The following is a 72089-nucleotide window of genomic DNA, read 5'->3' as shown; positions in this document are numbered from 1 at the left end:
CTCCTGGAGCCTCCATTTTGGGGAGATGCTCAGGCTGGCCAACCTTCGATTGTCTTCCTAGCTCTCCTTCTGATTTTCTGGAATTCAACACCACAGCTGAGTTGAGGTCTCACTCTGGAAACTTCCTCAGTGTCTAGGGCCTCCTCTCCCTAGAAGACTTGTGCATCCCTTTGACCTTCTCATCCTGGAACATCCTTCCACAATGCCAACCTCCTTCTCTACAGTGGGTTCCTCCCTTTGCCTGCCATCTTTGTTTGGGAAGGGACCTATATTCACTCCCCTTCCAGCTATTCTTCTGACTTTCTGGACTTCAACATCATGCTTCCAGTGGGTAACACCCCCTCAGCCCCTCCCTTTTAAAGTTTCTTTTTTGGTATTATCTTTACCAATTAGAATAAGCTCCTAAGGGCAGGGTCTATGTTTTGTTTTGTTTTGTTTTTCCTTGTATTTGTATCCCCAGTGCCTAGAACATAGGAAGAGCTTAATAATTTTTTTCTTGCTTTGCCTTTTTCACCATACTACTCTCCTTCTTTCCAGAGATATCAGCATTTCTGCCTCTAGCTCAATCAGGGACATCACTCACCTGCTATCTGGCCTCTGACTTTCTTTTAGCTACAATCAATATTCATGGGCCTTGAGCCATGACACCCAGACATACCAAACAGGTACTGTTAAGAAGGCCAGAGAGCCCAGAGTCCGGAGGCTAGGATCAGAATTCAGCCTAGCTCAGTAGCAGTGGTGCTGCTGACTTGTCTCTGGACCCAGCCATCTGGCCTGTAGATCCTTGCATGATTCTCTCTCTCTGTCTTAGCTGATCTCCCTGCACTTGATCCGTTGCCTGCCTTGGTGATAGGCCCTTCATTTTGTGGTACTTTGGCACTTAGTGGGACTATCTTGGCCAGCTCATACCTTGGCAACTGAAACCTTATTTTAGTAATAGGGTTGGAAAGGTCAGACATTGGCCAAGGCCTTGGTTCCTTAGAAGGCTTTGCAAAGTCAAGCAGCTTCTCTTTCTGCTGGGAGTAGGGGTAGGTAGAAAGCCACCCCCAGGCATTCAGGAACTAATCTAATTATTAATCATTTACTCAATCAATCAGAATTTATAAAGCTTACTTTGTGCCAGGCACTGTGCTGAGGCACAGTCAAAAGTGAAGTCATAACTGCACTCAAAGAGCTTATGTTCTAAATAACAGATGCCAGCAACTGGGTAGGAAGGAAGGGGGAATCATGAAAGTCTTCATGGAGGAAGAGACATTAGAGCTGAGCCTTGAAGGAAAACAAGGGAAGGGCTGTTTTTATTTTTGTTCTGACCTTGTCAAACCCCAAACAGAATAGGCATTTATATACATATAGTACAACCAGACAAGAGGATTGTACTTTCCTAGAATTTGTTCAGCCATTCCCCAATAGATGGGGAGCTGATCTAAAAAAAAGTATTGGGTGTGTGCCACAGGACTAAAGGACAAGGGAAGGGGAGGGGCCCTTACCTTCAGCAATAGAAGTATTTGTTAAAAGTTTGGTGAAAATTCAATCTAGGGAGAACAGATCATATTTTTCAAAGTATTTTGGGAGTGGGAGATGGGGCATGGGTTCACAGCAGATACCCTGCCAGGAATCATTGTGCAAATTGAAGAAGCTCCGGTTTTTCCACAGTGCCTGGTACAAAGCAGGTGCTCAAAAAGGTTGGTTCTTTTTCTTTTTTTTTAAGGAATGAATGAATATATGATTGAATGAATAAATCAATGAAGGAATGCATTTTCATATCTGGTTTCCTTAAAACAGAGCCCAGTTCTATTGATGATTGTGGGCTGGAGGGTGGGGAAGGTGAGGGCTTTGGAGGTGGCGGCGACAATTTTCTCGCTGAGCTAAGAGGGATGTCTGACGGCTGAGGACCTGGGCCAAAAATTCAGGCGCGTGTGAGGTCGTGTCGCCCTTCCCCCCTCTCTCCCCTAACTACACCACCCTCCCAAGCCAAGTCCCCCTGGGGACCGCCCATGGTGGGCCAAGACCCCCATTCCCCACCCCCCTTACTCGGCCACCACCACCCTGGGGGAAGAGAAGAAGGTGGAGAAGGATGACGGGCGGTGCCAGCAGGCTCGAGATAAACTACCGCCCCCTCGGCTCGATTTACAATGGAGCTGAATTCATTTGCATGACAAAATTGGCTCGGGTATCCATGTGTTGCGGGAAGACAAGTGTAACATTACAGAGAACAAGGAGCCGTGGGGAAGGTTAATGCCGACAATGAGTATACACAGCGATGCGCCATCGGGCGATGCCTCTGCCAACCTCTTATCGGGAATCAGTCAGGGGGGCGGGTAGGATAGGGGCCTCCCAGGGGGTGGCCTGAGATGGGAACGGGGAGAGGGGGGCTGTCCCTGCTGACTCGATGCCTCTTCTCCCTGAGCCATGGCTACCTGGCCCCCAAAGATTGCCTGGTACCTCCTGGGGTAGGGAGAAGGGAGTGAGATTGGTTATCCTTTTGTGCCAAGTACCACGGGTCTCTGCCATCCTAGCATCCCATAGCTTTCCAGTGCGCTAGTCTCCAGTTCCTAAAAGCCAAATCCTGTCCCCAGAAGAGAGGGTATTTAAAAATCCCTTTCCAAGCACAACAACAACAAAACGTCAGGAAACCAACAGTGATTATAAGGACCAAGCCCCCAGAGAAGGGCTGAGAAAATGCACATCCTTCCATTCTTTGCAGAGGTGGGGGACTGTAAGTGTGGAACAGGGTATATGCTCTCAGACATGGTATATTTGTTGTTTGGCTTTGCTGAACTGCTCCCCCCCCCTTCTTTGTTCCAGGGTTTGGTATCCTAGACATAGAGACATAGTCTCTCTCTCTCTCTCTCTCTCTCTCTCTCTGTCTCTCTCTCTCCTTATACATATGTACATTATTATATACATATATACTTCCTCTTGAGTAAATATGTATTTATATAATGACTTTGGGATACATATCTATATACAAGTGGTCAAAAGATGTGAACACTTCTCAAAAGAATTACAAATTATTAATAAACACACATAAGAAGACTCCAAATCACTAATAATAATATAAATGAAAATCAAAATAATCCTGAGGTTTCACCTCACAGCCAGCACATTGGCAAAGGTGGAATAGTCAATGTTGGACAGGTTGTGGGAAGGCAGGCACTCTAGTCAATACTGTTGGTGGAGCTGTGAATTAGTTCAACCATTTTGGAAAGCAATTGAGAATATCCTTTGACTCAGAGATCCCACTACTGGAGGTCATTGCTAAGAAGAAACTCCCCATATCATCAAAATATTTACAGGAGAGCTTTTTGTGCTTGCAAAGAGTTGGAAATAAAGTAGATCTCCATCAATGGGAGGATGGCTAAGGAAGTTGTTGTACATGGATGTAATAGAATATTATTGTGTTGTAAGAAACAGGAATATGGTGAATGAAAAGAAACATGGAAAGATTTACAAGAACTGATGCAGAGTGAAGTAAGCAGAGCCAAGAATACAGTATGTACAATAACTGCAACAGTATGAATAAAAAGAACAGCTACAAAACAATAAAAGATGAATGTTGCATAATTACAATGCTCACCCATGGTCCTAAAGAATGATTAAGAGAAAATACCTGCCCCCACTCTTTTCCAGAACATTGCATATATTTTCGGAATTTTTATGTATTGAATTTTTTGCTAATTTTTTTCTCTTCCTCCTTTAAAAAATTCTTTGTTATATGTGATGACTCTCTGGAAATGAGGAGGGAAAGGGATGCTGAGGAAGATGCAGATGCTGTAGTAACAAAATATATTAAGAAAAATTTACTTTAAAAAAAAAACAAATTTGGTGGTCAGATCATAAGAAGCAATCTTCTAACTTTAGTCTGCTTTCCACATCTAGAATACTATGTTAGTGGCTCAGGGGCTCTAACCAACTGAGACAAGAAGAGGAGGACCAAGATGGCCTTTCGGTGTAGAGAAAAGGGCACTGGATTAGAATCAAAGAATCTTAGCTCAGGTCCCAACTCTGGTACTTATTACCTGCTAGACCTTGGAGCAAGTCACTTTAGTTCTCGGAACCTCAGTTTCCTCATCTGTAAGATGCGAGCAGGGGGTTGATCTACATCCGGGTTTCTCAACCTAGGGTCCAGCAGTTCATGGATAAATTTCAAGGAGTCTGTTTACTTGAATAGGAAAAAAGTACGTCTTTATTTTCACTCCTCTCTAATTAAAATCTAGCATTTCCTTCCATTATGAATGTAGGCAGCAAGCATTATTCTAAGAAGGGGTCCATAAGCTTCACCAGACTGCCAACGGGGTCCATGACATGCAGAATAAAGGTTAAAGGCCACTGCTCTAGATGATCTCTTAGGTCCTTTGCAATTCTAATCTATGATCCTAAGGTGAAGGGGTCTAGAAATGATGTCATATGAAGAATGAATGAAGAATCTAGAGGAGAGGAGATTTACAGGGACTATAACCCTCACCTTCAAATACTTGAAGGATTAGGATGAGAGGACCATAAATTCAGAGCCAAAAAGGCAAACTAATCCAACTCCTTTGTTTTATAGCTGAAGAAACTGAGACCCAGGGAGGGTAGGTAACTAGTCTACATTCACTATGACTCCACAGAAAAGAACTGGGAACAAGGGGCGGAAGTTTCAGGGTGACAGACATTGTCTCAATAGGAGGAAGAAGAGTCTAGCAATTGGAGCTGTCCAACAAATACAACTGACTGCCTAGTTAAGTAGTGAGTTCTCTGTCACTGAAGGTATTTGAGGAATGGCTAAATGGTCTCATCTCAGGGATGCTGTTGGGGGGATTCCTTCCCTGATTAGAAGGCTAAACAATGAAAATTCCGGCATCTATTCCAAGTCTATGTTTCTGTGATTCTAAGATGATCACTTCTTCCCACCATCCCCCCTCAGTGTTTAACAAAGCTCCCTGCAAGTGAAAGTTTATTGATGATACATGTTTTTTAATTTAAATCTTATATTTTTCAGTTAATAGAAATATTTTTCTCTCCCTTCCCCCACACTGAAAAAAAGAGAAAAGGAAAACTTTTATAACAAATATGCATAATGAAGCAAAACAAATTCCCACATTGGCCATTTCTAAAAACGTGTTCCATTCTATACCTTGATGATACACATTGAGTGAAGGTGAGGTTTGAAGTGGTAAGACTGAATAAGTGAGGCTCCCCTACCCCTAGCCCACCTCCATTAACATTCACTCAGGCTACCTTCCTAAGTATCTGAAGTCCAATGTCCATCTCCAGTTTCTTTATCTGTAGAGTGAGAATAGATTGGGACATTTCTAAAGTCACCAGGCCCACGTTCAGTAGGCCAGATCATTAGGCAGCTCAGGCCACTGGATAAATCCCTCTGAGGCCTTCCTCACTTTAATTGCCCTAGATCGGGGATGGTGATGCTGGTAGTGCCTTCCGCTCTGAAATTACTTTCCATCTCCTCTATATATATCTTACATATAAGAAGTAGCTATGTGGTGTAGTCAGTAGAATGCTAGACTTGGAAGTCAGGAAGATCTGAATTCAAATCCTGCCTTAGACCCTTATTAGCTTTGTGACCCTGAGCAAAGTCACGCTTTCTGCCTCAGTTTCCTCATTTGTGAAATGAGGATAATAAGAGCACCTACCTTCCAGGATTGTTGTGATACATTTAAAGAAAGCTCTTTGCAAACCTTAAAGTGCTATGTAAATGCTAGCTCTAAGCTATTTTTGTATGTACCTAGTTATTTATACACTGATTCTTTCAGATGAGAGTTCCTTGAGGGCAGAGACTGTTTTTGTCTTTCTTTGTAACCCTATCATTTAACACAGTGCCTGGCACATGGTAAGTCCTTGAAAAATGCTTTTTGACTGACTGGTTGAAGCTGACCATTTAAAAAGGGACAGAGTAAAGAACCATACAAGTTTCGCCTTTTGCCCTGAGAGACTGAGTCCCCTGGGGGAAGGGGAGTAAGTGACACAGATAGGAGCTGCCCACATTCCAGAGACAATATCGTGCAATGGAGAGGGCACTGCACTTGGCATCAGGAAGACCTGGGCTCGTATTCTGCCTCAGATATTTGAATCGTTCCTCAGTTGTGTGACCCTGGGCAGGTCACTTAACCTTTATGTGCCTCAATTTCTTCATCTGTAAAACAAGAGAGTTGGACTAGATGACCTCTAATGTTCCTTCTAGCTCTAAATCTATCATTCTAGGGTCCTACTCCCAGCCCCCACCGGCATGGAAGGGAGAGTTAGATACTCACCACATTGATATCCATACTAGACATTGAATCTGGACAGTGAGGGAAGCAGATTTCGTCTCTTACAGGTGTGGGGGGAAAGGAATTGGAGCATCAAGGATGAGTGGGGCAGCCTTGAGGTTTGGGGAGCAGCTGGTGTGAGGGGTACATATCATGTTCTACCAGATCTTATTCTAGCTCACCTCAAGTGACCTCTCCCCAAGTTCCCTGATCATCTGATCATGTTGTCTGGTAGGAAGCCAGTCATATTAACAAGTCCCCACTTTCTCTATACTCCAGAAGAGGTTCTACAACCACCAAAGTGCTCCCCTAAATAGTCATGGAAGTGTATACAATGTTTTAAGGTGTGTGGATCACTTTAACCAAATTATCTCATTTGATCCCAATAAATGCTTGCTGATTGAATTACCTTTAGAATAATCCTGTGTGATAAGTACTATAGGTAACATTATCCCCATTTTTCACATGAGGAGACTAAAATGTTTACAGCTTATAAGTGTCTGAGGTGTGATTCAAACCCAGGTCCCTGAGGCATCTCAGTTCATCACTTTTTCCATTGCCTTTCTGCCAAACTCTGGGTATTAACCCTTCTGTTCTTCTATAATCTCAAACCAACTATAATTTAATTCAGAGTCATTTTATGTATTTTCAAGTGGCAGGGCTTAAATTTATTAATTTGCCCCAAAGCAGAAATAGCATTAATTTACACACAATCTGCTCTATAACTAGCAATTCTAATTTGGCTAGAGGGAAATTTCCTAACCTAGAAGCTGGGAGGGATGGTAGAGGTCACCTAAGTTTAAGAATCATAGGGTTGTAGATTTACAGACTAAAGGGATCTTGGAGGTCATCCAGACCATTCCCTCATTTTATGTGAGGGAACCTGAAGGACGGGGACATGAATGTCAAGGCCACAAAAATAATGTGTGGCAAGACTGGGATCTGAACTCTGATTTGCTGACTCTGAGCCCCAGCACTCTGTCCACTATGCCACACTGTGGCTTGGTTTTTACGGGTAAGCCTCAGTTTGCTTGGGGAGTCACTAGGCAGCAGTAACTGAGAAAGCTAGGGTTAGAACCAAGGTCTCCTGGCTCCCAACTGAGTGATCTCTCCGGGGCTTGCTTCTCACTCATCCTAAATCCTGTCCAGGACCAGGTAAGGCTAAGGCTAAGCCACCATCTTTGTTCTGGAGTATGGTTGCATAGATCATTAAAAGTCTTATTTAAAGCTTGAAGATTTTCACAGTACTTTTCCAGTAGGTAAGTAGTACTAGTATTATTATTGTCATTTTACAGGTGAAGAAGCTGAGGCTCCAAGAGATTAAATGACTTGTTCAGGGTCCCATAAGTAGCTGATATGTAAACTGAAGTCTTTCCTGGCTCCAAGTTTAATATTTTCTGCTGTGCTTTGTAGCCTCCCTACACATATATACCTTCTCCTTTCTGAACCTGTTATTGGATTATTTCTTTCTTTCAGGGATATCCTATGCAGGTCTTGGTTCCACCTACCCGGCACTTAGCACACTTAGTGGCTGGTGCCTAGTAGGTGCTTACATTGTCAACCATCCAAAAATGTGTGTCTCCTTCTGCATATTTAATCCATAACTTCTCTCTCTGGAGGTGGGTGGTATTCTTCATCATGAGTCCTCTGGAATAATGGTTGGTCATTGCAATGATCAGAATTCTCAATTCTTTCAAAATTGCTTGTCTTCACAATATTATTGTTATTGCATAAATTGTTTTCCTGATTCTGCTTACTTCAGTCTGTATCGGTTTATCCAAGTCTTCCCAGGATTCTCTGAAACTATGCCCTTCATCTTTCTTACAGCACAATAGCATTCCATTCTATTCATGTATCAATTGCTGTTCAGTCATTCCTCAATTGATGGGCATTCCCTTAGTTTCCAGCTAATCTTAAAGGGACACCTCTATCTACCTCCACCCTGGCCACACACACACACAAACATACAACCCCACGTATGTGATCATGATCACACCACTGGGGACATCCTAGAAAAGACCTACCACACACTTGATATCCATCTTGATATCACCTTAAAATTCACAAAGCAAATGGATTTCTTTGCAGGGGGTGGGGAAGGGCATAGTAAAAGTGGTATCCCTGGCCAACTTGGAGCGGCTCCTGGGGCTGAAGGCAGATGATCAAGACAGTCTGTATCTTTGTTCCAAAGTCCTTGCTTATCTTTGTTTGCTCCTTTTGGGACTCCCTTCCCTACCCCTATTCCTCCTTTCATACAAAGAAGGGGCCTCTGACCATTTCCAGCTTCTTATTAGTTGTTACTGATGGTTTTTAAGGAGACCACATGGTATAGCAGGAAGGACATGGGTTCAGCATACAGGTTTCAGTCCCACCTCTGACACTTACCACTTGTGTGACCTTGGACAAGTCATTTAGCTTCTGCAGGTCTTTTTTTTTTTATCTACAAAATGAGGAGGCTGAACCAGGTGGCTTGCTTAAGTCCCTTTCAGCTCTGGGTCGATGTCCAATGATGCCTTTTGTTTTTATATCACAGTCATTTTTCGAAATACTCTGTCCCCCTCCCCTGAAACTAGACCTTCTCCCATAACAAAGAAAGAGAGCCAAGCAAAGCATGGCATAGTGGATAGGTCTTCAGACCCAGACACAAAATATATGTTTGAATCTTGTCTCAGGCACTTACAGGAACCATTTGCATTTTCTGGTCCCCAGTTTCCTCGTCTCTCGGCCTCTAAGATGCCTTCTTTGGCTTTTGTCCTTTGGTCATGTCCAAACTTTTCATGATCCCATTTGGGGTTTCCTTGGCAAAGGTATTGGAGTGGTTTGCCATTTCCTTTTCCAGATCATTTTGCAGATGAGAAACTGAGGCAAACAGGGATAAGTGACTTGCCTAGGGTCACAGAGTTAGTAAATGTCTGAGGCCAGATTTGAACTCACAGGGATGATTCTTCCTGACTCCAGGCCCAGCATTCTATCCACTGTACCACTTAGCTGCCTAAGATGCCTGCTTGCCATATACTTGATACAGTGAAGACGTGTGACCATGTATATGACATTCTGTTCTAGTAGTCCCCCACCTCTCTGCAGAGAAGAGAGAGGTTCATTATTGGTTCTCCAGAACCATTACTGGCTTCTCAGTCACTCAGGGTTCTGGCTTCCTATCCCTTTCATCATCAAAGGACTCTCTTTAATTTTTTTAGTAAAAAGAGCAATAGATTTGGAGTTAGGAAAACTGGCTTCAAATCTGACCTCTGACACTTTCTAGCTGGGTAAATCACTTTTTAACCATTCTGAGCCTCAGTTTCCTCATCCATAAGATGGGGATAATAATACCTATACTACCTCCTTCAGAAACAAGTACTTTCCAAACGTCAAAGGGTGTTAGCTGTTCTTAATATACTCCAGTTGTCTCAGTTGGGGAGTTAGCCAGAGGTTGGGATGGGGAGCTGAAAGTGTCTTCACTGAAGTTAAGGAGGGTAGGACAGAGAAGGAGAATGTATATAATGTTCACGTATAGCATCCTCTACTCTTAATGTGCCTCGATGGATAAGGTGCTAAGACTTGTAATGAGGAAAACCTGGGTTCATCTCCATCCTTATATATTTACTAACTGTGTGACCTTAGAGAAGTCACTTAAGTTCTCTGATGATCTGTTTTCAGGGAGAGAAGTGAGGGTATGGAACTGGTTGACTCCTAAAGTCCTTTCCTGCTCTAAAGCCATGATTCTGTGAATCATTAAGGTCTTTTCTACTCTTGATTAACACTCCTATAAGTGATATTTGATCATTTCATTTTAATTTTTTGTTATAAATTTAATTGGCTAAATAGGTTTTTTTTTAAAAATGAATTTTTGTATCAGGGAGCTGCTTGGGATTATTGAAAATACAGTGTCAATCCTCTAATACAATCCAGGCCATTCCCTTCCTCCAGTTCAATTCTGGGTCCAAGTCAAATCAACTCAAGTTGAGTCAACAAACATTTGTTATTAAGCACTCTCTATATGCCAGGCACTGTGCCAAGCACTGAGGATACAGAGAAAGGCAAAAAACAAAAGCAAACCATGGTTTCTGTCCTCAAGGAGCCTACATTCTAATGGGAGAGACAACATAAAAAGGGTTATGGATAAATAAGGTAAATTGGAAATAATCTCCAAAGGAAGATACTAGTATTGAGGGGAATGTGGAAGAGTATCTTGCAGAAGTGAGGGATTTGAGCTGAGACTTGAAGATACATCTCATTGTTCATACACTGTGTCTGTCCAAGGTATAAAAGTAAGAATCACTCCCAATGACTAAGAACATCAAGGTTTGCAAAACACTGTATAGATGTTATCTCATTTGATTCTCACAATAGCCATGTGAAACAGATGTTATTATCATCCTTCTTTTACTGAAGTAGAAACCAGGGCATAAAAAGAATAAGTAACTTACTCAGGGTCCCACCGAATTATCTGAAGGAAGGATTTGAACCCAGGTTTTGCTGATTCCATGCTCAGAGCTCTATCTCTTGCAACCCACTGTAGTGATGAATTAACCCAATGGGCTGCTCACCCAACTACTTGTCATAGTCTGGACAACAGGCATCATTCATCCATTTGGTTTATCCTGTGTAGATGGCTAGGCTTAGCTATTTTCTATGTTGAAGTACTAAAGGCTTCACTTAGCAAAGATTTAAATATAAAGGAAAGAAAAACTGAAATATAATCATATGGTCAAACCTATTTAAATTTTAAGCCCAAATATAATCATATGGTCATGCCTATTTTAACTTAAAACATATTAATACTTTAGCAAGACAATAACACTAGGGCCTCTAGATATCACAATAGACAGCATGCTGAACTTGGAAGCAATAAGACTCCTGTTCCTGAGTTCCAACCTAGCCTCAGATACTTACTAGCTGTGTGACCTTAGGCAAGTCACTGGACCTTGATGCCTTAGTTTCCCCATCTATAAAAATGGGGAAAATAATAGCACCTACCTATCAGGGTTGTTGTGAGAATCAAATGAGTTAACATATGTAAAAGACTTTGCAAATCGTAAAATGCCACATGAGTGCTAACCATTATTATTAGTAACATTAAGAACTTGCTTGCTCTGTCTTGATTTTTTCCCCACTCAGTATGCAGTTGCTTTTTTATATAGCTATTATGACATTTTAGAGGCGGCTAAGTGGTTCAGTTGGATAGTTCACTGACCTGAAATCAGAAAGCCTTGAGTTCAAATCCAGCCTCAGATACTAAGTGTGTGCCCCTGGGCAAGTCACTGAACCTCTCTGTCCCTCAGTTTCCTCAACTGTAAAATGGGGTTAATAAAAACACTTACCTCCTAGGGTTATTGGGAAGATCAAATGAGACGATATTTGTAAAGCACTTAGCATGGTGACCAGAACATAGTAAGCACTTAATACATGCTTGTTTCCTTCATTTAACAATTTTAATTTCTGCACATATGTTTTGTTTTGCCATCACCTTTGTGTCCAAATAGATATCCCTTGTAACAAAGAATAAAAAAGAAATAAAAAAGAAATTCAGTCAAACTAACCAACACAATCACTAGCTTTAAAAAATTGTTTATTTAGACCTTCCAGGATGAATGACAGTGAGAGACAGGGAGAGAGAGAGAGAGAGGGAGGGAGAGAGAGAGAGAGAGAGAGAGAGAGAGAGAGAGAGAGAGAGAGAGAGAGAATAGATTAGAGAAAGACAAAGTCTCAAGTTGTAGGGAGTCTCTCCGTGGAACTGCCTATTAAGATTTGAGGTAAGGCTCTGCCAACATTTTTAATGATCTACCCCTGATATGTGCATGTTTATTTATTTTTATAAATTAGCAAATTATAAGTTTACTATTGAATTAAATTATAAATTAAAATTATATAGACTAAACTATAAATTAAATGTGCATACTATAATATACACATTACTAAATATATTGTTGTTGTTGTTCAGTCATTTTGGTTGTGTCCAGCTCTTCATGACCCAATTTGGGGTTTTCTTGGCAAAGATACTAGAGTGGTTTGCCATTTCCTTCTCCAGTTCACAAATAGAAATTTAAAAGGATGAGATAAAGATGAAATCAATAATATTTACATTTTAAAATTTTATTGAATAACAAAATAACCTTTTACTTACTAAATTAAATTAAGTTTAAAAGGATGAGATAAAAGTGAAACAAACAATATTTCAAACTGTTTATTTAATAACAATACAAACAAAATTTTTGCTTTCATTAAATTAAATTTATAAGGATGTGATAAAGTGAACAATTTTAAAATTTTAAATTAAATTTAATAACAATACAAATATTCTTTTTTGCTCTCACTAAAAATATTATTACTCACCTATCACTGCCACTAGTATAGAGTCCAACCTCTGAAGCACTTACTGAAGCCAGGAGGTGATCTTGGGGGCAGGGGTTGGGTGTCCTGGAGATGAGATAATTTTCTCGGTGGAACCAGTTACAGTTGCTGCTATGGGTGACCAGGTATTGGTTAGCTTATAATTGCCCTGAGGCCAACTCAGAAGCCAGGAGGATAGGAATTTGCAGATGGGGGGATGAAGGAGTATTGGAGGACGATGGGTGAAGGGTAGATGTGGCTATGCTGGAGAAGAGCCCCAGAGATGGAGAGTGCAGGGTTTGATACATCTTCTTGCTCTTTGATTGGTTGATCAGACACTCCTTGAGGTCTTGCCATGGTTCCCATTTTGGGGACACTGGGCCAGGTGAAGAAATATAAACTAAGCAGAATGTAAGCTCCCTGAGGGCATGGATTCTCTGAGGGCAGATGTGCAACTACTCCACAAACTTTAGTGTTAGAATTGCTTCAGGATCCTGGATAGTTAAATGGCATGCCTAGCATCTCACAGAAAACAGAGATAGGAGTTGTACCAGGTCTTCCTTATTCCTAGGCAGGTTCTCTGATCCTTATGCCACACTGCCCCTTCTCAATGACATTTAAATAGTGAATTAGAAGAGTTTGAGATGGCAAGATTTGGGTGGGACTGCCCTTAGATAATAACTGGGTGAGGATCCCCATCTCTAATGATCATTAAGAGACTCAGAGATTTCACAAAATAGCTTGATAGATCAGCAATGAATAATATAATAGGTCTTTATACATTACAGAGGTTTTAATTCATATAAGAGGAAGCTTAAGACCTAGAATGAGACCCCTGGAGGGGGATAAGATGGGAAGGAGCAGGACAGGAATTTGAGGAAGGAGGGGTAGAGTAAGAATCAGGTAATCAGGATGGTGCCCAGAACTTAGGTGTTCTGGTCTTTAAGCCTTGGCAGGTGGAGGGAACAAGGTAAGAGATGGGCCTTTAAAGAAGGTATTCCCAAAAGGGCCAAAAATATTTATAGCAGCTCTTTTTGCGGTGGCAAAGAATTGGAAATTGAGGGGATGCCCATCAGTTGAAGAATGGCTGAACAAGTGGTGGTATATGAATGTAATGGAATAGTATTGTGCTATAAGAAATGATGAGGAGGCAGACTTCAGAAAAACCTGGAAAGACTTACATGAACTGATGCTGAGTGAAATGAGCAGAACCGGGAGAACATTGTATACAGTAACAGACACATTATATGATTACTAACTTTGATAGACTTATCTCTTCTTAGCAATGCAAGGATCTAAGACAGCTCCAAAAGACTCATGGTGGAAAATTCTGTGCACATCCAGAAAAGGAACTATGGAGTTTGAATGCAGATTAAAGCATATTATTTGCTCTTGTTTTTTTGTTTCTTCTTCCTTGTGGTTTCTCCAACTGGTTCTAATTCTTCTGTACAACATGACTAATGTGAATGTACATATTGAGCCTATATCAATTTACATGCCATCTTGGGGTGGTGGGGGAGGGGAGAGATGGGGAGAAAAGAGGGCATTTCCAGTTTCAGTGAGCCCCTAACAGTCAGTCCTCCTAGTTGCTCCACATTTGAACTCAGGTCTTCCTGACTCCAGGCCCAGAGCTATAGCTACTGAGCCACCTAGCTGTCCCTAAGTAGAGAAAACACTGGATGGAGAGTGAAAGGATCCCCCGCCACCCCGCCACCAGACCCTTATTAGCTATGGGTACTTCTCTGAGCCTCAGTTTTTTAAATTTTTTAAATTTTATTTAATATTTTTAGTTTTCAGCATTGATTTCCACAAGATTTTGAATTACAAATTTTCTCCCCATTTCTACCCTCCTCCCACTCCAAGATGGCATACATTCTGATACAGTCAGCCCTCCCTTCTGTGACCCCATTCCCCCCATCCCCTTTTCCCTTACTTTCTTGTAGGGCAAGATAGATTTCTATGCCCCATTGCCTGTATATCTTATTTCCCAGTTGCATGTAAAAACAACTTTTTTTTGAACATCTGCTTTTCAAACTTTGAGTTCCAAATTCTCTCCCTTCCTCCCTCCCCACCCACCCTCCCTAAGAAGGCAAGCAATTCAACATAGGCCACACATGTATCATTATGCAAAACCCTTCCACAATACTCATGTTGTAAAAGACTATATTTTGCTCCCTCCTATCCTGTCCCCTTTTATTCAATTTTCTCCCTTGACCCTGTCCCTTTTTGAAACTGTTTGCCTTTGATTACCTCCTCCCGCTATCTGCCCTCCCTTCTATTGTCCCCCTTTTATCTCCTTCCTCCTCCTTTCCTGTGGGGTAAGATACCCATTTGAGTGTGTATGTTATTCCCTCCTCAGGTCAGTTCTGATGAGAGCAAGATTCACTCATTCCCTCTCATCTACCCCCTCTTCCCTTCCAACAAACTGCTTTTTCTTGCCACTTTCATGTGAGATAATTTACCCCATTCTATCTCTCTCTTTCTCCCTCTCTCAATATATTCCTCTCTCATCCCTTAATTTGATTTTATTTTTTTAGATATCATCCCTTCACATTCAACTTACCCTGTGCCCTCAGTATCTCGGTATACACACACACACACACACACACACACACACACACACACACACACACATATATATATATATAGATATAGATATAGATATAGATATATATGTATGTATATTGCCTTCAGCTACCCTAATACCTAGGTCTCATGAATTATACACATCATCTTTCCATGTAGGAATGTAAACAAAACAGTTCAAATTTAGTAAGTCCCTTATGATTTCTCTTTCTTGTTTACCTTTTCATGCTTCCCTTGATTCTTGTGTTTGAAAGTCAAATTTTCTATTCAGCTCTGGTCTTTTCACTGAGAAAGCTTGAAAGTCCTCTATTTTATTGAAAGTCCATATTTTGCCTTGGAGCATTAGACTCAGTTTCACTGGGTAGCTGATTCTTGGTTTTAATCCTAGCTCCATCGACCTCTGGAATATCATATTCCAAGCCCTTTGATCCCTTAATGCAGAAGCTGCTAGATCCTGTGTTATTCTGATTGTGTTTCCACAATACTCAAATTGTTTCCTTCTGGCTGTTTACAGTATTTTCTCCTTGATCTGGGAGCTCTGGAATTTGGCAACAATATTCCTAGGAATTTTCTTTTGGGGATCTTTTTCAGGAGGTGATCAGTGGGATTCTTTCAATTTCTATTTTACCCTCTGGCTCTAGAATATCAGGGCAGTTTCCTTGATAATTTCTTGAAAGATGATGTCTAGGCTCTTTTCTTGATCATGGCTTTCAGGTAGTCCAATCATTTTTAAATTATCTCTCCTGGATCTATTTTCCAGGTCAGTGGTTTTTCCAATGAGATATTTCACATTGTCTTCCACTTTTTCATTCCTTTGGTTCTGTTTTATAATATCTTGATTTCTCATAAAGTCACTAGCTTCCACTTGCTCCAATCTAATTTTTAAGGTAGTATTTTCTTCAGTGGTCTTTTGGACCTCCTTTTCCATTTAGCTAATTCTGTCTTTCAAGGCATACTTCTCCTCATTGGCTTTTTGGAACTCTTTTGCCATTTGAGTTAGTCTATTTTTTAAGGTGCTATTTTCTTCAGTATTTTTTGGGGTCTCCTTTAGCAAGTCATTGACTTGTTTTTCATGGTTTTCGTGCATCACTCTCATTTCTCTTCCCAATTTTTCCTCTACTTCTCTTACTTGCTTTTCCAAATCCTTTTTGAGCTCTTCCATGGCCTGAGACCAATTCATGTTTTTCTTGGAGGCTTTTGATGTAGGCTCTTTGGCTTTGTTGACTTCTTCTGGTTGTATGTCACCAAAGAAAGATTCCAAAGTCTGAGTCTGAATCTGAGACCATTTTCACTGCCTGTTCATGTTCCCAGCCAACTACTTGACCCTTGAGCTTTTCATGGGGGTATGACTGCTTGTAGAGTAGAGAGTACTTTGTCCCAAGTTTGGGGGCTGTGCTGCTGTTTTCAGAGCTATTTCTACACAGCAAGCTCTGCCACACCAGCAATCCTCCTCTCCCAAGAACTGCCAACCTGGACCATGACTCAGATCCAAGCAGGCTCTGCACTCCGCTGCTTAATTCCTCCCACCAGGTGGGCCTGGGGCTGGAAGCAACTGCAGCTGTAGCTATGGAAGCAGCCTCAGAGCTGCACCACCTCTGCTGCCCCTGGGGCAGTGGCCCACGGCGAACTCCTTTTACTCTGTCCCAGCAGTTTTTTCCTCATTCACCTGCTCTGTTGTCTTTGACATTTGTTGGTTAGAAGTCTGGTAACTTCCACAGCTCACTGATTCAGGGCACTACGGCATGTTCTGCCCAGCTCCTGGTCTGGTTGGTCAAGGCACAGCCCATGCTGGGCTGTGCTCTGCTCTGCTCCCAGCTCCATGTGATAGACCCTTCCCAGTGACCATCCAGGCTGTTCTGGACTGGGGCCCTGCTTCCCTCTGCTATTTTGTGGGTTCTTCAGTTCTAGAATTTGTTCAGAGCCATTTTTATAGGTATTTGGAGGGACCTGGGGGAGAGCTTTAGGCAAGTTCCTGCTTTCCAGCTGCCATCTTTGATCCTCAGTTCTTTATCCTTAAAATAAAGCAGTTGGAATAGATGACCTCTAAGGTCCCTCATCACTGTCAATCTATAATCCTCTGCCCCTGTTCCAATAGGAGGACATGCTTGGGACAAATCAAAATATTTAACATTGCAATATTTCCTGGTCCCAGCATGATAGTAGTTGTACTGTTATTATTATCTGTTGATTGAGAAAATGCACAATGACAAAAAGCTATTCTGAATTCAGTAATGCTTCTAAATGAATTTTGTATTTTATTAATCACAACAGCATCTGCATACGTCTGAAATAATAGTCATGCATATAAGTTTGAGACATATTTATTCAGTCTACAGAAGGCATGTTTGCTTATTTATTATCCTGAGTCATGCTGCATATTTTGTTGGAGCTAAATAAAGATCAGAATAAGAGTGCTTGGTGTGCATATGGATTTGAAGGACCCTCTTGGAAGAATGTGATGGTCTCTTGGGGATCTGAAGCCTCAGAAGTTGGGAATCATAATGGGTAGGTAGTCTACAGCTCTGCTGAGCTCCCCTTCTCCCCTTCTTGTCTTCTTCTCCTCCTCGAACTCCCACAGGCCCTTCTTTTACCCCATTTTTTAGCCTGGATGGGCTAACATGTATATCCTTTGCCTCTTCTCCCCCCCACCCCTAGCTTCTTCTCTTTCCTTTCTATCCATGCCTTCTGCAACTCTCCCCAGAATCCCATAGGCACTCTAGCGATGTCCATATCTCTATATGAACCCAGCACCCTCCTGGGGTAGCAGGCACATTAGAATTAGGAAGGAACCCAGGCATCCTTAACTGGATTGTTGGCATTGAAAAGGCCCTTGGGTTGTAGAATTCCAACTTCCAGCAAGGAATGGGGTAAAAAGGGACTCCCTTCTACTTCCAGTACCCCTTTGGCATCAGGGACCCTGGGCTATGCACCCTATGGTGGGGAAGGGATTCCTGAAATACTTGTTGGATCAAGGGACAGTATTTTGGAAGGGATCGCAAGGTTACTTACTGCAAGTTCATATGAGTCAACAATATGATAAGACAACCAATAGAAGCTAAATGTTTTCTTAAGCTGAATCAAAAGGGACAGTGTCCAGAATGAGGAATGTCATGGTACAATTATCTTTTGTCTTGGTCTCGTTAGCTACTCATGCCTTCCCCTCCAAGGCTATTTCTATCAACTTTATGTCTTGTATATACAGACATGTGTGGTACCTCCAATTATGATGTAAGCTCCTTGAGCACATGGACTGTTTTTGCTTATTCTTTCTTTCCCCAGCACAGTGACTTAGTAAATAGTAAGTACTTTCAAAAATGCTTGTTGGTTGATCTACTGATCAGATCACATCCATAGAAGACAAGTCAATTCCAGGTGCCATATTTTAAGAAGGGATACTTGGAGAAAGGGGTCCAGGAGGTTGAGGGAATCTATGTCATCCTAGGATAGTCAATCAATTGGTCGATTAATAAACATTTATTAAGCACCTACTATGTGCCAGCCACTGTGCTAAGTGCTGAGGATACAAAAAAAAGGCAAAAGACAGTCCCTACCCTTAAAGAGTTTACAATCTAATGGGAGAGACAACATGTAAACAAATATAAACAAATATCCACATGTGGGACAAATAGGAAATAATGGAAAAAAGGGGAGGCACTGGAATTAAGAGGGCTTGGGGAAGGCTTCTTGTAGAAGGTGGGATTTTAGTTGGGACTAAAAGGAAGCCAGGGAGGTCAGTAGTCAGAGCAGAGGAGGGAGCACATTCCAGGCATAGGAGATAGGTAGAAGATTATTTGAAGAAAGGGGGTTGTTTATCCCCAAGAAGAGAAAACAAAGAGGAAGTTCTCTACAGGTATTTGAATGAAGAGGGAGTGGACTAGTCTGTTTGTTCCCTACAAGCAAAACAAGGACCCATGGGTGGAAATTGCAGTGACATAGATTTTGACTCAACTAGATAAAAAATTTCTTGGCAATTAGAATGGCCCCAAAATGGAATGGTTCCCTTCATGAAGCTTCCTTCGTGGACATTTTCCATAGGAGGCTGGCCAGATGGCCATTTTTGTTGGGACATTGCAGAGAAGATTTTTGAGCAAATGTTGATTGGACTATGTACTGTAATCTCTGAGGTCTCTGTCTTCCAAAACAGAGATTCTGTGCTTCTTGGTCTATCCCCCTGAAATGAAGGATACTCTGTTTTAATTCCATATGACATTGAGAGCCCTATTTTAGGCAGTATGGGAATTGGAAAGGGGCAGAGTACGGCTGGAAGAAGGACAAAACCCTCAGAAATGTAAGAATATAAATTCCCTGAGGTTAAAGATTGTTTCATCCTTTGGAAGTCAAAATACTTCCATGGCTGCCTGTGTGATCTTGGGCAAGTCATCTACTCTTTCTGGGTCTGTTTTCCCATCAGTCCTATGACAGGGTTGGACTCAGTGGCTTCTAAGATCTCTTCCAATTCTAAATCTATGATACTATGATCTTAGGCAGTCCAATACACTAGAGTTGGCCCAGTGCCTTGTTCACAGTAGGTATTTAATAAAGGCTTGCTGATTGATTGAAGAGTTGTTTCCCATCTTGAGTAAGTCTTTTGGCAGAACTAGTCCAAACCTGGGCTAGATCTCAGGATTTGAGCTCAGTTGAAAGTAAACTTCTTGAAGGGAAGGAGTATTTTGTTTTTGGTTTTGTATTCTGAGTGGCTAGTATAGTGGTTGGAACATAGTAGGCACTTAATAAATGCTTGTTGAAATGAATTGACTAAGATTTTAAGATTTAAGATTGTCAGGGACCTTAGTTATTATTCCTTCATTGTACTGATGAAGAGCAATGGAACATATAGGTGCCCCAGGTATTCCTTAACTAAGAATTCTAGGGACCTGGGTATTACTCAGAAAATATGTTCCAGTGTCCTTAAATCAACTTTTAAAGACAAATTCAGTTGGAGGAAGGGGATAAAGAGATGGCTCTTGGACCTCAGGATACAAGGCTCCTGCACTAGGGAAAAGCATCAATCACCCCACCCTAGTTACAGCTCTAGCCGTGGGGACTTGGTCAAATTAGATAATATATATAACGTGTTTTGCAAACCTTGAAGTGGTAGCTTTATAAATGCTATAAGTTGGCGTAGCTAGGTGGCATAGTGAGTAGAGCAACAGCCCTGGAGTCAGGAGGACCTGAGTTCAAATATGACCTCAGACATTTGACACACTTACTAGCTATGCGACCTTGGGCAAGTCATTTAACCCCAATTGCCTTGCCTTCCCCCCCCTCAAAAAAATGGAAAAAAATGTTATAAGTTGTTGTTAGTAGAGTAGTGATCTTCCCTGGTTGCATTTTTCCTGGAATCAGGTATCAGCAACTTCCCTTAGATATTCTCTGTCCAGTGGGTTTACATCCTGGGCAGGGCTGGGAGGAGGGGCTCCAGTTGGGGGAAATAATAGTGGGTAGGAGTAGATTTTCACCCCATTCAGTAGGAAATTCAGTCGTTTCCCCCAGCAAGGCTAAGGGAGTGGGAAGCCAATGTGGGGGAGGGGGAGGATTAAGGAAAATAAGGGGAGGGAAGAGAAAAATCATGAAGCCTTTTAATTGTATCTCTACCCAGGCTTCTGTTCTCTTTCCTTCAGAACCTGCTATGCCAAGCACTGAAGTGAGACAAAGACAGAACCTCTGCCGTGTGTGTGTGTGTGTGTGTGTGTGTGTGTGTGTGTGTGTTGGGGGGAGCAGTATAAGGTTATACATGGAGAGATGCTTTTTAGGGATTGTAGAAGGGAAAGAAAGGGACAGTGTTGATGGGTGGAGGCCCTCAATGGGGAAGCCTATAACAATATTGGGATGGGTCGAGTAAGGGGGGAACCAAGGGGTAGGGTGGTCCATTATACAGCTGTCTCCTCTCCCCCCGACCTGCTGGGGGGATAAGTGGCCCCCCTGGCGATGATGCTGAGGACCCTCTAACTATCTTGTTACCATGGGGACCGCTGGCTATTAATGCCCTCTCCTCCCTCTCCTCCCCCACGACAGGGATGCTGGAGGAAAGGGAACAGAGAATGGAGAGGTCATTTCATCCATTCCCTTACCTCTAGGCAAGAACCACCCCCCCCCCACCTCAAGCACACACATACACACACACACACACACACACACACACACACCCACACACACACACACGCCAACCTTTTTTTACAGAGTCTCTTGGACTCCCTCTGTGACCCCATTCCATAATCTTTCACCCCTCCTTATCAGAAAAATTCATCCTTATATATTGCCAAAATCCTTCCTTAACCACTTTCCTCTGGTTTGTTCTCTTTCCAAAAAAGGTAGAGGGCTACTGGGTTGCTTTGCTTTGGTGTTTAAGGGATACCCTCTTAGCCTTCTCTTCTCTAGTGTGAATAGTGATCGTTCACTGTCTCTCTTTTGTCTTCTTCTGTTTTTCCTCACCTCATTCTTCTCTCTAGCTCAGAAGCTGGTCTAAGTTAGGCCTAAAGCAGGATCTTAGAGGAAGAGGAAGAAGAGGAGGAAGATCTGATCATCCTCTAGATAATCTGTTTAAGACCTCTTCCCACTCTAAATTTCTGAGATTCTAAGAGTTTTTCAACCTGCCAGCATTCAGACTTCTAAACTTAAACTCAGAGAATTTGGCTCAGTTTTTTAAATTACTGAAGTATCTTATGCAGAAATGGTGTGTGTGTGTGTGTGTGTGTGTGTGTGTGTGTGTGTGTGTTGTAGGAGAGGTGTACGTTTGTATATGTGGCACACACCTCCCTCTCCTCCCTCCACAGCGCTCCAGAAAGCTATTCCAGAGGTGAGGTTTTATGTGTGTCAACACTCACTCAAAAGCACGAAGCTCATCGAGCCCCCACCAAAGTGTTTACTGTAATAAGCCAACCAGAAAGGATACATGAGTTCAAAGCAAAAACAGCTTAATCAAATAGCGATGCAAATTAAGTGATAAGATCCTCCCATGTTCACAGAGGGCACATGTATATGTGTGGTGTGTGTATTTATTTCATGAGGAAAGAACATTCACTGGCTCCAGTCAAAGGTTCTGGATTCAAATTCTACCTCTCTTGATAGTTACTTGTGTGACTTTGGGCAAGTCACAACCTCTCTGGGCCTCAGTTTCCTCATCTGTAACCTGAGAGGAATAGACTAGGCAGCCTCTAAGGCTCTCGCTCTAAACCTATGAGCCTATGCAGTCCAATATAACCATAGTATTATAAGACGGCAAAACTATCTCACAGGTTTTTTGTTGTTCAGTCATTTCAGTCATGCCTGTCTCTGACACCTTTGGTATTGTTGGTCAACACTTCCTCCTGCATACTCTCTCCTCTCTAAGTCTTATTTTCCTATTTCCCATCCAACTAACTGGTCCTTAGTTCCTTTTGTTGAATCTCCGATGATGTCACAGCCTTTCCCTGTAGGTGTCATTTAAGGCTCTGTCTAGGAACCTTCTCCCTGTACTCTTTTACTTTGATCTTATCTGCTTCTAAGGGTTCAGTTATCCTTTCTATGCAGATGATTCCCAGAACTATATATCTATACCTAGTCTTTCTCCTGAGCTATGGTCCTGCATCACTAACTGCCTTTTGGACATCTCCAACTAGGTGACCTGTAGGCATCTCAACACAGCCTTTTGGCAGAAGTCATTATCTCCCTCCCCCTGAAAAAATCCTCACCTCTTCCCAATTTTCTTATTACTGTCAAGAGCACTGGCATCCTTCTAATCTCATATGCCTGTGACCTTGAAGTTATCTTCACCTCCTAACTTTAACTCACCATACTTGGCCAATCTGTTATCAAATCCTGGCCTTTTCACCTTCACAACATCTCACTTACACATCTCACCACCTGAGTACAGGCTCTCATCACCTCTTGACAACTGTGTTGTTGTTGGTCCTTTTCTCAAAGAGGACCAAGGACATCATGAGGGTGAGGTCTTGACTTACCCATGAATTGGATTTAGGTGAGGCAGAGCTGCATAAAACTGCCAGCCTCACTCTCTCCTTCAGAGTCATCCAAGTCCAGTGGCAAGACATAAGTCAATAGTCTCCTTGCCTCAAATCTCTACCCACTCTAATCCAACCTCTCTTCAGTTGCCAAAGTGATTTTCGTAAAGCATAGGTCTGACTGTGTTATCCCCACTAGCTAATAAACTCACATGGCTCTCTATTAACTCCAGGATCAAATATAACATCCTCTGTTTGGCATTTAACACCTTTCCCAACCTAAACCTTTCTTTCTCTTCTATTCTTATACTTTAGTCCCCTCCATACGCACTAGAATCATGCCATTCTAGCCTATTTGGTATTCCTTGAACATGACAGTCCGTCTCTCTCAACACCCTGTCTTTGCATTGGTCTTTTAGCTTCCCCTGGTTTCTTTTAAGACTCAGCTGAAAACCTGCCTCCTGCAAGAGGCTTTCCTTAGTCTCTCTCCCCACTCTCCCTACTGCTACTGCCTTCCCTCTGGGATTACCATCCATCTATCCATCTATTCTTCCTCTCTCTCTCTCTCTCTCTCTCTCTCTCTCTCTCTCTCTCTCTCTCTCTCCCTCTCCCTCTTCAATGAATATTATCTCAGAGGGAAAGCAGTAGCAGTAGAGGAAGAGGGGAAAAAGACTATATGTGTATGCATATACACACACACATGTATATATATATACAGATACACACGTATGATAGCTAGATAAACAGATAGATATTTACATTTCCCTCATCAGGACATGAGCTCCTTGAGAGCTGGGAATATTGTTACCTTTTTTTGGTATAGTGCCTAGCACATTGTAAGGACTTAATAAATATTTGTTGATTAGCTAAAATGAATTGTTCCTCTCTCCACTTCCCCCCTCCACCCACCTCCATGGAGGTGATATAGTTAATAAGACCAATGATATTACTCTGTGGATAAGGGCAGCCATTAGGGTTTAACAGTCCTTATTTGGAGTGCTTTGGGGAGGGGTATAAATTCCAGAGGCTGATGGGGAGGAGAGTATCAAAGGGGATTGTACTTGAATACTCTCTAAACCTTCAAGGTCTAGTCCAACCCCTCAGCATCCAGAGTCCCAAATAAATCCTGAGGGAAGGGAGAAAGAATGAGGAGGGCAAGACCCAACTGTCCTCAGGAGCAGAACACTTGGCTAAGAATGAAAGTGTAAAACTTATTAGAATTGTAGTTTATTCCAACTAGACTGTAAGCTTTGGGAAGGCAGGGCCAGTATCCTATATGTCTTTGTCCCTCTTAGTGTCTGACAAATTGAAGGTTTGGTTTCTCCCAACTGGACTGTCTGCTCTGGGAGAACAAGGATGATGTTTTTTAAGGCTTTGTCCCTCCCAGTGTCTAGGACACAGTCAACAGTTGATAAATACTGGTTGATTTAGACCATGAGTTTCTCTTTCTTCCTGAGCTATTCAGGTAAATAAACTAATGGTACAGTAGACTATGGGGTTCTGGCCTATGTGCCAGGAGAGATAAAAATGGACAGTTTCTGTTGTTCTCTGCTCCCCTCACCAAATCTCCTAGATTCTCAGTCATCCTCATATCTATAAATAAAGTCAAATGGTTCACGTGTGTGCAAGGTGTTGGTGGGGAGGGTGTGGGACTCTAACACAGGCATTGCATCTTGGAATATACAAGGAGCATGTGTAGGCACACACATACATACATACACACATACTAGTATACGTGTGCACGAAGCCCGTAGAACCTGGGACTGTCGGACCAACAAAACCAATACAAGGAGAAGTTGGATGAAGAAGAAGAGGAGGAGGAGGAGGAGGGGAAAAAATCCCCTCATTTCTAAAGAAATTTCCCAGATTAGATTTGTAAATCAAAAACCAATATATAACATGCAAGAATTGATCTGTTTTATATTCCTCAGTTACATTTTTGTGAAGCACATTTAGAAGATTTAGAACGTATTTGCGCCTGCTGGTTGGGCCATTATATGCTTGAGTTCATACATCTATTTGTGAGGCTATAAAACAGGCATCGACTACCCATGTAAATTGTGTTCTCCACAATAAATTATATGCATACTTGCAAAAATACATAACTGCTGTGGGTTGGCTTACGTAGCCGGAATACTAATGATGTTTAAAGTTGCATTGTCCCTCTTCTCAGGCCTAATTTAGCCTCTACATCAAAAATGATGTAGGAAAAAACACTTTATCCTCTCACTGAGAAATAAAATGGCACTCCGAGGCACCCACGGGCACCCACATCTTCCCCCCCTCCTTTTTTTTAACCGAATGGCACCATTTTCATACTAATTTTAGCTGTTCAGAGTTCACAGGGAAAAAAAAACCTGGCTCAGCCCAAAGAGAGGGGAGTCGCTGAGCTGAGCACATATGTATGCAATGGATTGCCTCTTCTTTCACTCAGGCTCACCTCCCATAATCCCCATGTCTCCCAGTATAGACCTTTTCTGGTAAGGTTACACTAGTGTTTTAATTCACCTTTATATCTTCCCCTCTTCACTGACACACTCACAGGCCCATCTAGTCATGGATGCAGATGTTCATATCCATGCTTGCAGAGAACACACACACACACACACACACACACACACACATGCCAACACCCACATTACATGGGCACACTAATGTTTGTGGACAGAGGTGCTCAGAGAACAGACACAGACTCAAGTCTTCTTCAGCAGAGTAGAACGAAGGGGATGTTTTATCCCAATTCTCCCATCTCCATGGTTTTCGTTCCCCAGAGCAAACCCTCACCTTCCCTCTAGTACTCACACTTAGAGTGAGATTTATCATGAACCAGCCCCTCCCTCCCAGCCCCACCCCTCAAGTCTGGCAAGGCCCCTTCCATTGGGGCCAAGCTACTGGGCAGTGTTCAAGAGCTTTGGCTTTGATTTTCTGCTTCTTCCCTGGGAAAAGACATAAAGGACAGGTGGTTTGGCTCCCATCAGGCTTGGGGCTCCCCAAGGACCTGGAGCAGAAAGATAGTCAACATTGGCCAGAGTCTGCATCCATTCCGAAGTCTGGATCTCCCTGAAATGGGGACCAAGATCCCATCACTTGGAGAAGGGGGAAGACAAACAGAATCATTTGGGTCACTGGCAGGCCCAAGGAGACAATGAGGCATCAAGAACTCCAATGCAAGTACTGTCCCTCCCCTCCCTACCACATTCACCCCAGAAGGGATCTAGTCCTAGGAAATCACAGGTGCTGATAGCAGCTAAATTTTTCAGTTTCAGCCATTCAATGACTAATAATAAATCCCAAAGAGCCCCTCTCCCCATGCCAACCATGGGCCAGTAAACCGTGTTTTAAGGGAAACAGAGAAGTCCAACTGAGTTTTTCGCCTTCTTCCCCATGCCAATTCTTTAAAAGCACACAGGAACACACAGACATACACAAAACTTAAGCAGGGGGTGCAGATCTGGAGCTGAGGGGTGGGAAGGATGACAGAGATGAGGAGGGAGGAATGCTAATTGGATCGCATCTCAGCTCCTGAGAGATGTGCGTGTCCTACCACGCGGCCTCAGACTTCTCCAAAACATGGGCCCCCCGAATCCAATAAAATTGCAAATTTCACTGTATTTCACAATATCCTAAATAAACATGAACAGCATGCGTTTCTCTTTCTCGCATCAAATATTAATCTGCCCATGGCCAGAGCCTGCTCTCCATTGCGTGTGCTCACACACTGGGTAAACACTGGGGAGATTGCAAGGCCAGACCCTCCGTTCTCTTCCTCAAGTCAAGAGCATGACAAATTTTTCTCCTAATTACACCTGCCACTGTTTGCCTTCTAATACTGTAAATCCTCCATCACATAGGTTTTCAGATTCAGGATTAGGTTCTCTTCCCATCATACAAATGATTGGGAAGGGAGGGGGCTGCCTGGGTTGGGGATGAGATGGAACCCTCCCATGCAGGAAGTCAGACAGAATCACTACCTGATTTTTGACTTCTCTCCAGCGGTCCTCTAAATCTGATTGGGATAGTGTGCCCAAGCTTCTGACTTTGGGGGGATGGAGTTGGGGGAAGGAGGTGGGGTGGGGAGGGCTGCAAACGGATGAGAGGAAGTCTTCCCATTAGAGCAGGAGTTCTTAAGCTGGAGTTCCTCCCTGTATGGAATTGTAGATAGATTTCAGGGGGTATCTATAAATTTGGATGGGAAAAATTCCATCTTTATTTCAATATCATTGGTTTCCTTTATAATCCTATGTATTTTATTTTGTGCATTTAACAACATTATTATAAGAGGGGGTCCATAGACTTCCAAAGAGATCCATAACACAAAAAAATGAAGAACCCTGCATTAGAGGGAAAAGTTGGCTCACACCTAAAATCCCTCCCCTACCACTCCAAGTCAACTTCTCCATCAGCCCTAATTTGGAGTTTTTCATGGGTGATTGGTGGGGTTCTGTAGTGTGGTCCATAGTTCTTCCTTTGAAGATATAACCAGAGCAAGACAGTTTGGATGACCTCCCATCTGTTTCCTTCTGCCCTTCATGCCCAGGTATCTCCTGCTTTCCCTAACCTGTCAAACTAGAATGTGATTAATTTAATTCACATTCAGATGTTATGAGCTATGAGACCCTGGACAAGTCACTTTGCTTTACTGAGGCTCAGTGTTCTCATCTGTAAATGGGGATAATAATGTCTGTCCTTCCTTCTTCATAGAGTTGCTCTGTAAACCTTAAAGCACCACATAAATGTGGGCTGCCATCAATACTATGTCATAATTATAATAGTTTTATTATAATAACATCATTGATAATATGATAATAATGTATTGGATAGGGGAAGACATCATTGAAGAGTGATACTGGAGAAGTTAATGCTTTATCTTGGTGACCAGCTGGAAGGTGGAAGGTTTAGGGGCATCAGGATCCTTGGTGCCCCTCATATCATACCTATGGTGGAAACTTCCTACTTAGCCAATGTGTCAAGTCCACCTATTCTCTGTGAATAACAAAGTCTCAGACTATCTATGCAAAGAATGTTCCTGAGACAAGTAGCACTAAACAGGTCTTCAAATCAAATTTTTTAAAAGATAGATTCTCTCAAATAGAAAAATAGCCAAAGGATATTTCAAAGGAAGAAATCCAAACTATCAATAACCATATGAAAAAGTGCTAAAAATCACTAATAATTAGAGAATTGCAAATTAAAGCAACTCTAAGGTTCCACCTCACACACCTGTCAGATTGGTTGGGGTGACAAAAATTTAAAATGACAGCTGTTGGAGGGGCTGAGGGAAAACAGGCACATTAATTCATTGTTAGTGGAGCTGTGGATTAATCCAGACATTCTGGGAAGCAGTTTGGAATTCTGGCCCCAAAGTCACTAAACTATGTTTACTCTTTGACCCAATTATACCTCTGCTCATTCTATATCCCAGAGAAATTTTTTTTAAAAAGAGGAAAAGGGCCCCTATGTACAAAAAATATTTATTGCAATTCTTTTTGTTATAACAAAGAACTGGAAACTAATAGAATGCCCTTCATTTGGGAAATGGTTGAAAATATAATGGTATATGAATGGAATGGGATATTCTCATAGCCTAAAAAGTAACCAAAAGGTTGGTTTTAGAAATGAAAACCTCTGAGGCCCCTATCAGCTCTAATATTCTGTGGCTCTGTAGAATGCAGAATCAGTACCTTTTCTGCTGCCCTTCCCAACCCTACCCATGCCAAATTCTGTTTCTAGTTCCTAGGATGTTATTGCTGCTCTCTTTGTGTTTTATTCTCCCTTCCTCCCTCCCTCCACTCATCCCCCAGTGACTCAGGTGCCTTTCATGAGAATAAGAAAAACTAGTGAGGGAGGGGGGCACTGACCAGGTAACTTCTAATGAATCTGATGCGTTCTGCTGACCCTGTATGCAGCCCTCTAAAGTCTGAATGGTGTTTTATATACGTTATCTCACTGGAGGTTTAGGAACTTTTCCCCAGTCACATAGCAAGCACTGAAGGTGTGATTTGAAGCCAGATCTTCCTGACTCCAGTTCCAGTACTCTATCCCCTATGCTACAAATACTTTCCCCTTTGAGACTTCCTGCATCTATTCTGTATATATGTTGTATGTACCAAGTTATTTACATGTTGACTCCTCCTTGGAATGTGAGCTCCTGGAAAACAGAGACTGTTCTTGCCTTCCTTTATAGCTCCAGTGCTTAGCATAGTGGCTGGTTGTTCAGTCATTTCAGTCATATCTGACTCTTCGTGACCTCATTTTGGAGTTTTCTTGGTAGATACTGGAGTGGTTAGCCATTTCCTTCTCCAGCCCATTTACGGGTGAGAAAACTGAGGCAAACAGGGTTAGGTGACTTCCCCATGGTCACACAGCTAGTAAGTAAGTGTCTATGGCCAGATTTGAACTCAGGGAGATGAGTTTTCCTGATTCCAAGCCCAGTGCTCTATCCACACCACCACCTAGCTACCCTTAATAAATAAATAAATAAATGCTTGCTGACTGACTCACTGAATTTACTATATCTTCTTCCAAGGTTACCAGAGTTGGGAAGGAGAGAAGTAGAGACTGAGCACTTTGTATTGGGAGTAGAGGGTGAAGGAGATCAGAGTCTTTTCACCTCTCCATGGTGCCTGTTCACCAAAACCAATAAGTAAGCTTTTATCCTTGGAGGGTTTGCCTGTGATATCGAGTCCTTCTCCTCTCCTTTCTCCTGATTTCTTCTTTCTGCCAGCAGGGTCTTAAAGGGGTATTTGGTGACAACTGTTGGCAGAGCCTCAGGAAAACAGAGGCATCGATAATACTGTTGATAGGAAATATGTCCCCAAAGTCACTAAATTGTCCCAGCAATACCATTACTGGGCCTATTCTCCAAAGCAGTAAAAAAAAAAAAAAGAGTGGGGTGGGGGAAGGACTCATAAATACAAAAATCCTCACAGCAGCTTTTTTTAATGGTAAAGAACTTGAAACTAATAAGGGTGCCCATCAATTAAGAAATGTCTGAGCAAAGTATGGTATGTGAAAATAAAGGAATATTAAGAAGTGAGAAAAGGCTAGTTTCAGAAAAACCGGGAAAGACTTATATAACATGATGCAGAGAAAAGTGAGTAAAACCGAGAGAACAATTTATACAATAGCAGCATTATAAAGACAAACAATTTTGAAAGACCTAAGAACTCCAAGCGATGCAATGACCAGGCATGATTCCAGAGGATGTGTGAGAAAACTCCTGACATCATCTCCTGACAGAGAGATGGTGGAATAAAGATGCAAAATGAGATGGACATTTTTTGACATGACCAATGTGGGAATTTGTTTACTTAATTATGTATTTTTGTTAGAAAGCTTTTGTTTTTCTTTTTCCCTTTTTTTTTCCAATGAAGGGAGGTAGAATGAAGAGAAATAAATGCTTATCAATTCACCTGTGTCATCCTTCCCACTTAACTTCAATACTAAGTTGATTCTCTGATTTGAGGTCCTGCTACAGCCATGGAAAGGAAGACAAAGGTCAGAAGTGGTGGTGGTGGTAGTAGTAGAAAAAGTGCTGGATTTTGAGCCAGGCGACCTGGATTCAAATCTGGTTTCTCACACTTAGTAGCTGTGTGATCCCAGACAAGCCCCTCAGCTTTTCTAAGCTTCAGTTTCCTCATCTCTAAAATGGGACCAATAATATTTGCACCAACCACCCTATAGAGTTGTGAGAATAGCACATTGTAACCCTGAAAACATGGTGTGAAGATGAGTTATTATTTCAGAGCCAGCAAAAATATTCATTAATATTTAGTCAGCTATTCATTAATATTTAGTCAGCTAAAAATATTCATTAATTACCTACACCCGGAAAATGATCCCACAGATCAAAGAGTGAAAAATAAAAGGGGAGGAAAAACATTTCAGTAAAACTAACCAGAAGTCCAACAGTATATGTCGTGTTCCACACCTATGGCCTCCCACCTTCAAAAGGAAGGGAAGAAGGGTATGTAGTGCTGGAAAGGTTTGGGACTGAAAGGTTCCACTGAGAGTGTCTTCTGACTTCACTTAATGATCTCTAACTGTTGGCAAGGCAGTCATGCCCTAGTACTCTTGAACCCCAAGACTCCTTGGCAGATGTGGACCTGGAATGAAACAATATATTTGTTTCCAACAGGCTGACTTCATTCATGCCTCTCAGACATTCCAGGTAAATCAGTCCGGAGAGGCAGTGGAAATAACCCTGGATTGATTTGGAGGCAGGTAGCTCTCAGTTCTGCTCTCTTTTTTATTTTTGTTTACTAGAAGATATACTAGATGAAGAAGCTTTGGGACTCAGTTTTTTCATCTAAGAAATGAGGGGATTTGACCCTATGTGGCCTCCAAAATCCCTTTGGGCTCTAAATCTATGCTCCTGTAAAAGTATGAACTAAGCATTTGGGACATAAATATGAAAGTGAGATGGCCTCTGCCCTTAAGGTGCTAGGTTCCTTCCCAGAAGTGTGCCCCGCCCCCAGGTTACAGAGGCTTAGACCACTGCTAATCCTTTCCTCTAGTGATCTGGTCCTACTGCATTTGAGAGGAGCCCCAACCTTGAGAGTAAGAGCCCCTCAGCTCCTCATAGGGTTGGCACCTGGAGCCAGACTAAGACAAGGAAGCCAGGCTCAGTCTCTGGACTTGTCTCCCCAAGGTCCCCATCCATCCTTCCCAATGATGACCCCTCAGGAGACTCTAAGTGAAGTTTTTCTTTGACTCTTTTCATAGAGTCAGCTGGTTTGTCTTGAATAATAACTATCCTTGTCCCCTATCCCCTCCCCACACATTTCACCTTCAAAGGGCTCTGAGAAATTTCCCTAATTAATTAACTCTTCTGCAGTGTGCCCTGGGTGTCACTGGGTGATTAATGGACACTGTGCCTTTAAATCCAGGGGGTGGGTAAAACTAGAGGCTGAGATGGGGGGAGGGAGAGTCTAGCAGAGTGGCGATATGGAGGGGGTAGAGCAGCTTTAGGGCATTCTTTAGGTTGGGGATGTTCCCCTCACGTCCTCAGGACATGGAAGGGAGAGGGGGGTGGAGAAACCTATCAGAAAATCCATCCATCCATCAGTCTAGTAATCAGTGTGGATCAATAGCATTCCAGTGGGGAAAAACACTGAGAGAAGTGTGGTCCTTGATTGGCTGAGGCATTAAGGGAAATGGGAGGGAATTTTTCTTAGGAGGGAAGATTCTCTTTTTCTGTTCTGCCCTCTCTTCCTCCCACCTCCTCCCCCCAAAAAGAAAAGAAGATATTCGATTAGAGCCAGAAAGGATTGTGGAGATCAAAGACTCCAACCCTTTCATTTTACAGTGAGGAAACCGAGCCCTCATGCAGGTTAAGTGACCCCTCCAGGGTCACACAGTTAGTAAATGTCTGTGGTGCGATTTGAACCTAGGTCATCCTGACTCCAAGTCCAGTATGCACTCCCTATGGCGTCTGTGTAGAATGGGTGGGGTATGGATCCCTTTCTGGAAGAACTGGCTTTCTCCATTCTGGTCTCTCTACTCACCCTATTCTTTCACCTTTCCTTCCACCTCACTCTTCCTGGACCTATTCTTCATCCTTACCATGACCTCCAGTTCTTTCTCTGTTCTCTCTGTCCTCCCTTCACTTGTCAGCCCTACAGTTGACCAATTCAGCTATGTGCCATTCTCTACCTTTGAATTTTTTTGCCCCCTTTTTCCTATTGACACTCACATTTTGCCAAAGTACAGGCCTGGTTTATCCCCAACTCCTCCTTTTCCACTCTTACTAGTGTCAGTCAAGTTAATTACCTGCCAGGTGCTGCTCTAAGTGCTGAAGATACAAGGAAAGGCAAAAACAGTCCCTGCCCTCAAGGCGCTTACCTTGTAATAGAGGAGACAATATGCAAATAACTATGTCTATACCAGACAAATGCAGTATAAATGGAAGAGAATCTCAGAGGGATTAGCAATGAGGGATAGGGGAGAAGGGATGAGAGCTAAAAAAGGAAGGAAAGGCTTCCTTGTAGAAGGTGGGATTTGAGCTGAGTCTCAAAGAAAGCCAGGAAAGCCAGGAGGCAGAGGTGAGGAGGGAGAGCATTCTAGGCATGACGGACAACCTGTACAAATGCCTGGAGTTGGGAGATGAAGCATAGAGCATGCACGTGCGGGGTGGGGTGTGGGGGCTGGGAGGAGGGGTGTATTCAAAAGCAAGCTGTTCATGGAGAGAAATAAAATGTAAAAAGACTAGAAAAGTAGGGAAGCACTTTTAAAAAAGCCTGATGTGTTGGGGAACACTGCTAGAGTGCCAACTGGATACACTACCAATTTATATTATGTAGTCTCAACTGGACTCTTCACTGCAGCATGGCAATTCTTTTATTCGTCCCTAACTGACTATCCACCATGATCTTTGCAGTGCCTATTCTAAACTTTGTCTTCTATCATCAGGTGCCCTACCCCTCTCCCCCATGACTCTTTTACTTGCTAAGGCCTCAGGTTCTATTATACCCTTGATCCCACTCCAGAATCTTCTCAGAGGCCAATCCAGCCATTCACTATCAGTAGGGTATAAATATGCCTATTGACCCAAGGGGAATAATACCTATTGTTGGGAATCAAGTCCTGATCTAATGGGTCGTTGTAGCCATAGAGGTTACCTCAACTTCTAGAAGGCTAGGTCAATGGGGTCCAAGAACTGAGTTGGAAATGCTTTGAACATGGAGCCCAGAATGGACAAGAGACATGCAAGTTGAAGAGTTTGGGGGCAAATCAGCTCACAAAGATCTCTCAGCTATAGAAAGATGATGGTATCTATTAGTAAAGGAGTACCCACACTGATGGCATTATAGACCCATATACAAGCTGGAACCTGATTTGGAAACTGCAGATTAAAGTAAATATTGGAAATAGACCCTAAGAAAGTGACTTAAAAGAAAAAAAAAAGACTTCTCTGTTCCAACACCATCTCTGCCCCCCTCAAAACTTAGACTCCACCCTTGGATTCCTTCTGGTCTCCCTACCCTGACTTTTTTTTTCATAAGATTAGGCCACCATGTCATTAATACTTCCTGCATTTTCCTCTTCATCCCCACATGGGCATCTCCCACCACCTCCCCCTCCTCCTAACAGCACCCATTTATTCGGCCCCTTCCCTTGGAATAACATTAGCTCCTTGGTGGCAAGGACTGTCTTACCTGTTTTTATTTGTATCCCCAGAACTTAGTAAATGCACAATACATCTCCATCTAATTATAGTAATAGCATTCATAGGGCGCTTTAAGGTTTGCAAAGAGATTTACAAATATGAATCCATTTTATCCTCACAATAACCCCAGAAGGTAAATGCTATTACTGTCCTCATTTTTCAGATGACGAAACTGAAACAAACAGAGGCAAAGTGACTCGATCAGGGTCATCCAGCTAGTAAATACCTGAGGCTGGATTTGAACTCAGGTCTTCCTGACTACAGGTTCAGCCTTCTATCCACTGCACCACCTCGCTGACCATGTATGTAGGTATGTATGTATATATGTATGTATGTCTATGTTTATATATGTATGCATATATCTACCTACCTAATTTGCCTGTCTGCTTGCCTACCACTTCTTCCTCCTCTCCCTCTCCCCTCCCTTCTTTTCTTCCATTCCTCCTTCTTTCTTTCCTTCCTTTCTTTCTAAAGCACTGCTTCTAATGGCGAAAAAATTGGAAAGACCCTACATTTTCAACAGCTGGACAATGACTGAGCAAGCCATAGTATGCTAACATGAGTCAGTACTATATAGTACAATTAAGAATGACAAATATGCGGAAATATAGAGATGCTTTCTCCATGAAAGTCATACTCTGATTCTTCACCCAGGAGGTGGTCCCTGGGTTCTTGAAGCTTCTGCTAACCCAGTACAAACCCCACCAAATTCTAGAAAACTAGAGAGGTTTCAAGTATGGGCATGTCAGTCATCTGGGTTGCCAAGAATCAGCCCATTGGAGGATTGGTCTCTGGCTGCTAAATTTTTTTTAGACATAACTGAAGAGGACCATGGCTGGATATCTTCAAAGGCTGAATGATGACCAATTGGCTATATTGTAGTAGTGACTCCTGCTCAGATAGGAGCTGACCTAGATGACCTCTAGGGTCCTTTTGAACTCTGAGATCCCATGATTTCATAATCTTTTGATTTATGTTTTAGATTCCTGCTAAAACGATTTTCCTAAATTGAAGATCTGACCAAGTCACTCTGCTACTCAATAAACATCGATGGTTCCCAATTACTTCAAGGATCAAAAATAAATGTCTCTCTGTAACTTTTAAGTTTCTTAACAGCCTGACTTTCCAACCTTGCTATACACTATTCCCTTTCCCATATTCTCTGGTTGAACCAGAATGTCCTCCTTGCCATTCCTCACAAATGAAACTTCATGTCCAGTTTTTCTGTTTCTCCACTGCATGCCCACTCTGCCTGGAATACACTCCCTCCTGACCCTAGCCTTTTAGAATGCCTTATTTCCATCCAAACTTAGTTCACAAAGACTTCACATGAAGTCTCTTCTTATCTCCCTAGCCATCAGTCAGTCAGCCAACAAGCATTTAAGTGTTTACCACAACACATAAGTGTCCTCAAGGTATCACATTCTAATGGGGGAAATAGCCAAGTCCATACAACAATAACCAGGTACATTCAAAATACATAGTGTACACGGAATGTGATCTTAGAGGAAAGGTAAGATAGAGGCTCATGGGGGACCAGAAAAGGCTCCCACAGAAGGTGGGATTTGAATTGAGTCTTGAAGGGAGCTAGGGAAACCAAAAAGTGTGAAGAGGGAGAGCATTCTAACTAAAAAGTTAGAGTCAGGACATTCTGGAATTTCATGGGCAAAGCACAGAAAGAAGACCAGCGTTATCTTTCGCATCTATTTTGCTTGTATATATGTTTGTGCATGTTGTCTCCCTCAACAGAATGTCTCCCTGACTTTGTTTTTCTGAGTCTCAGTTTCCCCAGATGTAAAAGCAGGGCGTGAAACTAGCTGACCTCCAATGTGCCTTCTAGCTAGAAATCTATGACCCGGGGATCAGTATACACATGCTACTTCAGAAAAGAAAACTCCCTCCACGAACACTGGGGTGATCAGAGGAACAAAGACAATGAAATTGGACACAGAGGGAGGGAGGATCTGATAACTTGTTATAGAGATTTGTATGTCGAAAGCCCTTTTTAAGTTTAATTAGTTGCAAATGTGAATTTAATTGGTTTCATTATCATTTAAAGTTCATAATAAATTACTTTAAAAATAAAAAAACAATAAAAATGAAGGAAAAAGAGGAGAAGGATAGTCCGTTGAAAAAGAGGCCTGGCCTACTTGGTGTAAGAGATCTGCTTCCCTTACCTACCCAATCTCTATCCCAGCCCTCACTCCATCCTCATCCCCCCCAAACAAGACTCTACCGCCCCCCCTCCACTTCATTCCCTCCCACTCGCTCCCTGGTAGCCTCCGTATTCTTTATATTTATTCTGATGCCCTGAGAATGAAGGGAGGGTGAGGCAAACACATTGCCTCCTGTGTGCAGGGCAGGGGGGCCGCTGCCGGAGGTGATGCTTAGGGGTGGGAGTGGGGGGGTATAATTGGAGGTTTTACTCTGCACAGAATACATTACAGAGAGCACTGTAATAACCTCTTACCTCCCTACTTCTCCATTCTGTCTCCAGCCTCCAAATGAGGTCTGTTACAGCCATCATTTCAGGGAGTATTGACTGTGGCTCAGGCCCACCAGGCCAGTGCTTTGTCTGGGTTGAAGAGACAGTGGGGGGAGGAGGCCATCTTTCCTCCTGCCCACAGCCACTGGCTACAGCAGTGGTGTCCAGCACAAGCTGGCTGTGGTGACAATTCTTAAGAAACCCTAAACCCTAAATAAAGATTAGTTTCTTCTGGCCCTAGAGTCAGAGTTCAAACCTTGACTTTGAAGCTTACCATCTGACCTTGGGTAAAATGTTTACAAGCCCTGGACTCAGTTTCCTCATCTGAGGGTATTGGATTAGGTGGCTTGTAGGGTCCCTTCCTGCTGAGGAGCTAAAATCTCCCTTGTTTTCACTCTTTTCTTTAAGGAGTCAATGTGATGAGTGCTGAGGGTAGGAATCTGTGAAGAGCACTGAGGGGTGTGTGGTAGATATTATCAAGCAACTGCTGGGTGCTGAGGGGCACTGACAGGTATAGAGCACTGAGGTGGGGCAGAGTTGGAGTTTGAAGTGAGACTTTTTCTGTTTGGGGGATAGACCCTTCCCAGGGTCTAACAGGCATGGCTCCTCATTTCCCTTGGGCTATGGAAGGTTGCTCCCTCTCCTCAAACCCCCAGCTCAGGGATTCTAGAGTCAGGTACCAGGGAGAGAGAGAGAGACAGAGAGTACTGAGGGTTGGGGGGTGGGGCAGTAACTCCTGAAGCCATCCCAAGTTCGATGGCTCTGACTTGCACTCCACTGCCCTGATGCTTTCTGAGTGCAACTAGGTATAATCCCTAGAGAACGAAGGTGTTTGCATTTGTGTGAGGCTGTGTGAGGCTGTGTGAGGCTCTGTGTGTGTGTGTGTGTGTGTGTGTGTGTGTGTGTGTGTGTGTGTAGGGAGAGATAGACATGTGCAGTTCTGAGACTTTGTCACCTCTCAAGAAACAAGACTTTGGCTTATTGTTCCCATGTGGATGAGCTCACTCCTGTGAGAGGGTCCAGATGTCCAGCTCTGGCTTGGGCTAATTAGCCCAATTAATTAACAAGTGGGTCTGTGTTCCCTGAGGTTGGAGGAGAGTGGAAAGAAAGCAGGTCTTCATTGTCAAGCCACACCAGGCTAGGGTGAGTCCACTGGGGCCATGTGCCTCCAACCAACATGCCTGTCCTGGGGTAGGTTCTTCTCGGGCTGTCCTGGAGGGGAGCTGATCAGGCTTTGGGGAGACATTAAGGAAGTCCTGCCATACTGTCCTCCCGGTCCAGCCCTCCTATGCAAAACCATGGACTGAAGGGAAAACAGAGGAAGGAGATAGGAGATAATTTCCAGGCTGATGGGGAACACAGGACCAATGCCTGCTGATCAGAGCATTAAATTTTTATGGGAACAGTGCAGAAGACTCAAGAGGTCGGTCGGGGGTCCTGGAGCCAGAAGTCCTAATGTTATCCCTTGCCATTTACTATCTGTGTGACCCTGGACATCACTTAACCCCTCACTTTCCTCAACCATGACCTGGGAAGAATAATTCCTGCCCCGTCTGTCTCCCACGATTATTGTAAGGATCAAATGAGATAAGGGAGATGGAAGTGCTTTAAATTCAATAAAATGCTGCTGTAGGATCATAGGATTTTTTTAGGGCTGAAAGGAGGCCTTAGAGATTCTTAAGACCAAACCCTCTCATTTTACAAATAAGAAAATTGAAGCCCGGAGAGGAGAAATTACTTAACATCATAAGACATAGGGTCTGGAAGAGCTGGGTAGGACTCAAGTCATCTAGTCTAATCTCTTCATTTTATAGGTGAGGGAAACTGAGGCCCAGAGAGGTTAAATGCTTTGCCCAGGGTCACACAGGTAGTAAGTGGCAGTTTGAACCATGGTCTTTTAATTCTAGGTCTAAAGCTTGGGTATTATTAGAATAAGTTTAAAATGGAGATGGAGAACCAAAGTTCCTAAAAGAGGTCACAGAGCAAGGTTTAGGGGCTGAAGGAAAGACTTCAACAACTGATTTGTCATACACATACATTCACAAACCTAGGACCCAGAGGCTCTCAGAGCTGTAAGAGACCTCAGATATTATCCAGTCCCAAGAAAGGCCCACTTTATGGAAAATTTTGGGGGGGGCATTCTTCATCTCTATGCTGAAGGGGAGGGGGACTCCAGGAACAAGAAGCTGTTATTGTTTAGTCATGTCTAACTCTTGGTGACCCCATTTAGGATTTTCTTGGCAAAGATACTGGAGTGGTTTGCCATTTCCTTCTCCAGCTCATTTTTACAAATGAGGAAACTGAAGTAAGCAGGGTTAAGTGACTTGCCCAGGGTCACATAGCTAGTTAAATGCTTGAGGCCAGATTTGAACTCCTGAAGATGAGTCTACCCGATTCCAAGCCCAGTGCTCTATCCACTGCCCCACCTAGCTGCCCCAACAACAAGAAGAGGGTCAAGTTAATCAAGGAACATCTCCCTGGTGTTCTAGCAGAGTTTGGGAGGAAGAGGAGAGAGACATCGTACTCGTAAAGAGCATCAGGAGGGCACTCCAGGTGAGTGAAGCTGCTTGTATAGATGCTTAGAGGTAGGAGAGAAGAAGCTTGGCACAAAGGTTGTTGATCAGGTTTGGCATGGAATTATGGGAAATGAGACCTCTTAGATTTAGGTTGGGGGCAGGGCCTCCCATGAAGTTTTGCAAAAGCCTTTGTTGGAAAGAAGTCTCCGATGGATCAGCATTCTCAATCTTCCCACTGTGCCCCCTCCTCAATTTGACTTCTTCATCCCACTTGGTCTAGTGGAAAGAAGTGTGACCTGGAGACTGGTGAGGTAGGTTCTAAGACTCATCCTCTTAACTAACTTGCTATGTGACAACGAGCAAATCACTTCCTACCTCTGGGCCTTGGTTTCCTCATTTGTAAAATGAGTTGGTGACCTGAGTTCTAATTCCAGCTCTGCCACTAACTTGCTGGGTAAGGTAGAACAGATAACTTCCCCTCTCTGGGCATTTCCTCATCTGTGAAATGAGTGGGTTGGACTAGATAAGCATCAGATTTGAAGTATCAAGAGTTGACTGGGACCTTAGAGATCCAGAGTTCTTAAGCTTTTCTTGGCGGGATGGTGAAGCCTACAGACCCCTTTTCAGAATCATGTTCAAAATATATAAAAATAAGACACATATGACCATAAAGGAAGCCAATAATATTGAAAAAAGGTACACATACATACATACATACATACACACACACACACACACATATATATATATATATATATATATATATATATATATATATATATTTAAAAACCAAGTCCATGGACTTGCAGTTAAGAACCCATGATTCTAGCCCTCAGTATCTCAGTTGCAAGGGAACTCAGAGCCATTTAGTCCATTCCTTACTTGTATTCCCAAACAAGTGGTCATTTAGCCTCCATTTATGAACCTCTGTTAACAGGGAGATCATTACCTCCCAAGGCAGCCTGTTCCACTTTTGGACAGCTCATTTTGCAGATGAGGAAATCAAGGCTTAGGTTCAAATGATTCGCTTAAATAATTTCAGCTAATTTGCCTAACATTAAACAGGTATAGTAGAAGTGAGATTCAAATCCAGATCTTCTAATCTCAAATCCCGGGCTGTTTTCACTCTTCCATACTGCTCTCTAAGGTCCCCTTCTATGGTTCTTTGATTTCCCTTAATGTCCCAATAATGATCCAATGGCTCCCCAGAGCAGAGAGCTGTTGGGAGCTGGGACAACAGACTGGACTAGGAGCAGAGACAATAACAGTCTGACTCTATGTTTCTCCAACAAAGCCTTGGGCCAACTCTCAGAACTATTGCCACGCTCAGGCTGGCAGATTTTTCTCTCTCTGTGACAGACGATGCTTATAACAATCAGGCCATAACCCATCCACAGTGGATCAGTCATGGAATAAGAGACATCCTTTCTTTTTCAAGAAAGGTCAAGGAAAAGCCCCGTGTTGTTATATAGATAAGTCCCCAGTTCTCTAGTGAAGCTGGCCTGTAAGGAGAGATGTGGGGGCCCTGGGAGGGATGAGGAGATGGGGGAGTGGGAAGGGAGACGTCTGTCTCCATCTCCCTCAGAGCCCATCCCCCTCGCCTCTGTGGCCCCAGCTGATTGATTCACAAAGGAGCTGTTGGAGCTAGCTGGGGCCCAGACCCCGGTGGGTCCCCCCAACTGAGAGCCCCAGACCCCCTCCTGTCCCAGGCCCGAGTTTGCCTCTGGAGCCACTTTTCAGCATGTCTGTCCCCACCCCGGGCGCTGGATTAGCTGGCCAGTGATACAATAGGCACATATGGTCCGGTGTCCACTGCTCTCTATTCAGATGTGTGTTACTCAGCCTAATCAGGATTAGACTTAATGAATTGGAAGGAGTTAACAATATAAAGAGGCAACAGAAAGGGGCCGTAAGTATGGCTAATTCCAGCAGCTCCAGCGTGGCTTGGCTTTCACCGGCGAGGTGTAATCCGCTTTGAAATCAAAGGTGGTACAAAGTATGAATTTAAATTTGACATTTACGGCTCCGGTGAGATTAAGTATTCTGGAAAGGTTTGTTCTTTGAGGGGCTGGGGGGGGGGATGCAGAGGAGAGGGAGGTTAGGGGAACAGGGAGGAGGGGAGGGGAGGAGAGGAGGCCATCTGCTCTCCCAGTTGGGCAGCACTACCTCATGTGCCCATCCCCACCCCCAACAGTCCCTGGGTTCTTACCGACTTTCCCTTTGCTGTCCAGTTTCTCTACCACTCTGGGACTGAGAACAAATTTGGGACTGAGGAGGGTTGGGACAAGGGAGCAGGGTATAACTGTTTACCTGCTCCCGACTAGAAGGTGAGACAGCCCAACTCTGTAACTTTGACCTGAGTAATATCATCTGATGAGATTCCCCAGCTTACCTCCCCAACACCCAACACCCATCATCCCACATACCGGACCTGGAGAAGGTGACTACAGAATGGGGTGGATATCTTTGGGCTAGTGGCTTTCCCTCTCTCGGCTTGTTTCCCCATCCGTAAAATAAGGGGATTTGATTAGCTGGTCTCTAGGTCCCTCCCAGTTCTGATGTTCCATGACGCACTAGCCCGAGAAGATGAGGCTTTATTCAGGATAATGCCTTCTAGCCCCAAGCACCTCAGAATCTGAGAGGAATTTCGGAAAGTCCCCCCCCCACCTCCTACTACGGCCCAATTCTCTACTGCAAGCTACTTGGATCCCCTCAGAGACTGCCCTTGAGTTGGGTTACTGCCACTGCCCCTTGCCGTGCTTCAGCCACCACCCCTATACCTCCCCCAGCACAAACCCCATCATCCCTGAGATAAGCTGCCTCTTCCTCTGAGGCAGCTTAGTGAAAGAGAAAGAGTATGGAATTAGAATTTAGCGAGCTTCGGTTCAAACCCCAGTTCTGCTGCTTTAATACCTTTGTGACCTTAAACAAGTCACTTAACGTCCACTCTCCGGAAAATTCCTGATGTCTCCTGCTGGGCTCCCCACTCCCCACCGCCTAGTTTGTATTTACTTATTTGTGTAAATGGTTTGTCCCAACTCCCTCTCTAGGGCAGGAACTATGCCTAGAACAGTGGCTGGCACACGATAAGGTTTTCATAAATGTTTGTTGAATTAAATTGAATGAGGTGCTTAGACTAGATAACCTCTAAGCTCACTTCCAGCTCCAAATTTACCAACCTTACCTCTCCATTGATGTTCCTTGAGGTTCCCAGCAGAAGTCAGGGAAGGGGTCATTGATTCTAGGTTTCTCAAGCAGAGAGAGCACTGACCTATGAAGCCATACTGTAATCGGAAAAGGAGGCAGTCAGTTCAACCTTCCATAGGAAGCACCATCCTTCTATTCTGGGCATTCTCAAAGGTCCCTGAGTCTAGAGTCCTTAGGTTCGCTAAGGAGAGGAGCATAACCAGTGACACTGGAGTGACCAAGAACTCACAGAGCCAGATCACTCATCTTCATCTCTCATCCCATCTCCCCAGAGAATTTATGTCTCCATCTTTCCTCAATTTTGTGCCCTTCAATGGAATTGCATTCTGGTGGCAATTCCTCCTCCTGGACTTTGACAATTTTTCTCATCAATAGATTCAACAAACTTTTTTACACACCTACAAAGTACAAGGCATTTTACTAGGCTTTGGGGATTCAAAGACCAAAAAATTTTTTAAAAAGACATAGAATCTGTCTATAAGGACCTTACTTTTTGTTGAAAGTTCCCTCTAGGGCTGAACAAGTTGTGGTACATAAATGTAATGGAGTACTATTGTTCTGTCAGAAATGATGAGCAGGCAGATTTCAGAAAAACCCAGAAAGACTTACATGAACTGATTCTGAGTGAAGTGAGCAGAACCAGGAGAACACTGTATACAGTAACAGTCACACTGTGTGATGACCAACTTTGTTAGAGTTAGCTCTTTTCAGCAATGCAAGGATCTAAGACAATTCCAGAAGTCTCATGATGGAAAATGCTGTCCACATACAGAGAAAGAACTATGGAGTCTGAATGCAGATCAAAGCATGCCATTTTTCTTTCTTTTTTTGTCTTTTCTTTCTTGTGGTTTTTCTCTTTTGTTCTGATTCTTCTTTAACAACATGACTAATGTGGAAATATGTCTAATTTGATCATACATGTATGGCTTATATCAGATGGCTTGCCATCTTTGGGAGGTGGAAGGGAGGGAGGGAGAAAAAATTTGGAACTCAAAATCTTATTAAAGTGAATGATGAAAAAATAAAGTCATTATCCTAAAAAAAAAAAAAAAGAAAGAAGAAGTTCCCGCTAGGCCGCTCCCTAGTCACCTCTTATCTATTACCAGATATTTAGGCCCACTCCTAGAAGTTATTTCAGTCAGTCAAGCATTTATTAAGTGCTTACTATATTCTGGGTGCTGTGCTGAATATTGGGGATAAAAAACAAGTGAAAAAGTCTCTGACCTCAAAGAGTTCACATTCTAATGTAGAAGACAATATATAAGCAACTAAATACATGTAAGATATTTACAGAGAAGGTGAATGGTAATCTCAGGGGGCTGGAACTAGCAGCCAGAGGAAGCCTCCTGCAGAAGGCAATATGTAAATCTTGAAAGAAACCGAGGCAAAGATGATGGAGCAGATCATTCTAGGAATGAGGAGCTTCCACTGCAAAGGGATGGAGCTGGGAGGTGAAATATGATGTTTTAGGAACAGAAAATCAGCCACCGTAGCTGGGTCTCACAGTTCATGGAGAGGACTAAAATGTGCGAAGTTTGGAGAAGCAGGAAAGGGTCATGTTATAAAGAGCTTTAAATGCCAAACAAAAGGCTTTATATTCTATCCTGGAAGTATTAGGGAGGGGTGATGTGATCAGATCTATGCTTTAGAAAAAATCACTTTGGCAGCTGAGTGGAGGATGAATTGGAGTGGGGAGAGATTGGAGGCAGGCAGACCAATTAGAAGAGTACTGAAGCAGTCCAGGCAAAAGGTGATGAGGGCTTGAACAAGGGTGATGGTTGTGTGAGAGGAGAGAAAGGGACATATACAAAGGATGCTGAGAAGTTAAAACTGGCAACAGATTAAATATGTGGAGTGAATGAGGGTGGAAGATGGCATTGAGGTTGGGAATATGTGTAACTTGGAGGATAATGGTAGCCTCGGCACATGCCAGAGCTGGAGAGCGCAACTACCAAATTGGCTGAATAATTTCCCCTTGATAGTAATATAGAAATTCAGAAAAGGGGAGGGTTGGAAGGGAAAGATAATGAGTCCTGCTTTAGGCCTGATGTTTCTTATGTTGTTGTCATAAGAGGTCGGGAAAAATGCTACCACTGGTCCTTGAAGATGGCCAGTTTAAGTGGTGCCTTGGTCTTCTCTTCTCAAGCCTAATAAATCCTAGCTCCTTTTGCCTTTTTCCCCATGGAGAATTCTCTAGTCTCAGGAGCACAGAACTATCAATTGCAAGGACCAATTTCATCCAGCCTCTGTCAGGTGTGTCTAAAAATGGCCTTATGACAGTAACACTGTTGGCATTCTTTTAAATTGCATCCTTATGGTATACAGACTGTCATCACTGTTATATACAGATGTGTTGATGGGGAAGTGGGTGGTAGGGAAACGCTTCCATTGGCATGGCAGACAGTATCAGTCTTTCAAGTCTCCATCAAAACTTTTTTCACTTAGGCATGGGCCATGGTTGATTTTTCCCCCCTATGGGTCTGATGTTGCTGACTCACCAAAAAAAAATTAAATTCCCCATCCCTATTCAGGATTTTTTTTTCTCATATGATCTCCTTCAACTTTTTGGAGAAGAGTTAAGGAAGAGAGATTGAGAAGAGGGAACAAGGGAACAAGGCTGATGTTTGTGATCAGGAAAGAAACTGAGGAAGGGTAAATGAGTCAGATGGTTAAAGAACTAAATACTCTGGTCTAGGAATAGGAGACCTGGATTCTAACCCAGATTCTGCTCTTAACTAGCTGTGTAACCATAGGAAAATTACTTCTCCTGCGGTACCTTAGTTTCTCCAGCTGTAAAATGAAGGGGGTTGGGCTAGATGAACTCTATGGGCCCTTCCAGCTACAACATTTGATGGTTTCTGATGCTGTGTGTGTGTGTGGGGGGTCCCTTAAGAAATCTGCTACCTTTCATCTCTTGACTTCTACTCCCACATCCCTCTCCCAACCCCCCAACATCCCTAACCAGGCCTTCTATCCCCCTCCTACTGGGACCCTGGAGCAGAGGGGCCTCAATGGGAAATGAGAGAATCTAGGGAGAAGGAGGTGGGGGGGGATTGGCTGTGTTTGAAGTGACAGTGACAGATGGGCACGGGAGGCTCCCTCCACTATCCCCATAGCCCTGCGGTGAGTGTCAGCCATGTCCCTGGCTATTTCCTCCCTCCCTCCCCACCCCGCACAGAGGTGTCATTTGCTGCCTGTCCCTTCTCGTCATCGATTTCCAAGTCGTTAATTAACGGGGGATGTCAGCTGGGAAGATGAATTCTGTCCCTGGCTCTCCTGTCCCTTTTGTTTTGGGATTGTAAATGTTATAGATCTCCCGTGATGGAGGGCTGAGAGGTCAGGGGGCATGAAGACTGCCGGAATATGGGGATCTCAATACTCCTCAGGACCCCACTACAGGGGGCCCAGATCAGTCAGTGAGAGAGCAGTCAGGATCTCCCTTCCCTGCCCTACAGCTCACTGGTCACCATCTCAGAGCACCAGGTTGTTCTGTGCTGGCCTCCACTATTGCCCTCCCTCCCCTCTCACCATCCTCTCTTTCTCTAGCTCTCTCTGACTCTGTCTATGTGTGTTTATGTGTCTCTCTGTCTCTCATTCTCTCCCCGAACACAGACACACTCCCTCTTCTTCAAGTGCCCTGTTTCTCCCATCCTTGGGGGTTGAGGATTTAAGGAGGAAGGAGCTGATCCAGTCTATGTCTGCTGTCAGTCTTGATGAAAAGCATCCTCATTCTACATGATATTGATGCATCCTTCCTTTAGATTGGGTGCTATAGGAAAATGGCTCTGCCATAATCTTCAACCTGCTTCATTTCAGTCTGATGGAAGAGAAAGGGTTCTTGCCTTGAGGGAAGCTAACAATCTAATTGGGGAGACACAGTAGCCTTTTAAGGGAGTCACCAATATTTACATATATACACACATATATGTATATATGTACATGTACACACATATGTGTATGTATATATATTATACATGTGTGTATGCCTGTACACACACACACATACAAGAACATGGGCATAGAGTTCCCTCTCAATTCACTATGTATGGGTTATCTATTTTGTGGAGTACTCAAATGCTCCAATAGATATGTGATTTCACTGATTTAGAGACTTTTCAACAATGTAGAACGTAACCTACCCATGCGTGGCCCTTCTGGGCAATTATGTCTTCTCATAGGTTTGCCACAGCTGGTCTATCCAACATGTTGAAGGCTTCCCTTGATTTCCCCTGGTTTACCAGTGGAACACTGCCATCCTTTGCCCTCAAAATGGTATTCTCTGTAGTAAATATTTAATCCTAGGACAGTTTCCCTCTGTCCCTCGAATACTCCAGAGCCACACACACACACACACACACACACACACACACACACACTACACACACATCTAGAGACAGCTTGGTATGAGAAGTTCAGTATAGGAGAATCAGTCAATTAATCAACGAATATTTATAAATGTTTTCTGCCCCACCCCCAACACACAATTACTTTGTATTTACACATCTATATACACGTTGTTTTCTCCTGAGTAAACTGTGAGCTCTGTGAAGGTAGGAGAAGCAACATTAGCGTTGGCATCAGAAGTCTTGGATTACAATCCTGGCTCTAGCCCTTACCCCTATGTAAACCTAAGGCTAGTAAACATCTCGGAACCTACCTGACTTTCCTCATCTCTGAAATGGAGTTAATAATACTTAAACACTCCCCTGCCTCCTGAGGGTGATATGGAGAAGATGCTTTGCAAACTTCAATCACTATGGAAACACAAGCTGTCATTATGATTTCTTCCTCCCATCCACTTCCACCAGCAAATTCCCCTGTGAGCTTGGAGGACACAAACTCCTTAAAATGTCAGCTCTGACCAAACTTAATCAAGAAAAGGAAATTGGATCCAAGTCACCTAAGCTCTCCAAGTCTCAGTTTCCTCATCTGTAAAATGAGGGGTTGGATTTGATTTCATTCTATTCAGTAAGCATTTATGAAGCTCCTAGCGTGCTTCAGGAAGGGCAGCTAGGTGGAGCAGTGGATGGAGAGCTGGGTCAGAAAGATTCATCTTCCCGAGTTCAAATCTGGCCTCAGACACTTACTAGCTGTGTGACCCTGGGCGAGTCACTAAACCCTGTTTGCCTCAGTTTCTCATTTGTAATGAGCCGGAGAAGGACATAGCAAACCACTCCAGTATATTTGCAAGGAAACCCAAGCAGGGTCACAAAGAATCTGACTTGACTGTAAAACTACTGACCCACAACAACACGAATCAAGCACTTTGCCAGGAACTGAGGATACAAATGGTATTAGGGAATCAGTCCTACCTTAAAGAAGCTTGCATTCTATGGAAGGGGAAACAACACGTCCACATACAAGCAAATGCACAGGGTATGCAAAATAAGTTTCAAATCAATTTTTGGTGGGGAACATTAGCACCTAAGGGAACCACAAAAGAACTTCCGTAGGAAGTAGCTCTTGAACTGAGTCTTAAAGGCAATTAACAATTGCAGGAGGGAGGCAGCTGGGTGTTGCAGTAGATAGAGCACTGGCCCTGGGATCAAGAGGATCTGAGTTCAAATCCAGCTTCAAATACTTACTAGCTGTGTGACCCTGGGCAAGTCACCTAATCCTGTTTGCCTCAAAAATAAAAATAAAGAATTCCAGGAGGAATCTTTTACTCACTTGTTCCTTTCCTTGCTCTGCTCCTCCTGACTTGCCAGACTTCTCCACTCTTGTCTCAGCTGCCACCTCACCTGGAAGATCCCTTTGATCTCATGGTCCCACCTCTGACTTGCAAGTTCCTCCTGGAATCCCTATTCTGCTCCCCCAGCCCTGCTCATCCCCTCATTCCTCTCCAGCCTCACTCCTACTCCTCCTTCACTCCTGCTTTTCAGCTTCCTTTAAAATACAAGTTCCTGGTGTACAAAGACCAGGGAGGTGCTGGAGCTAGCTGGGAACACCTCCTGAGAGTTAGATTGTTAAATTTTTAATATGAGTGGGGCAGTTAGGTGGCACAGCGAGTAGAGCACTGGCCCTGGAGTCAGGAGGACCTGAGTTCAAATCCAGCCTCAGACACTTTGGCACATTTACTAGCTGTGTGACCTTGGGCAAGTCACTTAACCCCAATTGCCCTCCCAAAAAGGAAAAAATAAAAAAAAATAAAAAAAATAAAAAATAAAAATTTTTAATATGAGTATTCATACCTTGGAAATCAACAAATACCACAAATCAGGGATTTGTTTTATTGTTTTGTTCATTATATAGACTTAAGAAAGTGGTGGGGTAAATATTAATAATGCAGATTAAATGTAAAGGTATATTGTGCTTAATTTTATTTTATTATTTTGGAGAGCTGGTTATTTAACATTTACCAGCACACCACTGGCAGAAAGAGCTTTCTTCTCTGCTTATATTTGTATTTCCAGCATTTAACATGGTGCTTGGCACAAAGTAAGCGTTTAATAAAATCTTTTTAATTTGAGGAGGGAGAGGTGAGAAGTGGGAATTTCAGGTACTGGGGACAGCTTATGCAAAATTTTGGAGAAGGAAGCTGCAGTGGCATGGACAGGGAGACACAGATAGACCACCTTGGCTGGAAGGAAATAAGTCTGGAATGGTAGACTGGAGCCAGATGAAGGACTGTAAGTGCCAAATGTAGGAGTTCATAGTTAACTTAGAAACAATAGGGAGCCGCTGAAGATTCTTGGGCAGGAGAATAAAATGGTCAAGCCTGCATTTAGGAATACCAGTTTGGCATCGGTGGGGAGGATGGATTGGAGAAGGGAAAGAATTGAGTCAGGGAGACTAGTAAGGAGGCTGTTGTGATAGTCCAAGGAAATGATGATGAGGGTCTGAACAAGGGTGATGACCATGTGGGGGACAGAAGAGTTCAGACATGCTAGATATTGAGAAGGTAGAATTACCAAGACTTGGGAATTGATTAGATGTCAAGAGCAGATGAGAGTGAAGAGCTGAAGATGACTGAATTAAAAAATTGGATAGCCAGAAGGATTATGGGATCATAGATTTAGAGCTAGAAAGGGTCTTAGAGCCCATCTTGTTCAACTCCCTCACCTTTACTTTCTAGATGAGGAACTGAAGTACAGGGAAGTTCAATGATTTGTCCAAGATCATGGTGCTCTCCACAGAAATAGGAAAGTTAGTAAAAAAAAAAGTTTTAGGAAGAAAAATATTTGTTTCTCTTTCAACCATGTTGACTTTGAGATGTCTACAGGACATCCAAGTGATGACCCAGAGACAGTTAATGATTCAGGACTGGATCACAGGAAGAGACTGGGGATGAGTATATAGGTTTGGGAATCATCTGGGAGATGGGTGTATGGTTTGGGGAGTCACCTGGAAGATGGGCATATGGGTCTAGAAGTTGTCTGGTTTTGGGAGTCACCTGGAGATGGGTATATGGTTCTTGGAGTCACCTGGAGATGGGTATATGGTTCAAGGAGTCATTTGCATAAAGATTATAACTGAACTCATGAAAGCTGACCTCACATCAGGGGTTCCCCTTAGGTGGAAACTGGCTGGTAATCCTATAAAGGTGACTGAGAAGGAGTAGCCAGACAGAGGGATGACTAACCTCTAAGGTCTCTATCGGCTCAAACCCTATGATGCTCACCCATGATATATGTATGTGTATGATGCATTTCTAATTCAAACAGAAATGATCTTGGTTCTCCTCTTCTGGGGAGATGGCTGCAGAAAGGGCAAATGAACAACAAAATATGGGCTTAAATGAGATTGAACATCAGGATTGTGGTCAACTAAGTGGTCACATCAGTGGGGTGTCAAAGCTGGGGAGCAGGGGATGTTAATCTCCTATCTGGAATAGGGCTGGAGGACACTGAGGAGAAATATTTCCCATAGCCACTTCTTATGGCTGCCCAATAGCTGTGATAGCTTACAACCAGGATTAGTTGGGCTGGCAGAAAATTCTTTGTAAACCACATCCCGTTAGGCAAACATGAGTGACTGTCATTCTTATTTTAGTCAACAAAAGTCCTGACAACCTCAGACACTTAGTAGTTGTATGACCCTGGGCAAGTCACTTAACCTCTGTGTTTTAGTTTCCCCAACTGTAAAATGGGGATAATAAGAACACCTACCTCACAGATTGTGGTGAGGATCAACCAAGATAACATTTGCAAAGCTCCTGAACATAGTAGGTGCTTAATAAATGCTCATTCTTTGGGGCAGCTAGGTGGCACAGTAAGTAGAGCACTGGTTCTGGAATCAGGAGGACCTGAGTTCAAATCTGGCCTCAGACACTTGACACACTTGCTAGTTGTGTGACCTTGGGCAAGTCACTTAACTCCAATTGCCCTGCCTTTGCCCCTCCAAAAAATAAAAGCAAGTTATGAAAAAAATGCTCATTGTTTTCCTCCCTAGGGCCTTCCTTCTGTTGACTATTTCCTATTTATCCTGTATATCATGTGTTTGTATGTAATTGTTTGCATGTTGTCTCTGCCATTAGATTATGAGGTCCTAGAGATCGGGGGCTATCTTTTACCTTTCTTTGTATTCTCAGCATTTATCACATAGTAGGTGCTTAATAAATGTTTATTAACTGATTGAGACTGGAGGGGAAAGGTTTCTTTCATTTTCCCAGGAGTAGGTCCAGTAGAAACCCAGGCTGATTTACAGGCCTATCTTACTCCAGACTCTTACACACACACACACACACATACACACACTTGAAGTCTCAAAACCAAGGTTGGGTATTTATGGGGAGGGATTGGGGAAATACCATGGACCCCTTTGGTAGTCAGGAGAAGCCTATGTACATACCCTATTAAAATAATTTTTTTAAAGCTCATAGACTCCAGGTTAAAAAGCTTTGCAAAAGAGTATTTTCCTTCTCATTCTTAGCTGTTCCAAAGACCCCTGCCCAACTTTCTCTTTCTTCCTCTCCTAGCTTCTAAAAAGTTGACATGACACTACTCATCTCCTGACAGAGGTGATGGACTCCAGGTGCAGCATGAGATATATATTTTTGGATAAGGCCATTTCAGGAATTTGTTTTTCTTAACTATGCATATTTGTTACAAGGAGTTTTTCTTTTCTTTTCTTTTTTAAATGGGGTAAGGGAAGAGAAGATAGCAGAGAGATTCTAAATGCTTGTTATTTAAATTTTTAATGAGTTGGATGAAAATTCTCATCTTCCACAACATTCATTCCTCTACCTTCTCTCCCCACTCCATGCTTAAGAAGGATCACTGGGGGGAAAGCGGTAGATTTGAACAGAAGTATTCCCCCCACCATGGGCTGTCAGCGATCCCCAGCCCCTGCCTGAGACATTAGCTTCAGTCTCAGAGTGACAGCAGGAGGGGTTGATGGATGAGAAGACTCACGATGGTCCTGGAGTGTCCGTTCACCATCCCAGTGGGGAAGGGGAGGTGGAGAGCAGCTCTTCCAGGCCCTTCAGAGAGATTGCAACCTTATGTGCTGGTATTTGGGGGGTGATGACAAAAATAGATTTTTGAGCTATTAGGGAGGGAGCACTGTGAGTAAACACATCGCCTTCCCCACAGGCTTCTAGGGATCAGACTTTGCAAAGAAGATCCATTCTTGTCCTATTCCCAGAGTTGGGGGTGGAGGGGAAAGGGGATGGAGAGCCACAGTATTCACCCCAGCCCATCCTTTGGAGGCGCTGTTGACCTTTCAAGTGGAGCATGTATGTCTGGGCAAGAGGGTGGGAGGGAGGCCCCTCTCAGCAACAGAGAATTTGGGGGAGTGAGTGAGACATCCAGAGTCCGGAAGATAGACAAGGATAAAGCTTTGGGCCTGATTTTAGGGATGTCTCCAGTCAAGATCAGAGGATCATAGAACTTAGAGCTGAAAAGGGAGCTTAGAATCCAGCTACTGAGAGGCCCAGAGAGGTTAAGAGACTTGCCCCAAGTCAAATAAATAGGAAGGGGCAGTGCCAAGCTTTGGAGTCTGAGTGCCCTTGACAATCCTGATGGCTGGCAGGAGGGACGGAAGGAGGAGGACCCCTCTCAAAAACAAACAAGAGCTCTAGGGAGTGACGGGACCTGGCAAAATCAGGTTAGAAGGAAGAGAGACCAGGTCCCTCCTTCACCTGTGCCTCAGTTTCTCTTTCTGTAACCTGGGTTGCCTATGGCTCAAGTCTGAATCTCAGACAGTTGATTGGGGGTAGGACTGCAGGTAGGAGGGAAAGTGGGTGACAAGGAGATGTTCCTATCTTGGCTTTGGGACATAGTTATAAATCTGACCTGGATAACATGGACATTCTCCTGCTGGGACAGGATCGATAACTGTCTGTTGTTAGGGCTTACAAGAAACACCTGGCTTGGAAGTAAAGAGAAGGGGATGGATCCTTCCCTTTCTTTCCATATTCCCACCCCCACTCCTGGGTCTCCTTGCCTGGAATTGGATGCCCAGCCAAGCATCTCTTTCCCTCCCTCCCCTCCTCCTCCCACATCTTTGGTGGAATGAAGCCAGGGGATTAACCCCTACAAAAGCCTGGGGACAGAGGGGAGGAGTGAAATTTTATTTATTGAGCTGGGATATCAGCCTGAATATTCCCCCGTCCCATCCCCCCAAACCCTCTCTTTGCTCTCTCAGCAATGTAAGGAATACTCTTGTGAATTTTTCCATCCTCAGCGCTACTCCCTTTCTCTGTTCCCCGGCCCCCATACTTTCTCAGGCCTACACCTTGACCCCTAAGAGGTGATGATGATGCCAGCCACTCGAGCTAAGGGGATAGAGTCCCATCACTCTGAGTCATTAGGTCATGCCTCAGCTGTCCTTTTGAGGCCTTTGCCTTCCCCCAAGGGTCATCCCCTCTGCTCATCTCCCCTACTCCATTAAAGAGACAACATCTTTAAGGGGATTTTGTTTTTTCCTCAGCCTTTGGAAGTTCCTTAAAGTTCAGAATGATCTTTCAGTTGACCATGTCTCCCAAATGGCCCATTAGACAGGTGGGAAAGTGGAGGCTTAAAAAAGGCAGTGGATCTGTGATCCTAGGGGACAGAATAAGCACAAGCCTTAAAGTCTGGAAGACCCAAGGAAAAAATCCATCCTCAGACAGCTACTAGCTATGTAAGTCTGAGCAAATCATTTAACCTCCCAGCTTCAGTTTCCCCATTTGTAAAATGATGATAATAATAGCACCTACCTCACAGGCTTTTATGTTAGGGTCAAAAGAGATAATATACGTAAAATACTCACAAACCTCAATGCTTCTTCTTGTTGTTCAGTCAGGTTCAATTCTTCATGACCCCATTTGGAGTTTTCTTGGCAAAGATACTGGAGGGGCTTGTCATTTCCTTCTCCAGCTCATTTTACAGATGAAGAAACTGAGGCAAATAGGGTTAAGTGATTTGCCAGAGTCACACAGGTAGTAAGTGTCTGAAAACCAGTTTGAATTCAGGTCCTCCTAACCCCAGGGCCAGTGTATTCGCTGCCACCTATAAATACTTGCCACTATTATTGCTATCTTCTGGTACTATTCAGTGGTCTGGCTTCCTTGGGATGGTATAGATCAGTGGTGTCAAACTCAAATAGAAACAGGGGCTACTAAGCCATACATGGAATCCCTGTGGCCAGCATATTGACTTAGAAATCCACATATTAACATTATCTTTATTTTATTTCTATTTATTTTGTCAAATATTCCCCTGCTATTTTTTAATCTGGTTCAGGCAATGGCTGGGAATGTTGTAAACCACATGTGGCAGCCCACAGGCTATGTGTTTGACACCTCTGGTGTAGATGGTATAGAATAGGGGTTTCTAACCTGGGGTCCAGGGATCTCTAAGATCGATAGATACATACATACATATCTACATACACACATGTATACATGCATACATATAGATACAAATATACAGACATAGGTAAATACATAAATACATTCACAGAGATAAATAGATACATAGAGACAGATACATAGATACAGAGAGGGTAGGGAGGGAGAAAGGAGAGAGAGACAGAGAGAGACAGAGACAGAGACAGAGAGAGAGAGAACATATTTATTAAGCACTTACTATGTGTCAGGCACTGTACTAAGTTCTGGGAATACAAATACAAAGAAAAAAAGAGTCCCTAGCTTCAAGATGTTTATATTTTAATCAAGGAAGACAGCACATAAAAGGAAGCTGAAGGGTAGGGCAGGGAGGAAGCTGAAGAAGTCTTTGTGGAGACAGGAGCTGATGTGGGTTCGAAATGAACATGGTTGCTCTGGATGCTAAAGGGGTCTATGAACCTGAGTGGGAAAAAATACACCTTTATTTTCACTAACTTCTAACTGAAATTGAGAATTTCCCTCAATGATTTTAAAATAACCCTCTGAGAAGGGATTGCCAGATGGCCAAAAGGGTCCAGGACAAACAAAGTATCAAGAATCCCTACTGTTAGGAGACAGAACATTGAATCTGAAATCATGGAACCTGAAATCCCATCTCTGCTCCTTACTAGGTATGTGATTTTGTTCAAGTCGCCTCTCCTCTTCGAGCCTTAGTTTCCCTATCTGTCAAATGAGGGTATTAGCCTAGAACAGAGGTTCTTAACTTTTTTGTGTGTCATAGATCCCTTTGGTATTCTGGTGAAGCCTATGGATCCCTTCTCCGAGTAATGTTTCTGAATGCATAAAATAAAATACATAGACTTACAAAGGAAAATCATGATATCGAAATAGTTATCAAAAATATTGTCTATAAGTTAATTCTTCAGGTAAGAACCTGCGACCTCCTCTACGTCCAAGGCTCCTTCCAGTTTGAGATCTCTGCTGCTTTGACTAGGAAGTGAACGTAGAGAGATTTGCTGAGAGTTTCTTCACCTGTTTCCCCTCACTTAAATCCAATTCACTTGCAAGTCATGGCATCACCTTCCTGATGTCATGATCCTCTTCGAGAACGAAGGACAAACAACGACAACCAACTACCTATGGGATACACCCAGGGAGGATAAGGTGAGAATGGGCGGCACCAGGATCTACTTCCTCCGAAGCTGCTGGGACCCACCTGGCAGCAGGAGCAGTTTTCTCATGTCTGTAAATCGTCTGCTAAAGGAGATCTGAGCTGAGGAGACCAAGCCGGCTTCATGAGGAAATTTACAGTATGGTTGGGTAAGGCAAGTGGTTTTATCCTCGAACATCCCAGCACAGAAAGACTGTAGTAATTCTACTGGTGCAAATTGTAAATATCAGCCCTCCTGCTCTCTTCTCTTACCAGACACCCAGTGTTCCTGTTGGAGCTTGCAATCTCCCACGCAGACACACACACACACACACACACACACAATAACTCATATTTATATTTCAAGGTTTTCAAAGTATCTCCCCACCACAGCCCCGTAATACTAACTGGCATTTATATAGCACTTTAAGGTTTACCAAGCTCTTTACAAACATTATCTCATGTCAACAACCCTGGAAGATAGGCGCTGTTGTTATCCCCATGTTACAGATGAAAAAGCTGAGGCACATAGAAATTAAATGACATGCATCTATTCAGTGTCCGAAGTGACATTTAAACTCAGGTCTTCCTGACTCCAGCCCCAGTGCTCTATTCACAGTGTCACCTACCTCCCCTATAAGGCATGGAATGGAAAAAAAAAAACAACAGCATTATTTCCATTTCATAGATAAGCAAATGAACATTCAGGAGGTTGAGGTGACTCACTCAGGATTATTCAGCTAGTAGATGTTGAAGCTGGGATTTGCATTCAGGATTTCTGATTCTAAAACCACCATTCCTTTCATTTTCCCCATGCCGCCCACCTCCCTCCCCACACATATAAACTGGTTCTGAATACATGAAATTAGAGAGAGGGGGAAATTAGATTTCAGGTAGAATTGTTAAGGTCAAACCTAGGTATGAATAGCCCCTATGACCTTTGAAGCTGACAGCCGAAAAGAACTGGAAATTGAAGGGATGCTTATCAATTGGGGAATGGATGGACAAGTTGTAGTATGTAAATATACTGGAATACTGTCGTGCTGTAAGAAATGTAAGAAATGATGAGCAGGCTGATTTCAGAAAAATCTGGAGAAAACTTACATGAACTGATGCAAAGTGAAGTGAACAGAACCAGGACACCATTGTACACAGTAACAGCGATATTGTTTGATGAAGAACTGTGAATGACTTAGCTCTTCTCAGCAATACAACGATCCAAGGCAATTTCAAAGGACTCATGGTGAAAAATGTTGTCCACCTCTAGGGAAAAAAATTGATGGCGTGTGAATGCAGATCAAAGCACACTATTTTTCACTTTTTTATGATTGTTTTTCTTTTGGTTTGTTTCTTCTTTCACAACATGACTGATAATGGAAATATGTTTTACATTATTGCACATATATAACCTATATCAAATTGCTTACTGTCTTACAGTGTGGAAAGGGAAGGGAAGGAGGAAGAAAATTTGGAACTCGAAAAGTTGTTTTTGAATGAATGTTAAAAATTGCCTTTACATGTAATTGGGGGAAAAGATGAAATATAAAAAAAGAAAGGAAACTGATGGCTGATTGTAGAGCATCAATATGCTGGGTCTGATGTCTAAGTGACTGGGCACTAGACTAGGGCCAGGGGATCTGACTTGATCATACTTCTGTGCCCTCTCTCCTATGCCTTCTTATGAAGCAATTCTGGCTCTTCTGAATTGCCTTTTCTCTTCAATGACACCCTCATGTTGGAACTGACCTGTTTTCTGGTCTTTGTAACTGGATTTCTTCCATCTAGAGATGTGACTATAGTGACCCTAACGGTCTGTGGAGGCAAAAACCAGACTGATCCCTGGTTTGGAGATGAAGTATCTTCATCTGGGATACCCTCTTCCTCCCTCCATCTCACCCAAAGCCAACCCACGCTATCTCCCAAGATTTCAAAACGATGCTGGAGGTACAGGTGGGGAACATCAAGTGAAAAATAATCTGTCTTCTTCTGGTTGGGGAGGGGGATGTGATGGAGATCCAAGATGGATGAAGAAAGAAGCCTCTTTACTTCCTGCTGCCTAATGCCCTAGCCCTAAATATCTCAGATGTTGCTCTGGTCTTTGTAATGCCTTTCTTCACAGTAGACATAAGTGTTGATTCCTAGACAACAGGGAATTGTCCTCACCAGCTGGATCTAGAACTGGATGGTACTTCAAACATTATATAATCCAACCCCCTAATTTTATAGATGGAGAAATTAAGGCAGAAGGCAGTTAAGTGACTCGCCCAGGGTCACACAGGTAGTAAGCATCAGAATCAGAATTTGAATCCAGGTCCTCTGGAGGGTAAAGTCACCTTAAAAAGCACTCAATTAATGCTTTGAGATATAGATAAGAGTACAGATTCATATCTCCTCACCTCATCCTGCACTTTCATGTCCTTGCGCTGATTACAGTACTAGTTAAGAAGTAAGTTATAACTCTGTGAATGAAAGCAACTTTTGAAGCTGAGCTCCGTTTCTGGGCCTATAGGGACACCATGAATTTGGTTTCTTCCCATCTTAGAAGGGATATTTAAATCACTAGTTGTTGGTCTGTCTTTTCTTCAGCTGCTTCCAGCTTGAAGGATAAATAGGAACTGAGGATAATGGCAGAAATGATTCTGCTGTCACTTTGAGGCGGGAGGAGGAAGAGATGCCAGTCTAGAAGCCAAGGTCTCCTCCCCCTGGCTCTCTGATCTTGTCTCTCTCATACTAAGGGCTTTGGGGTTTATTTGGAGAGGCTCAGGAAGGAATCTGCCCTCAGTCAGATTCTCCTTGGGAATCTCGGGTTTCAGGGTCCAGAATCCAGCCAAGGGGGGGCAATGGGCAATGGGTGCCTGAGCCGCTAAACCTGACACTCTTCCCTAATCAGGCTCAGGTGCCACTGCTGATCTCTGAGCCAGATAAGGGTAGGGGACAGCTGGCCTGCTGCCTCCAGTCCACGGTCTTGTGCTGATCCTTACCCTGCCCTCTTTTCTAGCCAAGGAGGCCGGGACTTCTTGGGGGCAGCCCAGCAGCTGTGAGATAGACTGGGCTCTGAGTGGGGAGGGGAGAGAGGTTTCCTTTCATGTTTTTGAGAGAGGCAAAATGGGGCAGCCCCTACCCGGACTGGGTGTTTCCTCAGAATCTAATGGGCCCATTTGCAATAGAGCCAGGCCTCAGTTTTCTCATCTATAAAATGAGAGGATTGGACTTAGCTGGTCTCTGAAGTCCATTACAACTCTAAAAATATGATCCTATGATGAGAGGCTGAGGCCACTGCTGTTCTCTTCCCTGGGAAATGTACGCAAAGGAAGTTCCTATCTCCCCCGCCACACACCATGGTGCCTAAACATGCCCCTTTAATTCTTAGATAAGGGTGGGGAATATAATGTTGGATGTAGAGAAGGAGCAAGAAGCTCCCAAAGGGACTGGGACTAGGATCTCTGGGAGGGAGGGCAGTACAGCTATTCATTTTCTGATACTAAGGGCCAGAAAGGAGCTTTGTCTGAGGTCTCTGAATGAGATTCCTGCAGGAGGAGTTGAGGTCTCAGGCTACATGGGCCAGCTTTCCCAGAGGAATGGTCGGCCTGCACTGAGGGGCCTGGTTAGGAGGCAGTGAGAGGGGGTGCCTGCTCTCAGGAACCTGCCCTCTTTATTCCTTCTGGTGAGACAGCAGCAAGGAACCGAGTACCTGGACATTGTTCTATGACAACATGGGCCCAATTGGACAAAAGGGTTCAGAGATTGGCCCCATCCTCTCCAAGGGAAATGCTGAAACTTAACTTTTAGCTTGTTGTTCTGTGGTCGTTCCAGTCATTTCTGACTCTGTGACCCCTTTTGGGGAGATTTTCTCAGTAGAGATACTGGAGTGCTTTGCCATTTCCTTCTCTAGCTTATTTTACAGATGAGGAAACTGAGGTAAGCAGGGTTTAGTGTCTTGCCCAGGGTCTCACAGCTAGTCGCTATCAGGCAAGATTTGAACACATGATTTTACTCTCTAGGTTGAGGTATCCAGAGTAGAGGTGGGGTGAGGCGGAGAGATAATAAACTCATTTTTATAAGTGTTTTAAGGTTTACAAAGCACTGTATTCCCATTAATCCTGTATAAACCAACACAAGGATGAGAGGAAGTAGGGTTTGGGTGGGGGAGATCACAGTACAGAGGAAAGGCAGGCAGACAGTCAACAAGTATTTATTAAGGGCTCACAGCTTACTCTGTGCCTAGGCAAGAACCTGAAAGAGAGGGCTGAATTTGGAATCAAAGAGTTAAAACATGGATTTTGCTATCTACCACGTCTGTGACCTTGGACAAGTCCCTTTAACCTCTGTGAGCCTCAGTCTCCTCTTCTTCACAATGAAGAGATTGGACTAGATGAGCTCTATGTTCCCTTACAGCTTTGACTCTATGCCTTAATGATTATTAATCATCATTTTATAGATAAGGAAACCGAAGGTCAGAAACGTCAAAGGACTTTCCCATGATCACCAGCGGTGAGCAGCAGAACCAACATTTGAACCCAACTCCCTATACTCCCAAGTTCTACAAATTAGACATAGTTCGTAAGCTTGATACGGCTACCTAGCCTGTCTCCAGGAATTAATCGTTAGTCAGGAAATATTGCTATTAATAAGTCAGTTGAGAAACATCCATCGCAAACCGCCTCCTGTGTTGGGCATTGAGAAGGACCAAAAAAAAAAGTTTTCTGTGGGAGATAGGCCATAAACATAAAAAGACAACAAAAGATTCTACCGTGGTGTGCCCAGAGATCCCTGCGGGCTGCAGTAATCAGGCAGGAAGCCTTCCTGGAGGAGGTAGATCTTGAGTCCAGTATTGCAGGATGGGAAGGATGGAGACAAGCAGAGAAGAGGAGAGCATTCCAAGTGGATGATACAGTATGTTGTGCAGAGAGGGTGGACCAGGGGTCGGGAACCTGGGGTCTCAAGGCCACACATGGCTTTCTAGGTCCTCGGGTGCAGCCTTTTGACTGAGTCTGAGTTTTATAGAAAAAATCCTTCTGTTAAGGAGATTCATTCTGTGAAGTTTGGATTCAGTCAAAAGGCCACACTTGAGGACCTGGAGGGCCACGTATGGCCTCGAGGCCGCAGGTTCCCGACCCCTGGTCTGTCCTCTCCGCACAATACACAGATCTGCACGAAGAGCAGATGAAGCTATTCTAAGCTATATTTTTAAAAATCCCCAGAAGCATCTAGGTGGCACAATGGCTAGAGTGCTGGGCCTGGAGTCAGGAGAACCCAAGTTCAAATCAGACACATCCTAGCTGCGTGACCCTGAGCAAGTCACTTAACCCTGTTGGCCTCAGTTTCCTCATCTGTAAAATGGAGTGGAGAAGGAAACGACAAGCCACTCCAGTATATCTACCAAGAAAACCCCAAATGGGGTCACAGAGAGTTGGGACATGACTGAAAAAATCCCCAACAAACTTCTGCTTTCTCAAGAAATGGCGAATGTTACAGTTCACAGGGCCTCTGCCGGATAGATAGATTTGGAACTGGAAAGGACATCAGAGACAATCCAGTCCAGCTTCTTCGTTTCCAGGTCACAGGATCATAGAATTAGAACTGGAGGGGACATTAGAGGCCATTGAGTCCAATTCCTCTCACTTTATGGTTGAGGAAACTGAGGCACAAGGAGGTGACTTAGTCAGGGTCACACAGCTTACAAGTGGCTGGGGCAGGATCTGAATCTGGGTCTTCCTGACACCAAGACTGGTGCTCTCTGTGGAAACTAAAGGTGACTTGCTTAAGGTCACACAGATAATAAGTGGGGCAGAAAGTGGGGAAAGAGGCAGGGTATGAACTCAGCTCCTAGGACTCCAAATCAGAGCTCTTTCAGCAGGCCCTCTCTATCTACTTCTCCCACTAGTAGGTGATGCCTTTCCTGGCCATCCCTTCTCCCATCTTTCCTGATGCTTGGTTATCTTCCACCCACCCAGCCACCCCCAAAGAATGAAAAATTAGACATTAAATCTGTGCCCCTCTCATCTCCAGGTTTCATTTTTATTTCAGCATCCCCAGAGTCCGGTGCACTGGCAGATATAGTTTCCGGCATTGTCCACGACATACTGCCCCTGTCACCCTGGGCAAGGCCCACTACTCTAGCAGCTCTGTAAGTTGTGGGTGTTGACCCGCACTGGCAGACGGAGTTCCCTCCTCCCAGATTTCTCTATATCAATGAAATTTCAGGTCTGGATGCTGTCCTCTGTCCTACCCCCAAGTTCCCAGCATGGTGCCTGGTACACAGTAAGCACTATATAAATACTTGTTGACTGATCGGTTCAAACCTAGTGTGTTCTCCCAAAGGAGATGCTGAGGTCGGGGTGGCCTGGCGGTGTGTGATCTCTAAGCATAAACAGTTCCTTCAATACCCCCATAATCTTGGCATGGGGCTTAGTGTACATCCTCCCCTAGCCCAGAACATGAAGACTACTTCATGCTCCAAGGAGCCAGGGGGTAGGGGTGGGGGGGGCTGGGGAGGAGAGGAAGATTAGATTTCCAAGCACTATTGAAACCTGAGCAAGGCTGAATCCCACCCCCCCCTTCCCATAAATCTTCCCTGGGGAGGCAAGGAGAGGTGGAAGCAGTGAAACACAAGGGGAAGCATTGTCCCCATTCCCCCCTCCCATGCTCCCCACCCCTCCCCAGGGGCTCCCTGAGGAGTGCGGAGGAGTTTGTATAACTTTCCTGGAGGTTAAGAACAGGTCAAGGAAAGTCCCCAACTGGGCCACTCTCCCAGCCATCGGGGCCACAAGCTAAGCCAGCCTGGCCCGTGGGAACGCCAGCACATACCTGCTGTCTACACCCTGAGACGAGCAGACCTACACAGGGGCTTTCAGCTTGAAAGCACAGAGACTAAATAAAGGATTGGGGGTGGAGGGAGGGTGGCAACAGGAACACCTCCGCTCCCTTCCCTACCCCTCTCCTCCTGGAGAATGTGGCCCAAGTACACACAAACACTTGGCATGTACATGCACATCCATGTGTGTTCTGGACACGATGTCGGCCAAAGAATACTGGGTTTGGAGTCAGGGGTCCTGGGTTCAAATCATAGCCACCACCTTAGTGACCCTGAACAAGTCGCTTCCCTTCTTTGGGTCTCAGTTTTCTCATCCGTAAAACGAGAGAATTGAAGTAGATGGCCCCTACTGTCCCCTCCATCCCTAAATCTATGACTTTAGGAATTATAAGAGGTCATGTGTTGTACTCCTATTTTCAGGTCTCATCCGCCCAGAAGAGAAAACTATCTGTTATTTTACTGGATCTGGTTGTTCATCCTTTGTTCTTGAAGAGGACCGAGGACATCATGAGGGTGATGTCTTGACTTGCACGTGAACTGGATTTCAGTGAGGCTTTGAGCAGCTCTTTTCTTGGAAAACCTGCCAGGTATGGAGACTCCACAGCTTCAGTGTCCAGAGGCAGGTCAAAAAGGTCTCTGGTAGCTGAACTTCCTGTTTCTAATCTGAGCTTGTTTTCTGCAGACAATCAGAACCACCCACTACCGCCACCAGTGAAATTCATCAAAATTCAGCAAAACTTGAGCTCATCCTATGCCTTCAACAAGCTATTCCTGCCAAAGCATTTCCATATTCACCGTCTCCCTTGACTCCTTATAACCTTCTTACTGAGGTAGGTGAACCAGGGGCTATTATCCCCCTTTTTTGACTGAGTTAAGTGACTTGACCAAGGTCAAGTGACCCCAGAGCAGAATACATCTCCTAGTCCATTGTTTCTCCATCTTGGTGCATTTCTTTCCAATACTTATTTGGACACATCTACATACCACAAAGCATAACCACATAGGTATTTATTTAAGACATACATGTGCCTGAGGCAGTCACTGATTCATTTAACATTTACAATTGTTGTTCAGTTGTTTTCAGTCATGTCAGACTCTCTGTGACCTCATTTGGGGTTTTCTTGGCAAAGATACTGGAGCAGTTTGCATTTCCTTCTCCAGGTCATTGACAGATGAGGAAACTGAGGCGAACAGGGTTAAGTGACTTGCCCAGAATCATACAGCTGGTAAGTGTCCTGACTCCAGGCCTGACACCCTATCCACTGTACCACCTAGCTGCCCAACATTTATTAAGCACTCACTACTTGCAACACAAATTATAAAGATGGACTGTGTAGGAGATGACATATGAACCAAAAGGATTATAAGCAGAGGAGATGTTGGTGAAAGCATTTCAAAAAGAGGGAATAGTATGGGCAAAGGCTTGCAGGGAACAGTTCAGGAAACCATGCAGTTCAGTTTGATTGGAACTAGACATATGTAGAAGAGGAATGGGAGACAGATCAGACAAAGGAAAGCAGAACTTGAATGCCAGGCTAAGAGGTTTGAATTTAATCTTGCAAGTGTTGGGAAGTAGGGGAGTGACCCAATCCAAGCAGTTTGCTAGTCGTATAGGCAGGAGGCCAAAAATGTTGGTTAGCTCAGGTTGCCCAAATCCTAGGGATAGGGTGAAGGAGGAAAAGAATGTTTAGTCAGATATATGTTGTTGTGGGGAGGGGAAGGGAGGAAAGATAAGCTAATTGTCCCTAGTTGATTGACATTGCAGCCCACTTCTAAGAACAGTAGGAACAGGTGGCAAGGAAGCCCAGGATGACCACCATCCCCCAAAGAGACACCAAAGGGAAGACATAGATAGGATAGATGGCCCCTGGTATCCCATATCTGGCTTTAGCATTGCCAATGGGAAAGATTTCTCCATTTCTCAACTATAGGTACATTTTGACATATATCCTCCCTATATGGATACACAAAGCCCCAGTCTGAACCATTGAATTGATTTGGTTAGAAGTGTGGTTAATGAGTCCAAGAGGAAAGATGTGACCTCCCCATAAAATCCAGGGAAATTGGCTTGGAGAAACCCCCTACTTCCCTAGGTCCAGGCTGCACCTCTAAGCTGCCACAGGATGGGATGGGAAGAATGTGGATCCTTGACAAGAAGGTCCAGAAAAGAAGATATGCACAGTTCAGAGAAACTATCTAGGACAGATCATTCCCTGAGTTTGTCTAGAAATGAGCCAAGAGAGGCAGTTTCGTGTAGGGAAAGGGCTCTGGTCCATGAGTCAGAGGATACTTGGGTTTGATTCCTACCTGTTCGATAATGGCCAAGTCACATGACCTTTCTGGGCCTCAGTTTCCTTATCTGTAAAATGAGGGTAGTAATGCTTGCCTTCCCTCCCAGTTATACTGTATATATCTTATATATGCATAATTATTTGAATGCTGTTATCTGTTAGAATATGAACCCCTTGAGATCAGGGACCGTGTTTTTGCCTCTTTTTTGTATCCCCAGCACTTAGCACAGTATCTGGGACATAGAAAGTGTTTTTTATAAAAGCTTGTTGACCGACTGACTGACTGACTGACTGACCACAGGTTTAGTGTGCAGATCAAACTAGATGCAAGAGGGGAGGGGCACTGGTCAGAGAGTCAAGTCATAGGAGCATGCCCATTTGGATGAACCTTCTTCTAGAAGTTCCTTGATGTTGAATGGAAGGTCTGATTCTCTACTTCCTAGCACGCCCAAGAATTCTCTGACTGTTTTCTGTCTACTTAATGTATGATGAGAAAAGGTTTTTTGAGTGGCTGCTAAGCCAGAAATGAGTGTGCAGACACAAGACCTCCACAGGTGCAACTCAATTTCTTCCTCTTTTCTGATTGCCTTTGAGGAAAGGGAAGAAGTGCTGTAAGCCTCCAGGTGGAAAGAGAGAGGCCTCTGGCTTTTATCTTTCCACCAGGGCCAGGACTTATCAGGGCATGGCCCTGTTATTGATTTTGTCTCTCTATCTATCCTTTCCTGCTCTTAGGTGAAGGAGTATTGATGATGGCTACAACCTTGGGTGCTTCAATCAGCCTGAAGAGCAAGCTACCAGAAGTCTAAGAACTCTTAGCGGCATCTGGGGTTGTGGGCCCTAGAAGTAGAGGGACATATTGGGGAAATAGCTTCCCCACATGTCTGGCCCTCAGGGAACATCTCCTGCCTACTGCTGCCTCCTGAATTCTCTCTCCATCTCTCCACTTAGGGACAGTATGCTCAGAAGAATCTCAGCCAATCAGGAGCTGTCTTCCCCTAGTAGCAGGATCGTGGTTGTCCAGGAAAAAAAAATGTCCTTAGAGGCTTGGAAAGAAGTAGGGTTATAGATACACACATATACACACACATACATATACATGTTGCATGTATATCTAAACATGTATATATATGTAAATACTGATTATTGGCATTATTTAAGAGGACTAGATATACATACATTTATATATACATATGTATATGTGTAAATACTGGTTGTTGTCATTAAGAGGACCATATATACATATAAGTATATGTATGCATATATACACATATGTGTATATGTAAAGGCTGGTTATTGGTATTATTTAAGAGGACTGTATATGCATGTATGCATATATACATGTGTGAATATATGTGTAAATAGTGGTTATTACTATTATTTAAGAGAACCTCAAGTCATTGGGAACTTGGAAATTTTTGTCTCATTTTAACACATGACTGAGTCAAGCCAAATCAGGAAGGTATATCTGGGTGTCCCAAAAAATTCATGTAGGGTAGGATTCTTAATCCTTTTTGTGTCCTGGACCCCTTTGGCACTGTAGTGAGTCCTATGGACCCCTTTATCAAAATCATGATTTTAAGTGCATAAAATAAAATATATGGAATTAGAAAGGAACTCCAAAGTTAGTGAAAATAATGCTCTAATATCTTTTTTCCATCCAACTTTGTGTATCTTCTGCAACCTATCCATGGACCACAGGTTAAGGACCCCCGATATGGGATATTTACAAAAGCGAGTGAGAATGATTTTTTGGATTATGTGTGGTTTGGGATTATTTCTACAGTAGCTTTCCTTCATGAGCATGGGTAATCAAAAGCTGAATATAAATCATATTTCAGAGGCTTGTAGATAAAACTGGAAAGAAACTCAAAGGCCACCAAGTATAACCTCCTCATTTTATAGTGGAGGAAAATGAGGCCCAGTGAGGTTAAATGACTTGCCTAAGGTTGCATGAGTAATAAGGAGCAGAATATTATGAAAGACAGGTTCTACATACTTGACTGTTCAGTGGGGAAATTTTCATTGCTCAGAAACAAGTCAGGTCCTAACGGTTTAGCTAAGGATGATGATAAATAATAACAGCAATAGCTCCGAGTTTTTCTATAGCACTTTAAGGTCTTTATATAGATGCACTTCACATACTTTGTCTCCTTCGATCCCATAACAACCCTGTGAGGCAGGTGTTATTATCACCCCCATTTTACAGGTTATGAGACCGAGATTGAAAGGTTAAGTGACTTGCCCAGGACATGTAGCTAGTAAGTGTCCGAGGCAGGATTTAAACTCCAGTCTTCCTGACTCTTGAGTACAACACTTTGGCCACTGGACCACCTAGTTGATCAATAAAGGTTTATAAATGAAGGATAATTCCCCCATCCAAGGCCCAGATAGGATCACGGGATTCAGAGCTAAAGGGGCCCTTAGAGATAGATCATCAACTCCAAATTCTCTCATTTTAGAATCAAGGGGGCTAAATTATTTGCTTAAGGGCATACAAGTAGGGGAACTTGGATTTGAACCCAGATCTTCTGACTCCAAATTCCTTTCTTCCCTAGGAAGCAACATTGTCTTTGCAACATTGGAGAAGAGGGGTTCTGGAATGGAGTTTAGAATTAGGGGTTCAGGGTAAAGAGAAGAGGGCAATGCAAAAGGAGGAGATAGAAGTAGGGCTTTTTGACCCAGGGTAGATTTGGAGCACTAATCTGTTACCCATTAGCACGCGGAGTAATAACAGCAGGCTGCCAGCCCTTGGGGAGAACCCCAGCAGGGAACATTCTCTTAATGCCCAATTAATTCAACTACAGAAATAAACCCTGACCCCTGTGCCCTGAGTGGGTACCCATTTACCTATCCCAGGTGGGGAGGAAAGAATTTGAGTAACTCTCATGCCTGAGGGATAAAGGAAGGAAACTCTTGAGGCCCATCCGTGGGGGCAGGAGAAGTGGCTTATAGAGGAAAGAATACCAGAGTTGAAGAAAGATGACCCAGGTTTGAGTTCCAACTCTTCCACTGTGACTTTAGGCAAGTGGATTCATTTCAATGAGCCTCAGTTTCCTCATCAGTAAATTGGGAATAATAAAATAATAAAATTTGTATTATCAGATTATATTGTATTATATTGTATTAGCAGAGAGATATCAGAGAGATAATTGATCAGACAGTCAATAAACATTTATTAAGCACCTACTATATGCCAGACACTGAGCTAAGCACTAGGGATATAAAGAAAGGCAAAACAGTCCCTGCTCTCAAGGGATAATTTATAATTTCAAAATAATTCAACTCTTCACAGTCTAATAAGGGACACAACATGCAAACGAGGTATATACAGGATAAACTGGGAGTAATCAACAGAAGGAAAGCACTAGAATTAAGGGGGATCAGAAGAGGCTTCCTGCAAAACATAGGATCTTAGCTGAGACCTGAAGGAAGCCAGAGAAGCCAAGAGGTGGAAATGAGAAGGGAGAGCAGCCAGAAAAATGCCCAACATTGGGAGATGGAGCATCTTGTTTAAGGAACAGCTAGGAGCCCAGTGCCTCAACAACATCCATTAAGCATTTACTAAGTGCCAGGCAGTGGTTAAGCTCTGGGAATACAAAGAAAGGCAAAAACCAAACCAAACCAAACCAAAAAACAGTGCTTGCCTTCAAGGAGCTTAGATGCTAATGGAGTAAATAACATGTGTACAATTAGGTATATAAAAGAGATGGACAGTCATAACCTTAGAGGGGAAGGCTCTATCAGTTGGGGACCAGGAAAGGCCTCCTGATGAGGGCAGTCCTTTATCCCTGTAGTGAAGGCAGCCAAGCATTCTAAATAGAAGTGAAGAGGGAGAATAATAAGGGTTGGAGGAAGAGGAGTGTGGAACAGTCAGTACAAAGGCTCAAAGGTGGGAGAGAAAGCATGGAAAGTGTTTTGTAACTATAAGGCACTATAAAAATATGAGTGATTATTATTATTATTATTGTAATTGACAACCACAACTGGATTTTATTAGCCAGTTCTAAGGGATGGACTTGCACTGATCCAGCCTCATTATCCTGCCCAGTCCTCCCTGCGGACATTTCAGATATAGCTGGCCAGAATTAAGGGTCAATCTACCATCACAGAGCAGAGAGAATCTACCCAATAGAATATAAATTCCGTATGGGAAGAATTATACAAAGTGATACAAGGTAAAGTTAACAACACCAAGATCCCTACACAGTATACGCAACGATTACAACAACGTAGCTAGAAGGCACAAATCAAACAAAAAGGAAATCCTAAACACTGTTAATATAAAAACCAGAATGTCCCCAAGAAGAGAGATGAGTATGTAACTCCCTTCCTTGCAAAGGTAGGAGGACTTAAGGGAATAGAATATTTTATATAATGTTGTATTTAATTTATATGCTGGTTAGTTTTTATGAACTTTTTTTCCTACTTTCCTTTTTTATTCTTTCTTGTTAGGGATGACTCTCTGGTTGGGGCAGAGGGAAGGTATATATTGGAAAATGCAAATGATGGAAAAACCAAAGGTAGGAATTAAGATTTTCTGTTTTACAAGAATATAAGCTCCTTGAAGGGAGAGGCTGGTTTCATTTTTGTCTTTTTATTCCTAACTCCTGAACAGTGCCTAGCACATAGTATGTAGTTATTAACAAATGCTGGTTGAATTGAGTTGAACCTAGCTGGCCCTTATATGGTCAGATTCCATGATCTTAAAAAGATCCAAGACCAACCCAACTTGAAACTAAAATTCTTTACCTGCCCACACACTATACAATGTCAAACTGACACATATTTGTGCCTCTAATTATCAGCTTTTTCTCTATGATACAATTACCTTTCACTTGTACAGACCCTCCATGGCTCTCAGTTGTAGCCCCCAGCACGCCTTATGGTGTGTGCTCCGGGAATGAAAACTTACCTTTTGATATCAATCTACTCCTCCCTTACCTCACTTTGGACTTCCACTTTGGTTTTTTTCCTGCCTTATCCTCATGCCTTCTTCTTTTCCCCCACACAGACCTACAAGTTCTCTAAGTCACCTGTAGAGAGCAAGGTAGAGATGAACAAACATGTCCTGGGCCCCCTTTCCCTGCTCCAAACTGTAATATGTGCATATGTGTAAATATCCACCCCTGTTCAATTCACACAGCTGGCAAAGACTGCAGCTTACAATCAGATCCCTAAGCAGGTACGTTTCCTTTCTTCTTTCTTCATCCCTTCCCTGCCCCCCCCCACCCTAGGCTTTTTTCCTTTCCTCATTCCTTCCTTTTTCCTTTCTCTTTCCCTACTCTCTCCTTTCTTTCTTTCCTTCCTTCCCTTTACACTTCTTTCTTCCATCCTTCATCCCTCCTTTCTCTTCTCTTTCCTGCCTACTCTTCTTTCTATCCTTCATTTCTCCCTTCCTCCTTTTATCCCCTTTCCTTCCCACCTACCCTTCTTTCTATCCTTTCCATCCTTCCTTTCTTCCTCCCTCTGTGTTTCTTCCTTTCTTTCTGTTTCTTCTTTCTTTTGTTTTTTAAATCAAGGTTCTGAGTTCAAACACTGCCTATAACCTATAAATGAAAAAGGAGCCGGTAAATTGCCCAGACTTCGGATGAAGGCGGGGTGAGGGTGGGGGATAACCAGGAAGGGATGGAGGAGAAAGAGAGTCACTTGGACAGAGGGAGACAGAGGCAGAGGCAGAATGAGAGAGAAAGAGGTGCTTTATGCTGCGGCCCTCGTCTCTGAGAGCACTCAGAAGTGAGGGCGAGTACGGGGGAGTAGGAAGACAGGGGATGGTGGGGAGGGAATGGGCCCGGGCTTAGCAGACAAAATGGAGCAGTGCTGATGTGTGGCGGCCTGCCCATGGTACTTAAATGCAATAGCTGATCTAATCGCCGCTCTCGGGCCAGCTTTTTGCCGCATTTTAGCACACAAAGCTCTGCCTTTCTCTCTTTTGTGGTTCGAGCTGCTATTTAAGAAAGAAAAAAAAATCAATATGCCTTCCCAGGCTTTCAGCCTCTCTCCCCCAGAGGTGGTGGGTTTCTTTTTTCCTTTTTTTTTGGGGGGGGGGGACATGGGGGGACAGATAGAAGGTGGAAGGGGGGTGCGGCCGCGTTTTGTCATTCATAAGCCCTGGTGACAAATTCTTGACATCATTCGCGGCTCCTATCGACCAGCTCGGGCCGCAGCACCAGAGGACAAATAGAAATCATTTGTCTGTCTTGGCTCCCAAACAGCCCGAGACAAAGGGCTCGGGCCAGCCGCCCGCGACAATCAGCAGCTGGAGGTATTAGCAGAGGGTCAAGTTCGGAGGGCAGAGGTCAAACAGGTTGCCATCAGTTTCTCACAGCGATCAGAGTGGGGGGAAGGGAGGAGGGGGTGGGCTGGAGAAAGTGGGAGAAGAGATCCAACTAACAGCACACAGCTGGCTCTTATTAGCCCAATCTGACTTCCCTGAAAAGAGAGATGGGGGCATCCAGGCACGCGTCCACCCCAAGGGACGAGGGACAGCCCATCCAGCCTGGGTTTTCCCATGTGCTGGCATGGCTAGGAGAGCAGGGGAGAAGGAGGAGAGGAAGGAAATGGGGGTGGCCTGTTGGTGGAGGACGATGCAAGGAGGGGAGGAAGGCTGCCTCCTCTTTGTTGCTTTCTTTGGGCAGAGAGTACTGTCCAAATTTTTTACATGGGGGTTCCTGAGAGAGGCGAAGTATAGGATCTCAGATTTGAAGAAGGCACAGGTGAATTTTGTAGCATTTTGAGTTATCTTAGACATTCTAGGAAAGGAACTAAGACTTTATAAGCCTTTTTATCCAGCAGACATTTTAGAATATTGCCCTAGCCCCATCCCAAGATGATAATTAGAATTAGAACCCTAATTCTGATGCATTAGACTCCTACCTCTGCTGAGAAGCAGGTAACCAATCCCTATTTCCAGATCCCCAGAGACTATGCAAAACCAAAGGAATATTCCAATCAGGTTGCGAGACCTCATCATTTTTTATTTTTCACTCAATATAGTCAACGACTTTGAGGAGGTATGGAATGAGGTGGGAGGGGCAAGGAAAGCAAGCACGAGCTTAGGAATTGGAAGACTTGACATCAAATCCTATTTCAGCCACCTACCATCTGCGCCGCCCTAAGCAAGCCTCCTATCCCCTATGGGCCTCAGTTTCCTTCTCTGGAAAATGAAAGGCTCAAAGGATATGTAGTTGAAGGATAAAAACAAACAGTTCTCAAGAAACCATTGTAAACTACTAACAATCATATGAAAGATTACTTCAAATCACTAATAACCAAACCAAACAACTTAGAGGTTTCATCTTGTATCCAGCAAATTGACAAAGATGACAAAATATCAGGATAATCAATAATGGAGGGGTTGTGGAAAGACAGGCACAATAATACACCATTGGTGGAGCTATGAACTGGTTCAACCATTCTGGAAAGTGATTTGGAGTTATGATAAGAAAGTGACCTGAATGTCCACATCCTTTGACCTAGAGATCCTACTGTTAGGCATATACCCCAAGGAAGATAGAAAGAAAGGTCACCTATATACCAAAACATTTCTAGCAGCACTTTTTCTAGTGGCAAAGCACTGGAAAGAAGC

The sequence above is a fragment of the Trichosurus vulpecula genome, chromosome 4, assembly GCF_011100635.1.
Source record: "Trichosurus vulpecula isolate mTriVul1 chromosome 4, mTriVul1.pri, whole genome shotgun sequence".
Taxonomy (NCBI): Eukaryota; Metazoa; Chordata; class Mammalia; order Diprotodontia; family Phalangeridae; genus Trichosurus; species Trichosurus vulpecula.
The sequence above is the reverse complement of the archived record's forward strand: the minus strand, read 5'-3'. Positions refer to the sequence as shown.